The sequence below is a fragment of the Nicotiana sylvestris genome, chromosome 5, assembly GCF_000393655.2.
Source record: "Nicotiana sylvestris chromosome 5, ASM39365v2, whole genome shotgun sequence".
In the NCBI taxonomy this organism is placed as follows: domain Eukaryota; kingdom Viridiplantae; phylum Streptophyta; class Magnoliopsida; order Solanales; family Solanaceae; genus Nicotiana; species Nicotiana sylvestris.
In genome coordinates this window covers 83,828,320-83,900,408 of record NC_091061.1, presented here as the reverse complement: position 1 = coordinate 83,900,408, position 72,089 = coordinate 83,828,320, and the positions used below count along the sequence as shown (strand labels likewise).

The 72,089-nt window shown below is 37.4% G+C and overlaps 4 protein-coding genes and 1 long non-coding RNA gene across 7 annotated transcripts; 2 read left to right on the top strand and 3 right to left on the bottom strand.

Moving 5' to 3' along the window:
• Positions 1 to 6,537: 6,537 nt before the first annotated feature.
• Positions 6,538 to 8,389, bottom strand: LOC138891095 (uncharacterized). Its single transcript, XM_070174065.1, has 2 exons — positions 8,261 to 8,389; positions 6,538 to 7,810 (listed from the first exon to the last, which is right to left on the bottom strand). Exon 2 carries the CDS (start codon positions 7,800 to 7,802, stop codon positions 6,768 to 6,770), a length of 1,035 nt encoding a protein of 344 aa, XP_070030166.1. The 5' UTR covers positions 7,803 to 7,810; positions 8,261 to 8,389; the 3' UTR covers positions 6,538 to 6,767.
• Positions 8,390 to 9,050: 661 nt separating this feature from the next.
• LOC104246516 (O-fucosyltransferase 19-like) lies at positions 9,051 to 12,449 on the top strand. The gene is made up of 8 exons (XM_009802328.2): positions 9,051 to 9,434; positions 9,613 to 9,685; positions 9,784 to 9,854; positions 10,464 to 10,552; positions 10,640 to 10,772; positions 10,858 to 11,090; positions 11,328 to 11,804; positions 11,922 to 12,449. The coding sequence occupies exons 1-8, from the start codon at positions 9,060 to 9,062 to the stop codon at positions 12,127 to 12,129; spliced, it is 1,659 nt and encodes a 552-aa protein (XP_009800630.1). The 5' UTR covers positions 9,051 to 9,059; the 3' UTR covers positions 12,130 to 12,449.
• Positions 12,450 to 20,129: 7,680 nt separating this feature from the next.
• LOC104246518 (uncharacterized) lies at positions 20,130 to 22,503 on the top strand. 3 transcript variants are annotated; one of them, XR_715977.2, is made up of 4 exons: positions 20,130 to 20,225; positions 20,876 to 20,964; positions 21,761 to 21,911; positions 21,991 to 22,503. It is a non-coding gene; the product is annotated as an uncharacterized lncRNA (long non-coding RNA). The 3 variants fall into 3 exon arrangements; XR_715978.2 differs by having other exon boundaries at positions 21,744 to 21,911; XR_011407405.1 differs by lacking the exons at positions 20,130 to 20,225; positions 20,876 to 20,964 and having other exon boundaries at positions 20,974 to 21,911.
• A 1,328-nt stretch (positions 22,504 to 23,831) lies between these two features.
• On the bottom strand, positions 23,832 to 24,961 carry LOC138868905 (uncharacterized). Its single transcript, XM_070146483.1, has 2 exons — positions 24,924 to 24,961; positions 23,832 to 24,498 (listed from the first exon to the last, which is right to left on the bottom strand). Exons 1-2 carry the CDS (start codon positions 24,959 to 24,961, stop codon positions 23,832 to 23,834), a joined length of 705 nt encoding a protein of 234 aa, XP_070002584.1.
• Positions 24,962 to 55,626: 30,665 nt separating this feature from the next.
• On the bottom strand, positions 55,627 to 60,986 carry LOC104246519 (proline transporter 3-like). Its single transcript, XM_009802330.2, has 7 exons — positions 60,633 to 60,986; positions 59,573 to 59,797; positions 59,359 to 59,453; positions 59,021 to 59,210; positions 57,291 to 57,415; positions 56,402 to 56,617; positions 55,627 to 56,290 (listed from the first exon to the last, which is right to left on the bottom strand). The coding sequence occupies exons 1-7, from the start codon at positions 60,745 to 60,747 to the stop codon at positions 55,913 to 55,915; spliced, it is 1,344 nt and encodes a 447-aa protein (XP_009800632.1). The 5' UTR covers positions 60,748 to 60,986; the 3' UTR covers positions 55,627 to 55,912.
• Between the last annotated feature and the right edge of the window lie 11,103 nt (positions 60,987 to 72,089).

The following is a 72,089-nucleotide window of genomic DNA, read 5'->3' as shown; positions in this document are numbered from 1 at the left end:
AAAATCTCACTATCGAACCGGAAACTTCAAAAATTCAACTTTCGGCGTTTCAAGCCTAAATTAGCTACGGACTTCCAAAACACAATCCGAACACGCTCCCAACTCCAAATCACCCAACGGAACTAACAGAACGATCAAATTTCCATTCTGAGGCCATCTTCACACTGTTCCGACTATGGTCAACTTTCCAACACTTAAGCTCTCATTTAGGGACTAAGTTTCCCAAAACTCTCCGAAACTCAAAACCGAATATCCCGGCAAATCGAAATAGCAGAAATAAACTTGGGGAAAGAAGTTAATAAGGGATCGGGGCGTTAATTCTTAAGACGACCGGCCGGGTCGTCACAATTCATCCCTTGTATTACAAAAGTGTTAACGAATTACATTTATATTATTTAGATAGTAAATACAAAACTGATTTTTAATTTTGACCAATGTTGACCTGAAAAGATACCAACTTTGATCGCTAATTATCCAGAATTAAAAAATAGCGACCAACGTTGGTTGTTAATTATCCAGAATTAAAAAATAGCGACCAATGTAAATAAGATTTATTTATATTTTATAAAATATTTTAAATAATAATATAATTATTAAACGTTAGAACTGGCTCCCAAAATAGCGACCAAAGTTGGTCGCTACTTGCTTCCCCTTTCATAACCGACCAACTTTGGTTGCTAACTTTGAATTATATTTATTTATATTTTATAATTTTTTTTAAATAATAATATAATTATTAAAATTTTATAACTGGGTCCCAGATTAGCGACCAAAGTTGGTCTCTATCTGCTTCCCCTTTCGTAAGCGACCAACTTTGGTCGCTAATTTTAAATTATATTTATTTATATTTTATAATTTGTTTTAAATAATAATATAATTATTAAAATGTTATAGGTGGGTCTCACTTTAGCGACCAAAGTTGGTCGCTAATTTCAGTATTTCTTTGACCAAGCAAGTCTGACTAGTCCGGTCAACATTTTGACCACATTATCGACTAAAGCGACCAACCTTGGTCGCTAATGTTTTTAGAATAATTATTTAATTATTTTCTCCAATTTAGCGACCAACTTTGATCGCTTTTCTTGACAGACCAATTTTAGTCGCCAAATTTTGGTCGCTTTTTTTTCCGGATTTCTAGTAGTGGGATGACCTCTAATTATCAGAGGGCTTTGTTCGATTTTCTTGATTCTCACCCAATATTCATACTCAGTTTTGGGCAAACTAATCCGGATTCAATTTTCTTAATTATCACTAGATGATGTACTCGTGCCATGCACAAGCCCAATCGTTGCTCTTTTTCTTGTTTCTTCCTTTCAATATTTTTTGATTTGATCTATAGCTAATTACACACTTTGTTTGACTTAGAGAGAAGAAATACAATAGGCTTTTGCATAATAATGTATAGAACCACAATTACCAGTATTGTCATTTATCTTCTTTTTTTTATGTACATTTTATTTTTTCTAAAATTGTATTATAACTATGCCAATCACTTTATAATACTTGTCGACACTTTATTGTACAAAGATTATACAATACTTCAAATACAATTTAGAGTATTTCTATATAGATTTTATACTTTTTTATTTTAAAAAATATTCTGCACCACCAAAATTTAAATCGATTATTAAAATATGATTAAAAAGTCAGTTGAAACATAAGTCGTGATGTATTTTCTCATTGTTTAAATTGAATATATTCTTTTACTCTTTTAGTATTTTCAATCGTATTAATGTATTAATTTTTTTTTTCATATCAATCAAAATTTGAATAATAAAATAAATTAATTTTATTCCCAAATATTTGATGATAAGGTGTGTTTTTTTGGGGTTTTTTGAAATGATAAACCTGAGTTTTTGTTATTTAGAAATTGTAACAAGAAAATTTGTAGTTCTTTCTAGTTTAATGACATGTCTTAATAATTTAATAAAATAAATTAATTTTTGCATCGCGCTAAATACTAATCAAATTGACGTCAAATTGAAGCATTACAGTTTTTCTTAGTTTCATTTGATATGATTGAGATATTATTTAGGGTGTAATACAACTTTATTCACCATAATTATTTGTTGAGCCTTTTTAAAAATAGTTAATTCTATATATATGTATTTTGAAATCTATAAAATGTTGGATTTTTTTATTTAATACAGAGGAAGTACCCAACTAACTTTGATCATAGAGGAGAAGTATAATCCTGCATAATGATACTTCTCATGTTGCCTAATATGTAATGATTTTTAAAGGAAATTTTTTCCCAAATTAATTTGCTTAATTTTTGGTTTAGGTTATTCTCAAGTCATGTTTTAGAGAGGGAATTCTTTTTATGCAATTTGAATAAATACTAAATTTCTATATTCAAAAGGGGACTTGAAAATATATTTTATTCTTAAATATTTTCCCTAATTTTATAAAGTGTTCCAATTGAAATTTAATTTAATGAGAACTAAATGATATGAATTGATAATAGTATAAGAACATCTTAACTTAAATCTACATAAATTATCTCCACTTCTTTTTCTTTTTTAAAAAATCTTCTTTACTAAAATAGGTGATGAATAAAACAAAGTGTCTCAGTTACTTTTGATTTTTTCCGTTAGTAAGAACCCACAATCTGTTATAAAATAAAAGCAATTTAGTAAAACATGAACAAGAAATAGAGATAGAGAGAATAAAGAGATTTTCTTCTTCAATTGTGTATTTTTCCTATCTATTACAAGGCCTTTATATAGGCATAAAAAGTGAAGAAAATATGTCATGGAATATGTCATTGAACATACAAATTATGTCATTGAATATGTCATTAAGCATTTTAGATGAAGATCATGGAAGAAGAGTAGACATCCACCATAATGTGATATTCATCATAACACTCCCCCTTGGATGTCCATAGATAATGTGCCTTGTTAAAAACTCTCTAAAAAAATATTGGGATGTACATAGTTATTTATGATATGCATTGCTTGCTGCCTCATTAAAAACCTTACCAGGAAAACCCAGTGGGACAAAACCTTGGTTAAGGAAAAGAGTGCAGCGTATAGTTACTCCCCCTGATGAAAAATCACTTAATGTCTCGAAGACGACGCATTCCAATCTTATATATCAGCTTTTCAAATATTGAGGTTGGTAATGCCTTAGTGAACAGATCAGCCAAATTATCACTTGAACGAACTTGTTGTACATCTATTTCACCATTCTTCTGAAGATCATGAGTGAAAAAGAATTTTGGTGAAATGTGTTTTGTTCTATCTCCTTTGATATATCCTCCTTTCAATTGAGCTATGCATGCAGCATTGTCTTCATACAATATTGTTGGAATATTCTCTTTCGAAGAAAAACCACATGTTTGTTGAATGTGTTGAGTTATAGATCTTAACCAAACGCATTCTCGACTTGCTTCGTGAATGGCTATTATCTCTGCATGATTTGAAGAAGTAGCAACCATAGTTTGTTTTGTCGAACGCCATGATATGGCTGTACCTCCACTTGTAAATAAATAGCCTGTCTGAGATCGACCTTTGTGTGGATCAGACAAATATCCTGCATCTGCATAACCAATCAATGATGGCTTGGATTCGTTTGAATAAAATAAACCCATATCAATGGTCCCTTGGAGGTATCTGAATATATGTTTAATACCATTCCAGTGTCTTTGTGTTGGCGAAGTACTAAATCTTGCCAATAAACTTACTGAGAAAGCTATATCTGGTCGGGAATTATTGGCAAGATACATTAATGCCCCAATTGCACTAAGATATGGTACTTCGGCACCAAGAAGCTCTTCATCATTTTCATGAGGTCGGAATGGATCTTTCTTTATATCAAGTGATCTCACAACCATCGGGGTACTCAATGGATGTGCTTTATCCATATAGAATCGCTTTAAAATCTTTTCGGTGTATGTTGATTGATGGACAAATATTCCATCTTTCATATACTCAATTTGTAGACCAAGACAAAATTTTGTCTTTCCAAGATCTTTCATTTCAAATTCTTTCTTCAAACAGTCTACTGTTTTTGGAAGCTCCTCAGGAGTTCCAATGATATTTAAATCATCAACATACACAGCGATTATAACAAATTCAGATCCAGACCTTTTTATAAAGACACAAGGACAAATTGGATCATTCTTGTACCCTTCTTTCAACAGGTATTCACTCAGGCGATTGTACCACATACGACCTGATTGTTTCAATCCGTATAAAGATTTCTGAAGCTTTATTGAACAAGTTTCTCGAAAACTTTTATATGCTTCTGGCACTTTAAATCCCTCAGGTACTTTCATAAAAATTTCGTTGTCTAATGATCCATACAAATAGGCTGTAACAACATCCATTAGATGCATATCAAGTTTTTCTTGCACTGCCATATTTATGAGATACCTGAAGGTGATAGCATCCACTACAGGAGAATATGTCTCCATATAATCAATTCCAGGCCTTTGGGAAAACCCTTGTGCCACAAGTCGTGCTTTATATCTAACGACTTCATTTTTATCATTTCGTTTCCGCACAAAAACCCATTTATACCCTACTGGCTTTATGCCTTCAGGTGTTCGAACTATGGGTCCGAAGACTTCACGTTTTCCAAGTGAAGTTAACTCTGCCTGGATAGCGTCTTTCCATTTTGGCCAATCATTTCTCTGTCTACATTCATTGACAGATTTTGGTTCAAGATCCTCATCTTGTTGCATTATTTCAACAGCAACATTATAAGCAAAAATGTTATCGATAACAACATTATTTCGGTTCCATCTTTTCCCGGTTGAGACGTAACTTATTGATATCTCTTCATTTTCATTATTTTCAGGTACCTGGACCTCCCCTAAGGTCTTATCATTTGTTACGTCTTGGGGCTCTTCTTGAGCCACTACCTCCGTGTTATGTTCACTTTGATCATTTGCTCCTTTTCTTCTTCGAGGATTTTTATCTTTAGAACCGATTGGTCTACCACGTTTCAAGCATGGCTTAGACTCATTTGCTTTAATTAATTGTCATGTCGGGATATCAACTCGAATTGGTGCATTAGCAGCTGGAATATGTGACTTGGTCACCCTTGGTAGGTCAGTGAATGCATCTGGCAATTGATTTGCAATATTTTGCATATGAATAATCTTTTGAACCTCTTGTTCACATTGATTTGTTCGAGGATCTAAATGAGACAGTGATAATGCATTCCAATCTATATTCTTTTTCAGCTGCTTATTTTCTCCCCCTAATGTTGGATATACTGATTCATCAAAATGGCAATCAGAAAATCTTGCCGTAAATAAATCTCCAGTCATCGGCTCTAGATATTTTATAATTGAAGCAGATTCATATCCAACATATATCCCCAACCTTCTTTGAGGACCCATCTTTGTGCGTTGTGGTGGAGCAATTGGAACATATATCGCACAACCAAAGATCCTAAGATGAGAAATATTTGGCTCCTGACCAAAAGCCAATTGCAATGGGGAGACTTTATGATAACTTGTGGGCCTTATCCGCACAAGTGATGCTGCGTGCAAAATAGCATGACCCCATACTGAAATGGGAAGTTTTGTTCTCATAAGCATTGGTCTAGCAATTAATTGGAGGCGTTTGATCAATGATTCTGCTAGACCATTTTGTGTATGAACATGAGCAACCGGATGCTCAATTGTTATCCCAGTTGAAATACAATAATCATTAAAGGCTTGGGATGTAAACTCACCAGCATTATCAAGACGGATTGTCTTAATTGCATAATCTGGAAATTGTGCTCTTAGCTTTATTATTTGAGCCAACAATCTCGCAAATGCCATATTGCGAGTTGATAGTAAGCACACATGTGACCATCTTGTAGATGCATCTATCAAAACCATATAATATTTGAATGGTCCACATGGAGGGTGAATGGGCCCACATATATCACCTTGTATACGTTCCAGAAATGCAGGGGATTCCATCCTAACTTTAATAGTTGGGTCTAATAATTAATTTTCCTTGAGAACATGCAGCACAAGAGAATTCCTTAAATTGAAGAATTTTCTGATTCTTCATTGCATGTCCATGTGAATTCTCAATTATTTTACGCATCATATTAGAACCAGGATGGCCCAACCGGTCATGCCAAATAATAAAATTATCTTGATTAGTAAACTTCTTGTTTACTACGGCATGTGTTTCAATCCTGCTAATACTTGTGTAGTATAAGCCGGAGGAAAAAGCGGGTAACATTTCAAGCACATATTTCTTACCGGACGTTATTGTAGTAATATAAAGATATTCAATCTTTTCATCATTTGTAGTCTCAATATGATAGCCATTTTGGCGAATATCTTTGAAACTTAATAAGTTTCTTTGAGATTTACTACAATATAGTGCTTCATCAATAGCCAAATTTGTTCCTCCTGGTAGTAATAAATTGGCTCTTCCAGAACCTTCAATTAATCTTGTACTACCGGATATTGTATTAACATTCGCTTCTTTCATTACCAAATAAGAGAAATATCTCTTATCTTTTAAAATAGTGTGTGTTGTAGCACTATCCAGAAGACATATATCATCTTTATTAATCTTGAGTCCAACTGAAGACTGTGGAATTTTCATATTCTTCATAAAAAAGACAAATAATACATCATAAGAAATATGAAAGACAAGCAAAAAAAATATTAAGAAATACATTAGAAATATAGAAACTAGCAATACAGATGCATTAGGAAAATACACTCAAGAAAAAATAAACTAGTTGCAAACATAAACATAACAACTTTTATAACTTCATTCCCCAGTAAGATGATTCATTCTTCAGTCAATATCCTCAAAGAAGTCTCCAACTTCTAAATGAGTAATATTTGTTAGGCCTTCAAAATCATCATCTTTATATGCAGGATGTGCCTTAGAATCATATTTATTTGAGGGACCTGCTTCATCATTATTATTTTGAAAGGTCAAGTGTGCCTTCACATTATTTTCTTTTTTCTTGAGGGAGGCTTGATAAAGTTTGACAAAATGTTCTGGCGTACGACAAATGCGCGCCCAATGACCTCTCATACCACATCGGTGACACATACTAGCTTTACCTTTTGAATGATTAATTTGAGAACCCTTATTGTTCTCCAATTTATTTCCACCATAATGACGATAATTATTTCGCCCCCTGCCACGTTCACGTTTATGACCATGTCCACGACCACGGTAATTATTTTGTTTTCTTTCAAACTTATCATATGTTGCTACAGCATTCACTTCCGGAAATGGAGCTGACCCAGTAGGACGGGCTTCATGATTTTTCATTAATAGAGTATTATTCTGCTCAGCCACAAGTAGGCATGTGATTAACTCAGAATATTTCTTAAAACCTTTTTCACGGTATTGTTGTTGTAGCACCACATTTGAAGCGTGAAAAGTAGAAAATGTTTTTTCCAATAAGTCCTCATCTGTGATAGTGTCTCCACATAATTTTAATAGAGAACTTACTTTAAAGATAGCAGAATTATACTCACTTACAGTTTTAAAGTCTTGCAACCTTAAATGTATCCACTCATACCGAGCTTTTGGTAATACCGTAAGTTTTAGGTGGTCATATCGATCCTTCAAATTAATCCATAATTCAAGTGGATCTTTTACTGTTAAATATTCAGTTTTTAACCCTTCATGTAAATGATGGCGAAGGAAAATCATGGCTTTCACTTTATCCTGATTTGATGCTTCATTTCCTTGTATAATCGTATTTCCAAGACCTTTAGCGTCGAGGTGAATTTCAGCATCAAGGACCCATGATAAATAGTTCTTCCCGGTGATGTCAAGTGCCACAAATTCAAGTTTTGATAAATTTGACATAGTGAAAACTATCATAAAAGATGAATAAGTTAGAGAAATAATTATAATAATAAACAATTAATGAAACAAATCGATTAAGGTAAAAGAAATAAAAATAAAGCTATATCATGTTAGCAATCTACTATTTCATTTTATTCATGCCATAAAATAGAAACTATATATTGTTTCATTTCACTTTATATTATTGATATATATATATATATATATATGTTAATAGAATTTAACGTTTTATTAGTTGCAGTGACTAGATAATGTATACACTACATACATATGCATACATTTTTTTTAATGGTATTGTGTCAGGTGTGAAAAACAACATGATAAACAAAAATATGAAAAAGGGAACAACAACATGAATGATGTAAATTATCAAAAATTGCAAAGAAAAATTTAGGTTGTAAGAATTAAGCATATGATATATGTACTGCCATAAATAAAATGATTATAATGATACATACCTCAATAAAATATGGCTCAACTTAGCTGGAGTTAAGAATAAAATTAGAGCTTCGTGCTGATAACGTGTTATAAAATAAAAGCAATTTAGTAAAACATGAACAAGAAATAGAGATAGAGAGAATGAAGAGATTTTCTTCTTCAATTGTGTATTTTTCCTATCTATTACAAGGCCTTTATATAGGCATAAAAAGTGAAGAAAATATGTCATGAAATATGTCATTGAACATACAAATTATGTCATTGAATATGTCATTAAGCATTTTAGATGAAGATCATGGAAGAAGAGTAGACATCCACCATAATGTGATATTCATCATAACACAATCAAATTTTTGAGCCTATTATACAAGCAACCAATGCAGTTATATTTTTGAAATGACAATAATGCCCTTGGTCGACCTCCTCTTCTCTCTTCTATATAATAGAAAATGTATTGGCTCTCGGTGCTATTCATTTTTTTGACTCTTCCTATTTTATACGGGTTTTTTTTTTTTTAAAGTTTCCATCTTCTCCTCCTTATAAGAAATTACGCGCCCTTTCTACTTTCTCGAAAACAAAAAATAAAATAAAACAAAATAATGCAAGAAGAAACTACTTACTCCACCACTCAACATGAATTCTTAATTACCGTTTATTAGATTTTAACATTGGTTGCTTTGCCTCATAAAGCGGAGCCATTACTCACAAAAGAGAAGAAATGAAAAAACCAAACAAAAGTGGGGAAATGGCAGAGTGAACAACGTAACATGGAAATGTCCCCCCCCCCCCCCCCCCAACACCAAATAAATATATATATTAATGATGCCTGGTGGTGAAAATTGTCGTACCAGCCCGTTGACTGCCACCATCAAGACTCGTCGGAGACCAGTGGATTTTGTCGAATACGCAGAGGAAAATGGCAATGGAAAAGTTGATTTTACCGCACAAAACCTCCACCAGCTTGGTCATCATCAGCATAGAACTAGAACGGTTTCCCTAATAAGATATATGAGACCAGGAAGATATCTGGGCCGTTGGATTTTTGGAGCATTATTGTTATTAATGGTTTCAACCATGTTTGTGAAGATTATGCTGATACACTTCTTTCTTAGAGTCAATGCCACGATGAGTTCCCGTGATTTCTTGCAACTTCCACGTACTTCTCTTGAAGTACGAGACCTCATGCATGCTAAGGTTAATTTCCATTTTCTTTGTTGTCAAAATATTCAAATTTATGATTATATTTTCCCCACCGTTATCAAATGCATGCATAAAAGAAAAAAGAGGAAATCTTTTACATTAATATTGTATCTCTATATATGTTTGAATGATATTGTACTCATTATGGATTATGCTCGATGTCTCTCCTCAGAATAGTGAAATCTGGATGAACCCTGGAACTGATAAGTATTATAAATGCATTGCTCGACCAATTAAAGAGATAAGTATGTATACTTAAAAGTACTTAAATATTTTGGCTTTGCTTATTGAATTTTACACCTTTTCATTTATGCGATTTCTGTAAGTTGTGAAACTCCCTCAGGAGACAAAACTATCAGCAATGGTTATATTCTAGTTCATGCAAATGGCGGATTAAACCAAATGAGAACCGGGGTAAGACTTTATTGCCAGCTTTAAGTTTAATTATAGGTTTTGGCTTTTGAGTTATTGGTGCTTCTATATGAGTTATAGGTAATATACTTTACACAATATGTGTGTTTTAAATTAACTATTGCTAACCATCTGCATTGAGCATAATTATGACCAAGAAAAGAGGATAGATAACCTGCAGCTACAACCAGTCATATTAGAGCTCTTAAAATTAAAATTCTTTGTACAGTGAATATAAATCAATTTCATCTTTTATTTATTTATAGTCCGCACCTGGGTGCTTTTTATCCGTAAGTTCTAATATCCGTGAGTCGAGAGTGAAAATCAATTAAATCAACTGTATGAGTAGTACTTTTGAAGTGAAAAAAGCTCAAAAGTGGTAAATTATAGCCTATTGAGTTTTATCATGAATTATTCAGAGGATAAATAGTTTAGAACTTTCTAAGCTAATTAATCCGCATACATACTGATTTTTTCATGCATACACGAATGAAGTGTAGACTTTGATGCAAGCTAATAGGTTAAAAAAATCTATCATTTGACAATATTTATAACTTAAATCCTTTAGTGAAAATTAGTAATAGCTCATGTTTTTGCTAAACTTTGTTGCAGATAAGCGATATGGTAGCGGTAGCAAAACTAATGAATGCCAGCTTGGTTGTTCCCTTGTTAGATCACAAATCCTTTTGGACAGATCCTAGGTGAAAAATTAATGTACTTCCAATATTCTACTGCATCTCAAATGAAGAGAATTGCATGCATCTTACCACTGATCCTTTTTTTTACAGTGAATTCAAAGATATATTTAACAGGAAGCATTTCATAAGAGCTTTGGAAGATGACATTGAAGTACTGGAGTCTCTTCCTCCAAGTCTTGCAAATGTGAAACCTCTTATGAAGGCACCTGTTTCTTGGTCAAAGGCACGCTTCAGATAAATTAAATATGGATGGTGTGTTTCTGCTTGGCTGATATATATCTAAAGTAACAATTGTTGGTTTTGTGCAGGCCAGTTACTACAACAGAGAGATTCTGAAGCTATTGAAGAGACACAAAGTAATAGAATTCACTCATACTGATTCACGACTCGCTAACAATGCCATCCCAGATTTTATCCAAAAACTCCGCTGCCATGCCATGTATGAAGCACTTCGTTTTACTGAGGAAATTGAACAACTTGGAAAAAAGTTAGTAAACAGACTCTGGGAAAATGGTGAACCGTATATAGCTCTCCATTTGAGGTACAAAAACAAGAATCTTGAAAATTCACACCCCTCCATCTTTTCCATTTTATATGATACTCTTTTCTGTCTAGTTAGTCTATTCCAAGAAGAGTGACACATTTCTACTCTTTGGAAACTCTTTAACTGTGCTCTTATAGCCATAGAAATGTCATGACACCTTTAAGAGCACAAGTTGTAAGGGTACATATATACTATCGATCTTCGTTAGTAACTAGAGAGTTACATTCATGACAGATATGAGAAAGATATGCTGGCTTTCACAGGCTGCAATCACAACCTTACCAGAAAGGAATCTGAGGATCTTCGAAAATTAAGGTACAAAACCAAGCACTGGAAAGAGAAAAGGATAAATGGAACAGAAAAGCGGCTACAAGGGGGGTGCCCAATGACACCTCGAGAGGCTGCCTTGTTTCTCGAGGCAATGGGATATCCATCCAACACTAAAATCTGCATAGTTGCAGGAGAGATTTTTGGCCAAAATGGATTGAAGGTTCTTCAAGAAAGGTACCCAAATATATATTCCCATTCCAATTTGGCAACAGAGCAAGAGTTGGAACCTTTTATGCAAAGGCATAATCAGCTTGCTGCACTAGACTATATTATAGCTCTTCACAGTGATGTTTTCCTCTACACCTATGACGGGAATATGGCCAAAGCTGTTCGTGGTCATCGTCTATTTGAAGGCTTTCGGAAAACCATCAATCCTGACAAGTACGTAAAATCAATGGTCAATTCGTACAATTTATTTTCTTGCTTGCCTGTGCTATAGTTAAATAGTTTTGTTCACTTGTTTTCTGTTCTTTCTTTGACATGTTAGACTTCTTTCAGGAAAAATATTGTTAGACTTATTGATGAAATGGACAACAAGAAGCTAACTTGGGAAGAATTTGCGACTCAAGTTAGGGGCTTACATGTAAACAGGACAGGAGCACCAAATGCTAGAGTTGTTGGTGATTCACCAAAATTGGAGGAAAATTTCTATGCAAATCCTTTCCCTGGTTGTGTTTGTCCAAGACCAGAAGAGAAGAGCAAATGACTGCTGAGGTATTAGAAACAATAGAAGGCAATATAAGCCTAATTGCTTATAGGCTTCCAATGGCTAAATTTTGCAATCTCAGTCGCAGATGGAGAAGTCTGATGAGTAAGTTTCTCCTCCGCCGCACAGAGCCAAAGACCAGTTAACTCGGAGCCATATCGGATTTATTGTATATATCATACTCAGCTTGCTGATTCTTCACTAATTGAACATTTAGAACGGGGAAAATCCATAAAAAAATCAAGTACAATTACTCAATAGATAGATGCTTATACAAATCAAGTTTACATATAAGCCATCAGATTATTTAAGCATGTATAAATTTTGCCAAGGTGGAGATTTGTTGAAGTTTGGCAAAATGCCAAAGTCCCACATTGGTTGGGAGTTAAGTTTGGAGGGGATTTTTCCCCTATAAAAGAAGGCCTAATGTTTAGGATTGAGACACACCTCTCATTTGCCTTCTCATCTGTTTAAGGCATTTGTATCTTCTCTCTTTAGTATTATTTCACTTGTATTTTTGGAGTGGAATAAAATATTGGTTGTGTCCGAGGAGTAGGCAAAATTAGCCGAACCTCGTAAATTCTGGTGTTCCCTTTATTGTTGCTTTATTGTCTTATTTATTATTTGGTGGCTGTCATAATTTTTGGTATAGTAGTTGTGACTTATTCACACTATATACATTTGGCTTCCGCAACAATTGGTATCAGAGCCAAGGTACTGTCTAAGTATGCTCTGTGGTTGCAGCATAGTCTGATCTTCCACATCAGAAAAGATTTATCTTGGTAACTGAGTCAAGGTTCTGTCTGAGTATGCTCTGTGGTTGCAGCTTAGTCTGATCTTCCACACCAGAAAGGAAATAATCTTGATTTGTGTCGTCAGCTATTAAATAATATTTGTGTCAAAGATGGGAGACAATAAACAAGAAGAATCTACATCAAGTGTCAACAATACGTCATCATTGGCATCTTCGCTTATGACAAGAATTGTGTCAAATGCGAAATTTGCGGTAGAAATTTTTGACGGGTCCGGACATTTTGGGATGTGGCAAGGCGAGGTTCTAGATGTCCTTTTTCAACAAGGGCTAGATCTGGCCATTGAAGAAAAGAAACCAGATGTTATTGGAGAAGAAGATTGGAGAATTATCAACCGTGTTGCTTGCGGTACCATTCGATCCTACCTTGCTAGAGAGCAGAAATATCCATACACAAAGGAAACTTCTGCAAGTAAATTATGGAAAGCACTGGAGGATAAATTTTTGAAGAAAAACAGTCAAAATAAATTGTACATGAAGAAGAGACTGTTTCACTTCACCTATGTTCCTGGTACCACGATGAATGAACATATCACCAGTTTCAATAAGTTGGTCACAGATTTGCAAAATATGGATACAACTTATGATGATGGTGACTTGGCCTTGATGTTGTTGGCGTCACTTCCTGATGAGTACGAGCACCTTGAAACTACTCTACTCCATGGAAATGACGAAATTTCTCTCAGAGAAGTTTGTTCGGCTTTGTACAGCTATGAACAAAGAAAGGGAGATAAACAAAAGGGCGGAGAAGGAAAAGCACTGGTTGTGAGGGGTCGTCCTCAAAATCAAATGAGGACAAAGAAAGGAAGATCCAAGTCAAGATCTAGACCCAGCAAAGATGAATGTGCCTTTTGTCGAGAAAAGGGACACCAGAAGAAAGACTGTCCGAAGTTGAAGAATAAGGCCAAACATAACAATGGAAAGGCCATTATGGATTCAAATGTAGCTGATTGTGATGATTCAGACTTCTCATTAGTTACAACAGAGTCATTAACATCATCAGACATATGGTTGATGGACTCGGCTTGTAGCCATCATATGTGTCCCAACAGGGACTGGTTTGTGGAATTTCAAGAAGGAGAATATGGAGTCATCCACACAGCGGATAACAGCCCTCTTACCTCATATGGCATTGGTTCAATACGATTAAGGAACCATGATGGAATGATCAGAACATTAACAGATGTTCGATATGTACCGGATTTGAAGAAGAATCTCATCTCTGTGGGAGCCCTAGAATCAAAAGGGTTCAAAATCATTGCAGAAAATGGAGTGATGAGAGTATGCTCCGGTGCACTAGTGGTAATGAAGGCCAATCGGAAGAAAAATAATATGTACCGTTATCGCGGTAGTACAGTTATTGGGACAGCGACAGTAACATCCAGTAACGAAAAAGAGGCAGGAGCAACCAGGCTATGGTACATGCACTTGGGACATGCTGGACGTAAATCCTTGAAAACTTTATCAGATCAAGGATTGTTAAAAGAAGTAAAGGCTTGCAACTTGGAGTTTTGCGAGCATTGTGTCAAAGGGAAGCAGACAAGGGTTAAATTTGGTACAACAATCCATAATACTAAAAGGTATTTTGGATTATGTACACTCTGACGTTTGGGGTCCTTCCAAAACACCTTCATTGGGTGGGAAGCACTATTTTGTAACCTTTGTTGATGATTTTTCCCGAAGAGTGTGGGTGTATACAATAAAGAGCAAAGATAAAGTGTTGGGAATTTTTCTCAAATGGAAAATGATGGTGGAGAATCAAACAGGCAGGAGGATCAAGTGTATTCGCACAGACAATGGAGGTGAATACAAAAATGATCATTTCAATAAGGTTTGTGAAAATGATGGCATCGTCCGACACTTCACTGTCAAACATACACCACAACAGAATGAAGTGGCAGAACGTATGAACCGGACCTTGCTGGAGAAGGTACGGTGTATGTTGTCCAATCCTGGCTTGGGCAAAGAATTTTGGGCTGAGGCAGTTACATATGCATGCCACCTCATTAATCGTCTACCATCTGCTGCTATTGATGGCAAGACACCATTTGAAAAATGGTATAGAAAGCCTGCTGTAGATTATGACTCTTTGCACATATTTGGCTCAACTGCATATTATCATGTGATAGAATCAAAATTGGATCCAAGGGCAAAGAAGGCTATTTTTATGGGGATTACTTCTGGAGTCAAAGGATATCGCTTATGGTGTCCTATGACAAAGAAAGTAATATTCAGCAGGGATGTTACCTTTGATGAATCTGCTATGGTAAATAAGGTAAAAGAAGATACCAAACAAAATGAGGGTGCTTCTAAGCAGGTGGAGTTTGAGGGAAAATTTATTTTTCCTACACAAGAAGCAGAGGAGGAAACAAATGAAGATTATCCCCTGGAAGAAAAGCCAGTATAGAGGGAGATTCCAACTCACGAACCTCAACAACAACTTGAATCAATAGCAACCAGCAGGCCAAAAAGAACAATAACGAAACCTGTTCGTCTCATAGAGACGGTTGCTTGTGCAACCTCAATTGTAGCTGATGATGTTCCTACTACTTATAAAGACGCTGTCCAAAGTTCAGAAGAAGATAAGTGGAGGATTGCCATGAATGATGAAATACAGTCCCTTCATCAGAATCATACATGGAGATTGGCCAATCTCCCGAAGGGAAAGAAAGCAATTGGGTGCAAATGGGTATTTGCAAAGAAGGAAGGATTTCCTAACCAAGTAGATGTTCGCTACAAAGCAAGATTGGTGGCCAAAGGATATGCTCAAAAGGAGGGAATTGATTACAATGAAGTGTTTTCTCCAGTTGTAAAACATTCCTCCATTAGAATTATGTTGGCTTTGGTAGCACAATTGGATTTGGAACTAGTTCAGATGGATGTAAAAACTGCGTTTTTACATGGAAACTTGGAGGAGGAAATCTACATGACTCAGCCAGAAGGATTCAAAGTTGCTGGAAAAGAAAATATGGTGTGCAAACTTGAAAAATCGTTGTACGGATTGAAACAATCTTCTAGACAATGGTACAAGCGATTTGACGAGTTTATGTTGCGGCAAGGGTACAAGAGAAGCAAATACGATCATTGTGTGTATTTGCACAAGCTTAAAGATGGTTCCTTTGTATATCTTCTCCTATATGTTGATGATATGTTGATAGCTTCCAAGAATTCGGAAGAAATTGATAAGTTGAAGATTCAACTGAAGAAGGAGTTCGAGATGAAGGATTTGGGTGAGGCAAAGAAAATTCTTGGCATGGAGATAATTAGAGATAGACGTTCAAAGAAACTCTGTTTATCTCAAAAGGAATATTTGAAGAGAGTACTTCAACGTTTTGGCATAGATGACAAGACTAAGCCAGTTAGTACTCCACTTGCTTCCCATTTTAAGCTAAGTACTACTATGTCGCCAATGGATGAAGCTGAACGAGAGTATATGTCAAAGGTACCATACGCAAATGTTGTTGGTAGCTTGATGTATGCAATGGTTTGCACAAGGCCTGACATTTCACAAGCTGTTGGAGTTATTAGCAGATATATGCACAATCCAGGGAAGGAGCATTGGCAAGCTGTGAAGTGGATTCTACGGTATATTCATAATACTGTAGATGTCGGGTTAGTTTTTGAGCAGGAAGACAATCAGTCTGTAGTTGGATATTGTGACTCAGATTTTGCGGGTGATCTGGACAAACGAAGATCAACTACTGGTTATGTGTTTACTTTTGCAAAGGCACCAGTTAGTTGGAAGTCTACTTGCAGTCAACAGTTGCTTTGTCTACAACAGAGGCAGAGTACATGGCTATTACAGAGGCTGTGAAGGAGGCAATTTGGCTTCAGGGGTTGCTAAAAGAGCTTGGTGTTGGACAAAAAAGTATCACTATTTTTTGTGATAGTCAAAGTGCTATTCAATTAGCAAAGAACCAAGTTTATCATGCAAGGACGAAACACATTGATGTTCGATATCATTTCATACGAGAAATCATAGAAGAATGTGGAGTCATGGTGAAGAAAATTTATACTACAGAGAATCCTACTAATATGCTGACAAAAGTGGTGATTGCGGTCAAGTTTCAACGTTGTTTGGATTTGATCAACATTGTTGAACACTGAAGATTGAAGATGAAGACACAACCAAAATTTGTTATTGAGAGAAAATTGAAGATGTGAAATTTTGCCAAGGTGGAGATTTGTTGAATTTGGCAAATCTCACATCGGTGGTTTAACCATTTGGTAGGGAATTTTTCCCTATAAAAGGAGGCTTAATGTTTAGGATTTTGATACACCTCTCATTTGTCTTCTTATCTTTTTAAGGCATTTGTATCTTCTCTCTTTAGTATTATTTCACTTGTATTTTTGGAGTGAAATAAAATATTGGTTGTGTCCGAGAAAGTAGACAAAATTGGCCGAACCTCGTAAATTCTGGTGTTCCTTTTATTGTTGCTTTATTATCTTATTTATTATTTGGTGGCTGTCATAATTTTTGGTATAATAGTTGTGACTCATTCACACCATATACATTTGGCTTCCGCAACATGCAGGAGTTCAGGTAATCATTTGGTATTTCATCGTCACCTTGGATGAAGCTATGTACAAAACCATTTTGTTCTTTACTATATGCAATTCAATCTGCCTTGAATTCCTGGTTGAATTATGGGGCGAAGGATGACACTCTCAGTCCTCAGATAGTTCAGTACCCTCTAAATTTCAGGACACAATAGCAGTGCAGCACAGGTGCAAAACGAAAGACAAAGAAAATACTCTATTGATGACTCATCTTTCTGGTGAACTAATGTGCCCTGCTCTGTATAGAAATCATTTCTAATAAATTATCCAGTTGGTCATACCAATCAAGGAAAAGACTTGAGAAAGGGAGAACAAATAGAAACAGCTAAAGGAAAGTTCTGCTATTTCTGCGCAAAAGAGAATCACATCTTATACCATACAGGCATAACTGTAGAAGAGTTTCATAATCATAACCTGTGCAATTTATTCCAAAAAAGCTGGATTGAAGAGTCAGCTATTCAACATTTTCCTAGCCTTCGGATAACTGGAATGTTGTGCAATCCGTCCTTTCAAATTTCCCTGCAGGAAATTTTTTCATGGCAAATCTACAAGGATTTTTAAGTTGTAACATAAACATTTTACTTCCCTTTGAACTTTTCTTTCGTAGTCAAACAAACAATTACAAGAACATTACTTTTCTTGTCTTTGCTTTACTCCATATTTCTTAAGAACACATTTTCTCTTTCCTCTTTAGACATTCAAAATGAAACCTAACAAAACAAAGTAGTAAAAGGTTTCTGAGCAATTGCTTCTTTCTGCGGCAGAAGTCAAAATTAAAACATCCTTATAACAGAAAAGAAAGTCATAATTAAAACATACTGAATGAATTTCATTTTTGCTATTTTTTGTACAGTTTGTTTTTATTTCTCATATACTAATCAAGCAATCAACTACTCCTCAATCCCAAACTGATTAGGTTCAGTTATATGATTATTTCATTCTAGTAGTAACTGAAATAGTACTAACTGAAACGACTTTAAAGACGAGTGGGGCTTTTTAACCCTCGTCCTTATTCCTACATTGATATACAAGTCCTAACTAGATTATAAGGACTCCCGACAAAAATAACAAAAATAAACTAAAGAGTTAATCACCACTATTTGGTATCACTTATATGCGGAAGTAAACCCCAGTAGTAACCATACAAGACCGATATACACGATCCACCACAATAAAATCACCATCAGCACCAGGTGTACATACAGGAACAACATGAATATCAAGAGAAGTAGAGAACAACGAGGCATATCCAAATAAGGGGTAAAATATGATGACACATATGAATAGATAGTCCCTGGATCAAACAATACAGAAGCATCTCTACGACAAACCGAAACAATACATATGATCACAGTTTCTGAGGCCACCGCCTTGGGTCTACTCGAAAAAGCATAGCAACGAGCCTGACCACCACCGATCTAGGAATCCATAACGGGATTCAATTGTTTCTAGGAATCCTAGGTAAAAACAATTTGTTTTTACCCTAATTGCACAATGTAATTGCGGAGGAAGGGAATTCAATTGAACTCCTTCCTTACTTTAGCTCCGCCATTTTATATGGACCCTTTATTTTTATTATTATGTCTTAGTCTTATTCTTAGTTAAGTTCACATTAAATCCGCGAGGTTATTACATTGTCAACTTGTAGCACATTCATCAGAATAGTGATTTGGAGGTCTACATATGTATGGCAAAACCATCTCAGTCAACCTATCTTCGTTTTATCGTCTACGTTTTATATGTAACTGCAATATAGAAGAGTAAAGTTGAATTTTTCGTACGTTAGATAGACATCGACGAAATTCATAAACGAATTACCTGAGACGGGCGAGGCAAAAAAGCGGTGATGAAAGATGTAGCGCCGGTGGCCGATGTCGACAAAAAAACAACGGAAAAGGGTTCAAAATACCCTAAACTATTAAAAAAGATTTAAAAATAACCTTCGTTCACCTATTGGGCTAAACATACCCCTCGATTCACCTTTTTGGTTCAGTTATGTTATTTGACCATTAGGTCAATACTGAATTAAAAATAATTACTTAAAAAAAATTGCAAAATATTTTTGTTATTTTAAACTAATGCACCAGTAGTCAACTAATTTAGTAAAGTTTCTTTTCTTCTTTTTTCCAGTTTTTAAAAAAAATATTTTTTTCAATTTTTTTAGAGCATTTTTTTTGTAAAAACTGAAAAAAATTGTAAAAACAGAAAAAAATAATTATTTTTAACAGAAATATTTTCGTTTTTTAAAAATTGAAAAATATTTTCAATAAAATAATTATTTTTAATTCAGCATTGACCTAAAGGTTAAAGGACATACGTGAACCAAAAAGGTGGATCTGGAGGGATATTTTTAGCCCAATAAATGGATGAAGGGTATTTTTTAAAACTTTTTTAATAGTTTAGGGGCATTTTGAACCCTTTTCCGAAAAAACAAAAAGGGAAAAAGGTAGAACCAATTAAACAAAATTATACTCCTCCATTTACCTTAACACCCTTTAAGAGGAAAAGCTAACCCCATTAACTTAAAGGGTAAATTAGGAATAATAGAAAAAGTTCTTTTTCCTCCCACGAAGATTGTCTTAAAAAGTTTAGTGTAAACACCGGTTGGGTAAGTATTTACCGTATTTACCCTTAAAAACCAAATTACCAAGAAGCCAAACTACGTACATTTACATCTCCATCACTTCTGAGCAAATCCTCTCCAAATTTTCCCCTCAAATTAAAGGTTAGTTATCCATCCTTTCTCATATTTTCTCCTGCTATTTAATCCGTTTAGCCTGAGGCATATATGATTACTTATTGATAAAAGTTTGTTTTTTAACCCAAAAAACAAAATTGTAAGGAAAAAAAAATTACATTGGCTTCGTTGTGGGCAGATTTGGGCTTTTGTGGCAGTTATTAATGTGCAGAAGAATAGTTTGTTTTATAAGAAAACTTGGATCAGTTTGAGTTTGCTTCATTACTTGTGGATCTTTTAGGTATTACACTGAAGAATAGTTTGTTATATAGAACAGATTGTAGGCAGGTACAAATGATAACTTTTAGGGATTTATTTTGGTAAAAAATAAAGAGAATACTAACACTAAGTAAATGTGTCATATTTAGGATTTTGATTTGTTTTAGAATTGGTTAAGCAAAACAAACCAAAGATGTGATATGGGCTGAGTGTGACTGTGTTCATATATGTAATATGGGCATTTAACCACATTGTTAAAGGATGGTGAACTGTGTTAGGAAAGGTCGATCAATCAATCAGTCAATTAATTAGGCCTAAGTCTCAAAATAGTTGGGGTCTATCATATATGAATTCTTTTTTCAAAAACTTGTGGTTTTCCTGTTTTATGAGTTTTATGTGTGTCTGTGTGTTGAAAGCAGGTTTTTGTTGTCAACTTCAATTATTGCTGGTAATTTTAGAATTCGCTGTGTGTCACCAACTTCCTTCTACTCAAATTCAATTTTTGCAGGTAATTTCTTTTATTACGGAGTATAAATTGGAGTGTTTAATTTGTTCATTATGGTGTTGTTTTTGTAATTTTTTCTGCCAAGACCTGTTTTCAATGGTTGATGGTGGCTAATACCATACAATTATTTTTTAATTTTTTAAAATCAGGGGATAAATTCAACTTTATAAATGTCAATAATGTTGTTCATCTCCATTATCTTATTACCAATTTATCATACCTGTTTTGGGCCGTAGTGGAGAACAAAATACGCTCAAGATGATAAATAATCGAACAAAAGAGAAAAGACATCCTTCTCTAAATACACAATGCTGAGAGCTTAATTGCTTAAGGAACACGGAGGTAAACGAGGAATAGTAAAATGTCATTGTAAAGAAGGCAAGTAGTTTGGGAAAACGGAAAAGGGTCATTCCTGCCCCTATACTATTAAATATTAGTTATTTGTACCCCGTTATACTATTCAACCCTTTTTATCCCTACCGTTAGTGATATTGATATATCTACTCTCTAATTAATGGTCCCAACTGGAACACATGGCGTAATCCTAAGATACCATACCTTTTTCTTTTATTTTTAATTTGCATTTGCGGGGAATTAAGACACCCGATTTGAACCCACTGATTGACCCGATCCAGAACCCTTTAACGGGTTAAATTAAATGCCCCCTCCAACCCGTTTATTTCATTAAACCCCCAAAAGCTATACTTCTACCGTTTCTTCTTCTTCATCCATCCCCAAATCTTAGGGTTCTTCAATCTCCATATTCTTCAATTTTCTCACAGTTGTTCCCGTAAATCAGTCATTTAGTTTCAACAATGTCACAAGATAGTTGTTCGTCTCAAGAAGTTGGTTCGAAGAGGAGGTATTTATGCGATCTGACTGCCCACTACTTTACGACTTACACTACATGCAACGCTGGTCGGAGATTCTACAAATGTCCTAAACCTGATGTGAGTTAATTAATATAATTATTGTGTTGTGATTGTTCGATTCTTTTCTAGATTGAAATCATTTCAATTATTTTTCCAGAAAACTTTGTGTGGTTATTTCGAATGGGTTGATGAAGTATTATCGGACAGAGCTGTGACTGTTATTTGCAAGTTGAAGTCGCAATTGGATGTAGCCAAGGTTGAAAGCCTGAAATTAAAGAAAAAGTTGAAGCAATGGAGGCTATAATTGAAGTTGGAGAGACCGAAACAAGCATGTTGAAGTCGATGTTGGATGCGGCTTATCTCAAAAGGGACTTATTGAAGAATAAAGTTGAAGAAATGGAGGCTACAAATCAACTGGAAAGGACCAATTCCAAGAAAATGAACTTAGTTATTTTGATATCATGGGACCTATTTGGTACCTTAATTGCAGCTTGTTTGATGAATTAAATGATATCTAATGTTGTGGTATTTTGTATTATTAAGTTAATTTAGGTTGGGATATTTAGAGCAATGTATTGTATATTATTGTATGTTATTAAATGCCTATTGTATTATGAAGCAATCTAGTGTGTGTTGGGTGAAAGATGAAATTAGCCATGTATTATGATAACCCATGTGTTTACTGCTGTTCATTTTGGATTTTTTCTCGTGTTAGTTATAAGTAGTACTTTTGGCAAGATGAATAATGTAGTATCTATTGTATTAAATGTTCTTGCACCACCTATCTTCATTGCTTATCTGCTGAAGATATTACAGTTTGAGTATGAAATTAAATATCCTTGAACAAACTAAGTAGCTTGTATCTTCACTGTATGAGTATCCAACTACATCGAAAACATCCAAATCTGGGTTCTCATAATGTTCAACAATAACGTGACATAAACTGAGTTTGTTCAACAATAGCTAAACTGGTTGATACATATAACATGACATTAAAACTATTAATTTACAATGTTAACTGTTAAGGTACAGTTAAATTGACCTACGGATGCCATATTATCACCCTAAAAGAAGTTACCACCTAATTCATACTATGACATCCAATTGTCATCACCAACCTAGCAAAAAAAGAGTAGCAGTAAATGTACTGGCCGAAGCCATAAATTACATCACCAACCAAATTATTTTGACAAAAAATAAGTCCTAAACCATTACTCCAAAAACCTACTTCCCATTACCCCAACATAATACCCTTCTTTCCCTTTCTTGGTTGCAATTTTCTAATTTTTTTTCTGAGCTTGCATCTCCAGTTGGTTGCTACTTACAACATTTTTTTCCTTCCATGTGAGTCCTCTTGGTGAGTAGGGCAGGTTTGAAGGATCACTCACACCAGCTGAACCACCTCTTACGGGGATAACTCTTGACACAGATGGAAGACTTAGTTCTTGTCTCACTTGAAGCCTTGTCCTTGCCTCTGAAATAATTTTTGGCCTTATAGCAGGGTCTTCTTCATCTGCAAATTGTGGGGGTAAAGGTCTACTAGAAATATCTCTTAGATCCGAAATGACATAAAAAATAGTTGGGGTAGGATTGAACACAAGTGGACTGTTGGAGGCTTGACTATTTTGAGATTGTTGGGGACCTGATAATGGTATCTCTTAATCAATGTCTTCATAATCTACAGTTCTTTTCCTTTTCATTGTTTGCTTTCCTTTAGATTGTGCACTAGATGGCTGTCATAAACAGAATACAAAGTGTTAAATAATATAAAGTTTACTGTTAAAGACTTATAGTAGTAATAATTACCTTTGTACACCCTCTTGTATTATGATTTGGTTCTTCACAGTTGTTGCAGTTCATGGTTCTCCCTTTCCTTGAGGAAGACCATTCACCTTGTCTCTTGCTTGCCTCATCTTTTTGCTTATTTCTCTTCACTTTATGTCTGCCAGCTAACTTCACCAAATTTGGTGGTTCCATGGCTTGTGATGTGTCTATTTTTCAGAATTTCTCACCCTTGACAGGCTGCAATTTATGTGAATAAGCCTTTAGAGCAGCATCTTTGCTGTACCACCAATGCATTTGCTCTAGAGGGTCATTCCTCTTGTAAATCAATGCTTTGATTGTGTGAGGACATGGTATTCCTGAGAGTTGCCATTGCCTGCAACTGCATTGCTTCACTTCCATTCTGACAGTATGTTTATCTTCTCCTTCTCTAATCTCATAACCAGCATCTCCATTAAAGTGAAGCAAACATGTGTGAGCGATCTTCAAATAATTAGCATACAATTTCATGCTTTGTGGACTGAAGTCCCGAGTCCATGACTTCACTTGAACTTCATGTTCTCTCAATAAGGTTATACCCTTAACTCTAATATCTTCCAACATCTTGACTATTGGTTTATACCTTGCATCCAAGATCCATACATTAAATGACTCTGTGAAGTTATTGTTCGCTGCCATGTTCTTGCACACAGTGTCAAAATAAGCTCTACACCATGACTGGGGAGGATAATGTAGCAAATCCCTCATAGCATCTTCATCCATATCCCCCATATTCTTCAATTGGTCTTGAAAATCCTCCTCATAAATGCTCCAGGCACACCACCATAGAAGCTTCTTCATCTCCCCAGATTTCCATCTCTTACACCAGTTAGCCTCAATGTGTCTAACACAATATCGATGGTTAGCTTAAGGAAGTATTGTTCTCATTGCCTCAATCAGACCCTACAAACCATGATCCAAACAGAAAAACAAAAAAGATATACAAAACAGTAACTTATAGCAGAAATGAAGTATGAAAAAAATAGAAAAAATGCTGAAAACTATGAAAAAAAACAGAAACAGTTATAGGAAAAACAGAAAACAGTGAACAGTTATGAAAAAAACAGAAAACAATAGCTGAAAACTATGAAAAAAACAGAAATCAGTTATAGGAAAAACAGAAAACAATTTGTTTACTATGAAAAAAATAGTGAACAGTTATGAAAAAAAAAAATAACAGCTGGAAACTATGAAAAAAATAGAAACCAGTTATAGAAAAAATAGAAAATAGTTATGAACAAAAACATAAAGCAGTAGTATGAAAAGTACCTTTTGCTTGTCTGAGATGAAAGTGTATCCTTCTCCATTCTGTAGGCCCAATGACCCTATTAACAATCCTAAAAACTAGTTCCAAGTCCTCTTTGTTTCTTTGTCCACTACAGCCCATGCTATTGGATAAAAATGGTTCATTGAGTCTTGACCAACAGCAACTAGAAGATGTCCTTTAGTTTTTCCCTTAAGAAATGACCCATCCAATCCAATAAAAGGCCTCAAACCAGCCTTAAAACCCATCTTCAGTGCATTAAAACAGATATACATTCTTAAAAACAGAAGATGTCCTTTAGCTAGTGCATCTTTTGACAAGTTAATAACAATATCACTTCCAGAATTACTTTTCTTCAACTCATTGGCATATGCCTCTAGCTTATTATACTCATCTTTAAAGCTTCCTTGTAGCTTATTAAGAATCAATGCTTTTGCCCTCTTGCATTTTCCATGGCTAAGATTTAGCTCAAATGCATCTTTTATGTCAGCCCTCTTCTCTTTCACTTTATATTTTGGATTATTTGATAACTTCTTCTTAAAATAATTTGCAATAGTAGAGTAGTCAATAGTGCTATTATCATAAGCAATATAGGTCATGATGTGGGTTTAAGGTCTTGATTCTTACCCCTGGATAATTTCCATCTTTAGAGATTAAACAAACAAATGGGCAGCCAATTTGACACTCATACCTAAGTCTTGTTGTATCACTTTTTTTAAGAACTATCTCTTTCTTATTTTCCATAGCATAGAGTTTTAGACACTTCCTAGTTTCAGAGATGTCCTTGAAGGTCATACTCTTGTCTAGTTCCTTATAATCATTCAATTGATCAATAATGCTCATGTTTCTTTGAGTTGCAATACTATCTAGTTCATCATTGTCATATTCTGAAGACTCAGAATCATACTCATCACTATCCTCACCTTCAATTGAGCTACAGTCAGTAGAAGCCTCGTAATCATGTACTACAACCTCATCATATTGAGTAATATTAGGTACTTGGACTGACATCTCACATTCCTCAACAACAAACCAATTAATAACATTATAATTGTAGCTATCAGTACCAACCATTTCTAACAGACACCTAATACCACTATCCCCTTCAACTTCATAGTAGCTACCAGAAGGGGCAGAAAAAATAAGTTGTTGAATACCAATAAACCCTAATTCATTACAAAACTCATCTACAATGTCTTTATATGAAAGGAGGTCAGAGTCATAATCTGTCCAAGTGTGCAATAGGTTCTTAGCATACTTCACTTGTGGCTCTCTAATTCACTCCCCACCATAGTTGAATATTATGTCCAGATTAACCATATTAGAAATCTGAAATTAAATAACATAAAGAAAGATTAGATAAAAAAACATAGGCATAAAAGAACATTAAAAAACAAAAAATTTCACATAACCTAAACCACCATAGCCATAAAACCATCTCCAAACCCTAAACCACCCAAAGAAAACAGAAAAATGGGACCAGCACATCAACCAAAACAAAGAATTTCACAAAAAAAAAACTAAAATAATCGGATTACCCCACATTCATGACCACTAGTGAGTAATATTACCCCACATGCAGTAAAGTCAAATTTGGCCCATAAAGAAAAAGCCAAAAGTTGCATTAGAATAATCAGAAATTGCAGTAAAAACCATTAAAAAAATCAACCAACACACGAATCCCTAAATAAAGATGATAAAATCAAAAAAAAAACTTAAACCCTAAAATCGACCAGATTAAACGTATAAAATAAACGCTATCTTAAGACACATTACTACAATAATATAGGCTAACAAGAATGAATGTATCATTTTGGTTGAAGAATAGTATCTTTACACCATAGGAAATTGAAGAACCCTAAGATTTGGGGATGGATGAAGAAGAAGAAACGACTGAAGTAAAGTTTTGGGTGTTTCAAAAAATAAACGGGCTTGATGGGGTATTTAATTTAACTCGTTAAAGGGTTCCGGATTGGGTCAATCAGTGGGTTCTAATCGGGTGTCTTAATTCCCCCCACATGCGAATTAAAAAAAAAAGTCTGGTGTCTTAGGATTGTGCCACATGTCCGTTCCAGTTGGGACCGTTAATTAGAGGGTAGATATATCAATATCACTAACGGTAGGGATAAAAAGGGTTGAATAGTATAACCGGGGGAGGGGGTACAAATAACTAATATTTAATAGTATAGGGACAGGAATGACCCTTTTCCGGAAAATACATTTCATAGTGGAAATAGAAAGGAGAGTTCATTCCATTTCGAAATTGTTATATTTAGCTTTTCGTCCATCCTTGCCTAAGTAGCGGAATTGGATTCTGTTTGATTGGATTCACCTGACATAATCTTAATAGGTTTAGAAAGAGAATTTTTTGTTATTGGAACGTACCGACTAGTTATGAGCAGCGGCGAAGCTAGAAATTTCTTCAAAGGTGTTCAAATTTTTAAAAAGTGAAAAAAAATTAATTACGACAAAGGGGTTCAATATGTGTTATATACTTTTAAAACGTAATATTTTACCTATATACACAGTGTAATTTTTCGACGAAGGGTGGTCAAAGTGTAATTTTTCGACGAATGGTGGTCTGTTGACCACCCTTATAACCATGTGGCTTGGCCACTAGTTATGAGCTCGGATTTGATTTGGTCCATAACCTACTGTTGGATAGAAGAGGTATAAATATTATGTGATGTGAGTATTTTGAACTTAAGAGTCGTAAAATTGTCTTGCCTCTTTTACACTCTATCTCAGATTGATCTTTCATTGATTTGACATGATAAGTTAATAAGTACTCAAACCCAGGCTAGCAAGTATCAGGAGCAGCGTTTGATTTATAGGGGAAATAGATCATTTTATTGCTCAGTCATCTTTAGATACAAAAAAGAAAAAGAAACAAAGCAAGAGAAGATTTCAAGAATGAGTAATTCCCGAATAACCATGTAAATACATTTTCTGTATTAGGGACAACGACAGCTGAAACAGTATCACTATTAAGACTCAAAGAGCGTAGAGAAATACATTTTCTGTATTAAAATATTTTCTGTTTTAGTAATAAAAGTTTGAATATATATGTAGAAAGTGAAGTAGTTAATTTGTTGAGGAAACTAATGTGCATTGATCTTTAAGAGATGAGAACTGACCATTTTTGCCAATGATGGATCACCTCTTTCATTCACCAACTTCCACGTACCTTCATTCTTTTGCTCATTTCTTGGGGTGCTGTATTATTACCGGTCAATATGGCTAGATATTCTTGCGACTGTGAGAGTGGTGAACCGGGTCACTCTTCAGACCATGTATTCAGCTGTTTTCTTCTTTGTCTTTGATTCCTCCGGTTGTGGTGGGTTGAAGGGCAAATAAATGTCTAGTCTTGGCAGTTTTGGTTGCATTGTCCTCCTTGTATAACAGATACCTGTAATTAAGGGGGGGGGGGTATTACTGTTGATGTTATGGTATGATAGCTGCTGCTTTGGTTATGTAAACTAGTGGATATTTCAAATGGGTTTAAAAGTTACATTATGTAGTGATATTAGATTAATACTCCATCTATTCTCATGTTTTATTTTCTGAATTTATTTTATATTGATATACATCCAGTAAAGGAACTTCAAAAGGTTCTAAATGCGAAATTAAAATCAAGTTTCAGTTCTTGGTTTCCTTACTGATATTGAATGGTTGACATTGCACCATTGACATTTTGGAGTTCAATGTTGAGTTGGCTGCCAAGTGATACTGAAGTTCAATAGCTGCTTATAATTCTTCTTTTTTTTCCTTTTTTTATTTGATAAGTGTTGAACTTTGTTAGTTCTTATGAATCTGGATATAATAACTTCTGTTTGAAAATTTTGATATGAAATTTACCTACATATTTATTTGGTGTCACTTTGATCTGATCAAAGGGATAGAGAAGCTGTTTCTGGGAGACCCTCAGCTTAGAGACAATAGTTCCGTAACAACAACAGAAACCAGAAAAATAGTATCAGCATCATAAAATATAGCAAATAAATGGAAATGCCAAAATGTGAAAGACAACACAAATGTAAAACACAACAAAAATCGCTAGTCGTCCTAGACAAAACACTATCAGACTAGCTGGCGCAGCGAGGAGAAACGCTCGACTACCCCCTAACCTAAAACTCTAATGTTTGGCCTCCACACTTTCCTATTTAGGGCCATGTCCTCGGAAATCTGAAGTCGCGTCATGTCCTGCCTGATCACCTCACCCCAATACTTCTTAGGTCGTCCTTTACCTCTTCTCGTAACTGCCATAGCCAACCGCTCATACCTCCTAAGCGGAGCATCTAGGATCCTCCTCCGCACATGTCTGAACCATCTAAGACTCGCTTCCTGCAACTTGTCATCCACGGAAGCCATGACCACCCTCTCCCGAATATCCTCATTCCCAATCTTATCCATCCTAGTGTGCCCGCACATCCATCTCAACATCCTCATTTCTGCTACTTTCATCTTCTGGATATATAAAATCTTGACTAGCCAACACTCAGTCACATACAACATGGCTGGTCTAACCACTTCTTTGTAGAACTTACCTTTAAGTTTCGGTGGCACATTCTTGTCATACAAGACTCCAGACGCTAACCTTCATTTCATCCACCCCACCCCTGATACGATGCGTGACATCCCGTCGATCTCCCTATCTCTCTGGATAATAGATCCTAGGTACTTGAAACTCTCTCTCTTAGGGATGACTTGTGAGTCAAGCCTCACTTCCACGTCTGCTTCCCCTGACACGTCGTTGAACTTACACTCCGAATATTCTGTCTTGGTCCTACTCAACTTGAAACCTTTAGACTCAAGGGCCTGCCTCCATACCTCCAGTCTCTTGTTAACGCCGTCTCGCGTCTCATCAATCAGAACTATATCATCAGTGGACAACATACACCAAGGCACCTCCCCTTGAATATGGTTTTGGCAAATAAGAACGAACTGAGCGCAGATCATTGATGTAACCCCATAACCATTGGAAACAGCTCTGAGCTACCTCCTACAGTCCTAATCGGAGTCTTAGTTCTATCATACATATCTTTTATTGCCCTAATATAAGCTACCAGTACACCTTTCACCTCCAGGCATCTCCAAAGAACGTCCCTAGGGATCTTGTCATACGCCTTCTCTAGGTCAATAAACAAGATGTGCAAATCCCTCTTCCTATCTTTGTACTATTCCACCAACCTCCTAATAAGGTGGATTGCTTCCGTAGTAGAATGACCCGGCATGAACTCGAACTGGTTCTTTGATATAGACACCGCCCTCCTTACCCTCCCTTCCACCACCAAACTTTCATTGTATGACTCAGTAACTTGATACCCCTACAGTTGTTACAATTCTGGATATCACCTTTGTTCTTGTATATCGGAATAATCGTACTCCACATCCACTCAACTGGTATCCTCTTCGTCTTGAAAATAACATTAAACAGTCCAGTTAGCCACTCCAAGCTTGCTCTACCTACATACCTCCAAAATTCTACTAGGATCTCATCTGGTCCGGTCACTTTGCCCCGACTCATCTTACGCATCGCTCCCGCGACCTCCTCAACCTTAATATGCCTACAGTACCTAAAGTCTTGGCGACTCTCGGAGTTCCCCAATCCTCTGAGACGATGTTTCTATCCCCCTCTTCGTTCAGCAGTTTATGAAAGTATGACTGCCATCTTTTCTTAATCTGGGCCTCTTCCATCAATACACGACCTTCCTCGTCTTTGATGCACCTAACTTGATCCAGGTCATGAGCCTTCCTCTTTCTCGCTCTGGCCAACCGAAATAACTTCTTGTCCCCACCTTTGGCCCCCAGTTCATCATACAACCGACCAAACGCAGCAGTCTTAGCCTCTGTGACTGCTAATTTCGCCTCCCTCCTAGCTTTCTTATATCTTTCTCTGTTCGCTCTTCTCTGCTCCTCGTGAACTAATTAATGAGGGGGTGCACTGTGAACTAATTAAATTCTAGTTGACTAAGTTTGATCACTTTCACCTGCATAGAAGGTGCACTAAGCTCCCTTTATGTGCGAGGTACAGGGAAGGGCCGGACCACAAGGGTCTATCGTACGCAACCTTACTCTGCATTTCTGCAAGAGGCTGATTCCACGGCTCGAACCTGTGACCTCCTGGTTATATGGCGGCAACTTTACCCGTTACTCCAAGGCTCCCCTTCACCTGCACAAAAAATATTTCTTAAAAAAATGTTAGATGAATCGGGAGATATAATAAGAAAAGTAAAATGGCTAAGGGCATGGTCGATTTTTATGCTGGTTCACGTAGCGATGTGGTACCTACATTTAGTCACCTTGGAGTTGGACCACCAGGCTATCTTATTAATTTCTAGAACGAACCACACACGTAAATCGAGGTGAGATAAAAGGAGGTTTTTAAGGCCTCGGAACACAGAATTTACTTGTAACTCAAGTAAAGACCCTTTTGGCTCATCACATCCTCCACCTCTAAAATAATCGTTCGTCCTCGAACGGACATAGAAAAGAAGTACCTGAGTCGGGGAAAAGATGGGGATATCGGCTCCGCATATCGGACTCGGACTCCCAGGTAGCTGCCTCGGCATGCTGACCTCTCCTCTGAACACGAACAGAAGGGTAACTTTTCGATCTCAACTGACGAACCTGCCGGTCCAGAATTGCCACCTACTCCTCCTCATAGGTCAGATCCTTGTCCAACTGGATAGTGCTGAAGTCTAACACGTAGGATGAATCGCCGTGATACTTTCGAAGCATGGACACATGAAACACCGAGTGCATAGCCGATAAATTCGGCGGTAACGCAAGTCTGTAAGCCACCTCTCCCACTCGATCAAGAATCTCAAAAGGACCAATGAACCTAGGGCTTAGCTTGCTCTTCTTCCCAAATCTCATCACGCCCTTCATGGGCGACACCCGGAGCAACACCCGCTCTCCGACCATAAATGCCACATCACAAACTTTGCGGTCGGCATAACTCTTCTACCTAGACTGAGCAGTACGAAGCTTGTCCTGAATAATTTTCACCTTATTCAAGGCATCCTAATATGGTAGGCGGTGTCGGTCGCCAGTTGGATGGTTTGAGCCGGGAGAGGCTTAGTTGTTGGGTACAGATTTAGTAATGCCTTATAGGGAGCCATCTGAATGCTCGACTGGTAGCTGTTGTTGTAGGAAAACTTTGCTAAAGGCAAGAACTGATCCCACGAACCTCCAAAGTCCATAACACAAGCTCGGAGCATATCCACCAAAATCTGAATAGTACGCTCGGACTGTCCGTTAGTCTGGGGATGAAATATTGTGCTCAACTCGACCCGTATGCCCAACTCATGCTGAACTGACCTACAGAAATGTGAGGTAAACTGCGTACCTTGGTCAGAAATGATAGACATGGACACACCATAAAGACGAACAACCTCCCGAATATAGATCTCAGCCAACCGCTCCGAGGAATAGGAAACTGCCACAAGAATGAAATGCGCTGACTTGGTCAGCCTATCAACAATAACCCATACTGCATCGAACTTCCTCTGAGTCCGTGGGAGTCCAACGACGAAGTCCATTGTGATCTTCTCCCTCTTCCACTCAGGAATCTCAATCTTCTGGAACAAACCATCAGGTCTCTGATGCTCGTACTTTACCTGCTGACAATTCAAACACCGAGCTACATAGGCAACAATGTCCTTCTTCATCCTTCTCCATCAATAATGCTGCCGCAAATCCTAATACATCTTAGCGGCGCCCGGATGGATAGAATACCGAGAACTATGGGCCTCCTCTAGAATCAACTCACGAAGCCCATCCACATTAGGCACACAAGTACGACCCTGCATCCTCAAGACTCCATCATCTCCAAATGTAACCTTCTTGGAACCTCCGTGCCGCACCGTGTCTCTAAGGACAAGCAAATGAGGATCATCATACTGCCGATCTCAGATACACTCAAATAATAAAGAATGAGCGACTGTGCAAGCTATCACACGGCTTGGCTCAGAAACATCCAAACTCATGAACTGATTGGCCAAAGCCTGAACATCCAAAGCAAGTGGTCTCTCACCGACTGGAATATACGCAAGGCTGCCCATACTGGCTGACTTCCTACTCAATTCATCGGCCACCACATTGGCCTTTCTCGGATGATACAAGATGGTGATATCATAGTCTTTCAACAGCTCCAACCACCTCATCTGCCTCAAATTTAGCTCCTTCTGCTTGAACAAGTATTGCAAACTCTTGTGATCCGTGAACACCTCACACGACACGCCCTATAAATAATGCCTCCAAATCTTCAGCGTGTGAACAACGGCTGCCAACTCCAAATCATGAACTGAATAATTCTTCTCGTGGATCTTCAACTATCGCAAAACATATGCAATAACCTTGCCATTCTGCATCAAAACCGCACCAAGTCTAATACGCGATGCATCACAATATACTGTATATGGCCCTGAACCTGTAGGAAAAACCAACACTGGCACCGTAGTCAAAGCTGTCTTGAGCTTCTAAAAGCTTGCCTCACACTCATTCGACCACCTGAACTGGGTACCCTTCTGGGTTAACCTGGTCATCAGGGCTACAATAGATGAAAACCCCTCCACAAACCAACGGTAATAGCCCGCCAAACCCAAGAAACTCCGGATATTTGTAGCTGACGTGGGTCTAGGCCAGTCCTTGACTACCGCAATCTTCTTAGGATCCACCTGAATATGCTCTGATGATACAACATCACCCAGAATGCAACCGAACCCAACCAAAACTCATACTTCGAAAACTTATCATATAACTGACTATCTCTCAAAGTCTGAAGAACAACTCTCAGATGCTGCTCATGCTTTTCTCGGCGGCGAGAATAGATCAAAATATCATCAATTAAGACTATCATGAAGGAATTCAAGTAAGGCTTGAACACTCGGTTAATCAAATCCATGAAAGTTGTTGGGGCATTTGTCAACACGAAGGATATCACCAAGAACTCATAATGCCCGTACCGAGTGCGAAAAGCTATTGTAGGGAGATCAGATGCCTTAATCCTCAATTGATAGTAGCCAGATCTCAAATCAATCTTTGAAAACACCTTGGCACTTTGAAGCTGATCAAACAAATCATCAATCATCGGCGGATACTTATTCATGATTGTGACTTTGTTCAACTGTCGATAATCTATACACATCCTCGTCGATCCGTCTTTCTTCTTAATAAACAACACCGGCGCACCCCAAGGCGAGACACTAGGTCTAATGAAGCTCTTATCAAGCAAGTCTTGCAACTGTTCTTTCAATTCTTTCAACTCTAGCGAGGCCATACGATATGGCAGAATAGAAATGGGCTGAGTGTCCGGAGCCAAATCAATGCAAAAGTCAATATCCCTGTAGGGCAGCATACCCGACAGGTATGTAGGAAATACCTCTGGAAACTCACGAACAACAGGCACAGAATCCATAGAAGGAACCTCGGCACTAGAATCAGGAACATACGCCAAATAGGCCAAACATCCCTTCTCGACCATATTTATGAGATAACCCTATGGGTGGAATAACCAGGAGTCCCTCTCCACTCTAAATGAGGCAAACCCGGCAAAGCTAAGGTCACAGTCTTGGCATGACAGTCCTAGATAGTGTGGTAATGTGATAACCAGCCCATCCCCAATATGACATCAAAATCAACCATATCCAAAAGCAACATATCTACTCGAGTCTCAAAACCCCCAATCATAACTATACATGAACGATGGACACGATCCACCACAATAGAATTACCCACCGGTATAGACATATACAGGAGCACTCAAAGAATCACTAGGCATGACCAGATACGGGGCAAAATAAGATGATACATAGGAGTATGTAGACCCTGGATCAAATAGAACTGAAGCATCTCTACTACAGACCAGAACGGTACGTGTAATAACTGCATCGGAGGCCTCAGCCTCGGGCCTGGCTAGAAGAGCATAACATAGGGGTTGGGCCCCACCACTATGAGCTACGTCTCTGGGAAGGCCTCCTGTTGGCTGGCCTCCACCTCTAGCGGCCTGACCTCTACCTCTAATACCTCTACCTCCACCTCTAGCACCTCTATCCCCACCTCTAGCTGGCTGAGCGGGTGGTGGACCACCTGGTGCCTGAACCATGGCACGGGAACCCTGTTGCTGCGACTGAACACCCACTAATCTTGGATAAGCCCTCCGAATATGACCATACTCACCGCACTCAAAGCATCCACTTGAGTGTTGCGGCTGAGGAAACTGAGACTGACCCTGGCGGGCCGGATGACCATGAGAATAGCTCTAAAGAGGAGGTGCTCTGATAGGACCTGATGGTGCACGGTAGAACTGCTTATCATAATACTGCACATGAGAACCACAACCACCTGGAGCACCATGAGAAGTTTGAAGTGCTGAATGAAACAACCTAGGAGGATGGCCCCTACCAAAAGAATCCATGCCTCTAGATGAAGCACCACTGAACCTGATTGAATGACGGAGCCTCTTGTCAGACCCCTGACCACTGCCCTGCAATAGAACCATCTCAACTCTCCTGGCCACACTGGTCGCATCCTGAAAAGAAATCTCGCTCCCAGTCTCCTTAGCCATCTGCAATTGAATCAGCTGAGCGAGTCCCTTAATGAACATCCCCACTCACTCTCTCTCGGTGGGAAGTATAATAAGAGCATGACGAGCCAAAGCAATGACTTTGGTCTCATACTGAGTGACGGTCATAGAACCCTGTTGGAGACGCTCAAACTGCCTCTGATAGTCCTCCCTCTGAGTGATAGGAAGAAACTTCTCTAGAAATAGCTGAGAGAACTAATCCCAAGTCAAGGCAGGCGACCCAGCTGGCCTAGCCAAACAATAATCCCTCCACCAAGTCTTAGCGAAACCTGACAGGCGAAAAGCAACAAAGTCGACCATATTGGTCTCCACTATCCCCATGTTCCAAAGAACCTCATGACAACTGTCTAAAAAATACTGGGGATCCTCTGAAGATGTACTACCATAAGTAGTAGTGAACAGCTTAGTGAGCATGTCCAATATCCACAAAGCATCGGCAGACATAGCTGCTCCATCACCGGTCTGAGCTACTACACCCGGCTGAGCTGCTCCAACTGGCTGAGTTGCTGGAGTCTGAAACTGGGGAGCAATCTGCTCCGGAGTGTGGGTAGCAAGAGTCTGTGCTCCTCCCCCAGCCTGAGAGACGGCTGGTGCTACAGGAAGTAAGCCTGTACAAGTAACACTCTCCATAAGGCCCACTAGATGGACCAAAGCATCTTGGAGTACTGGGGTAGCAATGAACCCCTCTGGGACCTGAGTTGGGCCCACCAGAACTATCTGGGCCAGAACCTTATCATCAAACTCTACATGAGGCTCCACCGCTGGTGCTGCTGCTCTAGGCTGAGCTCTGCCCCTACCTCGGCCCCTAGCACGGCCTCGGCCTCGTCCCCTGCCCCTCGTGGGAACTGCTACTGGGGGCTCGGGCTGCTGGTCAGTGGATGAAAAAGCACGTGTTCTCGCCATCTACGAAAGTACAGAGTAGAAATTCAATTAGCATTGAGAAACCAAACCGCACGATAGAGATGAATAGAGGTGAAACTGTTCCTAACTCTGCAGCCTCTAGGGATAAGCACAAACGTCTCCGTACCGATCCCTCAGACTCTACCAAGCTTGCCCATGTATTGTGAAAGCTAAGCAACCTAGAGCTCTGATACCAACTTGTCACGATCCTGACTTCCCACCCTCGGGAGTCGTGATGGCACCTACTCGTGAAAGCTAGGCAAGCCGAGCGTTATAGATCTTATTACTCTTTTTCCTTAACCTTTTAACAATTTCAAATTAATATGCGATCCACAGCGGAATAATAGTAATAATAAAAGAAATACGGAAGACGAAAGCTGATAATTAACCAAATACTAGTACGAAAACTCCAAAATACAACTCTTCCCAGAACTAGTGTCACAATATCACGGATCATCTACGAATACTACAACCAGTTGTCTGAAAAGAAAGATACAATCTATCTTTGAAGTAAATGAAAACAGAATATAAAAGTTAGAAGGGGACGCCAAGGCCTGCGGATGTCTGCAGGACTACCTCGGGTCTCTGCTGGACTGAAGGCAGCAACCACTCTAAGGTCCAAAAGCTCCGATACCGAGATCTGCACACAGTGCAGCGTATAGTATCTGTAGACATGTGATTTTTGACACTCCCCAAGATTTTTATATTTTAGCACATAAATATTTAATTTAGGTCTAATATAGCTATTTCAACTATTTTTGACTTCTTTACTTTATTTTCGTCATAAAAATGAAAAATTACAAAAAATACTTTAATATGTATATTTCATAATTCTAAAAAAAATAATACAAAAATAGTACCTTATTTTTATCTTTATATAATTTTGAAAATACAAAAAATATATAATTATTTCATGTTAGCTTTTGCATTGTATAGTATTTTTATCTTATTTTAAAATGAGTCAATTAAGGTGTTGGATCACAATTTTAAGAGTTTTTGGAGCCCAATTTTTAGCCCAATTCGGATTAGTCCATTAAGTCTAGGGACCCTTCTAGACTCTTCTTTGGAACAAAAACAAATAAAAAGGACCATAAGGACTTAACACAAAAAGAACTAGGGACTAATTGGTAAAATACACAAAAATATACCTAAACCTAGACTCTAGGTATAAAGGAATGGCAAAGATCAGAAACAACGACCTCCGATTCTATAACAAAGAAATGACCACTCTTAATTAGGAATTTTCCTAAAAAAAGTAGCAGCAACTCCTTACGAAAATTCCATCCCGGTCACGCCGTTTCACCACCAAAACACCTCCCTTTTCAGCCACAAAGCAAACAACCCCAAACCAGCCCCTTCCCCCCAAATTAGGCAAAAAACAGCTGAAAAATGACCGAGCAACAACCAAAAAATGCAGCAGTGTTCATTTCCAAAATCGAGCTGCGTCGCGTTACATGAACCATCCAAAATTGTTCGTTGCCACGACCGTCAAAACCCAGTTGATGTTCGGTCTAGAGAGGTTCGGTCAAGCTGAGTTTTTCCGGTCCTAAGTCAAGGTTTCTATTCGATGTTTACCGGTTTCAAGTGCGGATCTCGATTTTTGTTTCTCAAACAGAAAGTTTCTTTTACTTTGCTGTGTTGAAGGAACCTCTAGCTATGAAGGTCTGTTCCTACTTTGATTACTATTACTTGCCATACTTTAGCCGATTAAATGAATGCATAATTTTGTTTATCTAATTTTTTGTTTAACTTTTGTTAGGATTGGTTATATATTTTTATATATATATATTTATATATATATATAAATGCTTTGGGGTGATGATGGAAAACCGTTTGTATATGAATACATAATTTTGTTTATCTAATTTTTTGTTTAACTTTTGCTGGGATTCTCGGTATATATATATATATATATATATATATATATATATATATATATATATATATATATATATATATATATATATGTATGTATGTATATAAATGCTTTGGGGTAAAAGACTTGGGCCAATTAATGTTAATTTGCTCACATGTTTTAGGAAATGGGCCGGGTAAGCAAATTGTTTCACTGTTTTTCAAATAAATATTATGCATAGTTTAAAAGATCCCACGAATTACGGGATGGTGCAGGTTGTGTTTAATCTAATCAAGAAGCTTAATATATGCATTCAACATGGAACCAACTTGCTGCTAGCTCTCTTTGGAATTGATAATATCTCCATTCCTATTTCCTTGTATCGAAATTCCATATCCCCCTAGTTGTTTGCTGCTACTTATATGTTAACAATAATTTGCAATCTGTCATGGGACGAGAGAAGTACAGATGCAGAATTGCTTAGAATTGATGCCAATATTGAGTTACAGACTACCTATTTCAATGTCCTGCACTCTTGCAACTTATTTGTTTGTAGTTTAGTAGTCTTATATCTTTATATTGCTTCTACTGCAACCTATGAACACCGTAGTTTGCTTTATAATAAAATGATGACAACTACGGGTACGACTCCCATGGCATGGTCATAATACATAATTCCTAAACTCGGGTGCGCATTTATGTGACCCAAATTCAAATCCCAACAATATCAAAATATGTCGAAGACCGCGGGTGCATTTATGTGACGTGGTTCAAGACGTGTTTTAACAATGTTACAATATTCGTAATAATTAAATAGAGAGGTTAAGTTAAAATTTGCACATAGGTTTAACATGTACTAAAATCAAGTAACTAAGCCGAATATAGCAATTGAGCGACCGTGCTAGAACCATGGAACTCGGGAATTCCTAACACCTTCTCTTAGGTTAACAGAATTCCTTACCTGGATTTTTTGTTCGCGGACTGTAATACAGAGTCAATCCTTTCCTCGATTCGGGATTTGAACCGGTGACTTGGGACGCCATAAAATTATCCCAAGTGGCGACTCTGAATTTTTAATAAAATAATCCTGTTTCGATTGTCACTTTAAGTTGGAAAAAACTCCCTTGTATACTCCCTTCAGGGGTGTAGGTAAAAAGGAGGTGTGACATCTCTGGCGACTCTGCTGGGGACAAAAACCCAGAATCTCTGGTTCAGGGTTCAAGAATTCGAGCTTAGACGAATGGTTATATTTGGTTTTATCTGTTATCTGATTTTATTTCATGTTTGAGTCTAATGTGCTAAATGTTGCTTTTGCCCGCTTTGATATTATCTGAACTGTATATATAAACTGCTACGAAACCCCTCTCTTCTCTCTCCCAAGGAGTGTACGTTGGTCGTGACTTCTTTCTGTTAGTGTCATATCCCAAATAGAATGAGGTTCGGACAAGTTGCAAAGCCGAATGATTTTTTGGTTACCGGTATGCAGCTCCCCCTCGGCTCGAGTTGTCCGCTCAGGTAAGCTAGGTCTAGAACAATAAACCCCGGGATTTAAGCCTAGAAAAATACAGCTTCATGTCGGATCCCTAGTAGGAACGCTTGCTTGCATCATGTGCATTTGACTTAGGGGACTCAACACAGGGGTTGGGTCCGTCTAGGACAGGTGTACCCAAAATAATAGACCATCTTGATGCATCCTATGTACTACATGTTGCATTTCTTCAAGGGTAAAAGGGTCATTTGGCAGACCAATGATAATTGAGGGCGAATGAAAAAAAAAGAAAAAAAGAGAAAAAAAAAGAGAAAAAGAGAGGCTGAAGTGTGAGGATGAAGCGAGTAGGGCCCAATTATATTTTTGTTACATTTATTAAGAAAAAAGAGCATGGAAACTTCAAAAAGATTTTGCACTTCTTATCATTTTTCAAAAAATCAAAAAATCGAAAAAAAGAAAAGAAAATCTAAAAAGATTTTATACGTTTCATCATTTTTCGAAAAAAAAGAAAAAATGTGTTTTCTATATGTCTGTTGCTTTTTTATTATTCACGCCCGTACCCAATCTGTCCGAACTACGCATACCAGATTCTCGTCTTTCGGGGCGTGATACGTGGAAACCCACATAGGGTCCGTTCTTCTTAGTAAATCTTAGGTTCTTGGCTTTGCGGGGTCATAGCCAAATTTTGCAATTCTATCCACCTTTTGGCCAAATAAGCCAGTTTGCAAAAATAGCCTAAATCATGTCTTCCATGTGTCCAGTAGGGAATGTTATTGTCTCACATAGTGTTGATTTAAAGTTTTCTCATACAGGTGCGGATTTACTTACCGAAGTTTGAGCATGACATGCCCCAGGACCCCCCGCATTCAGGAGTTACTTAAGGAGATTTTTATATTTGTTATTTTTATTTTATTTTTATGTTTTGAGTATATTTATTATGTCGTCTTTTACTTTCTAGTTTTGTACAGCAATGTCGAGTTTTTTTTTGTTATTGTACTTTTTATTTTGTATTTGAAAAGGTGTGGTATAACTCAAAATTAAAAAAAAACAAAAAGATATTTTGCGTTTTTATATTTCCATTAGAATTTTCTTTAGAAATACTACTCCTAGAAATCAAGAAGAAAAAAAATTGAGGTGTTTATGTACAACAATGTCGAGTTTTTTTTGTTATTGTACTTTAGTATATTAGGACCGAAAAAAAAGAAAAAAAAAAGAATTTTCTTTTAGTATCTCTTTAAAAGTTTTCTTTAAGGCAATAATTCCAAAATCCAAAAAGATTTTTCTTGTGAGGTGTTTCTTTGGGAAATTATTGAAAGATGAAAAAAAATTCTTTTTATTTTCATTAGAACTTTAGGATATTGTACATAGAAAAAAAGCATACTTTATCTTTTGTTTATCATTAGAAATTTTCCTTTAGGCAATCAAAATTGAAATATAAAAATATTATGTTTTATCTTTTTCATTGCTTGCTTCGAAATCTTGCGTCAGGATATCAAATGAAGATTCAAAATGTTTTTCTGTGATTTATTCCTTAGATTTCCTTCATAAAAAAAAAGAATCAAAAAATATTTTTCTCTTTTAGGGTTTTCCTTGATAATTTCTCATAGAGTATCCGTTTTAAAAAAAAAAAAGAAAAGAAAATGAAAATGTTAGTTTGTTTACTTTATTCCCAATCTTCCAGAACTACGCAAAGATCTGATTCATGCGGCGTCATGATACGTAGGCAACCTACATAGGTTCAATCGAATCATTTTTTTACTGTTAAAAGAAAAGAAAAAAAAAGGAAAAAAGGAAAAAAAGAGAGAAAAAAAAAAGATGCAATTGTGGGATGTGAGAAATGAGAGGAAAGAAAAGAGTGAAATTAGAAAAGGAGGAAGGAAAATGATCAAGCAAGTGCTAGAAAAGCAAAGAAAAGAGAGGATTAAAATGAACAAATTGGGATGATGCCAACTGACCTTTGTACCCTCGGAGTCATTTTAGAACCGATAACTGTGGCTAGGTGCATTGCACATAAAGTGAGATTATCTTATGTTAAATGCTCTAACGCTAACGTGATGACTTCATTTTGTTATATTCATAGCAGAAGGGTGGTTGGTTTGTGGTTTTAAAGTGGTAACTCTTCTCTATAACATAAAGTCAAAGGTAATGGCAGACAACAACAGAACTGAGTTGGTTGATACCAGCGCTCGAAAGCAGTTGGTTGAACAGGACAATGGGTTGGTTGAAGAGGTAAAGATGTTAAAACAACCCATGGCTGACATGTATCAGGCTTGGATGGCTGGGAAGGCGCCACCACCCAGCTTCTTAGATGCTGCCCTTACCCAAACTTCGGACACAATGACAGATGATCCTTCATACTCTCCAGATCCACCCGCTTATCTCCAAGCTCATGATGCCCAATATTACCCTTCAGAGGTTGCCCACAAGGTTCCCTACTCATACAAACAAGGCCCAAGGGATGAGCCTCGTGTTGAAAATGAAAGGTTCATAGGAAGAAAAGGGAAAGACGGGCACCCAAGAGGCTGAAAGGCATAGAACAGTCCTTAAAAAACAAGCAAGGAACGGGAGACCAGGGAAGCATGGCTTATAAGGAACTGTCTGTGTCCCTTGACGTTCGCCTGCCCGCGGGGTCTAAAATGCCAAAATTTAACTTGTATGATGGGTGTGGGGATCTGGTAACCCACCTGAAGGTTTATTGTAGTGAAATGAGAGGTGTTGAAGAGAAAGATGACTTGATGATGGCGTATTTCAGTGAGAGCCTGACTGGGGCAGCTTTGGACTGGCATGCTCGTCAAGATGTTGGTAAGTGGCCTACATTGGGTGACATGACTCAAGATTTTGTTCAATACTTTCAATACAAATCAGACGTTACCCCAGACCGCTCCTCCATATCTTGGATGGGAAAGAAGCCGGAGGAAAGCTTTAAAGAGTTTGGGCTCAGATGGAGGGAGCAGGTTGCTCGAGTCAATACCCTGATTGGTGAAGAAGAAATGGTTGAGCTTTTCCTACAAGCCCAGGGGCCCACCTACTTCAGTCATTTGATCCCGGCCCTGGGGAAGCCTTTCAATGATGTGTTAAGAATGAGGGAGCTAATAGAAGAGGGAATCAAGTCAGGCAAAATCATGAGTTGTTCGAAAAACATTCAGAACATCCTAGTAAGCTTGGGTGGAAGAAAGAGAAACAGAGAAGATGATCCAATGGGCTTTCCCGATCAATACTTCCAGCCTCGACATCGTCTCCGTGGATATCCTTATGCACTAGATGATCCTCCCCAATGTCACTTCTCTCCACAGAACTCCCAAAGTCGTACATCACTCTCCCAGTACCCAGCTCCATAAAATGCCTATCTACCCCTACGAGTCTACCAAAACCCCCTAGGATCAGGTTTCCGGCCCAATCAAACCTTTAAGAACAAGAGGTTATAGAAGAAGAAGACCTTCACTCCCTTGGGAGAGTCATATGCTAGTCTGTTCCAGAGACTAAGGATATTGGACATGTTGAAGCCGACCCAGATAAAAATGCCAGACCCTCTTCCAAAGAAGTTTGATTTTTCTCAAAGGTGCGCATATTGCTCGGATGCCCCGGGGCATGACATAGAGAAGTGTTGGAATCTGAAGAACACAATTCAGAAGCTTATTAATGCAAGCGACATTGTCGTGCAAAATCCATATGCAGCAGACACTAGCCAAAGTCTGTCACCTGTGCATAATGAGACGCATATGGTGGGTATGATTTATTTTGAAAAGGAATGTGAGAATTCTTCTAGGATCCTTGGAGGTCCACGTGCTACGAAGACTTCAGCGCTATCAGAGGTTGATCCTAAGAATGAGCAGGCAAAGGGAACCAAAGACAATCGGTTCAGAACGATGTGATGGAGGATTGTGAAGGTCCTAGCATTGTTGATGCAGAAGTCAATGGCTAATATGTTGAGTTAGATGATTGGAAAGATGCTCTTTTCTTGGTTTGCCAGGGAGGAGTTTTGGTGGTTTATTTTGTTGTCATTTCTGTTGTCCGAGTTATTTCAGGGTTGTAATCCGGATATTGTCTTGTGACTCAAACCCTTCTATCCTTTTATTTTGCTTAGTTTGTTTAGCCATAATAGCCCGTTTAGTGTTGTCTAGGTTTGTTCTAGGTTTGTAACCCCAGTTTTGTTTGTTTGTTTTGTTGTCCAAACCCTTTCACCATCTGTCTAATGCAATTTTTTGTTTTCTGTGATTTCTAGTCATTTTCGTTTAGTTCTCTTTTCTTTTTATAGTTCTTTTCCTGTTGACTCTAGTAACATGACATGCACGCGTAACTCTCAGCCTGGTTTTAAAAGTCAGTTTAATCACGAAGCAATAAAACAATGTTGAAGATGTAAGGACATTTGAGGGAAATAAGTAAAGGCATTTTGAGATCACTTCAAGCCCGAATTGTGTGAAACTGGGGCAGATAGAACATAAAGAAACCCTATTGAAATGCATCTTGCTGCATCGGGTCGAAGCTAAAGGCAAGTTCGCCCTACATTTACAGGGGGGCGTTCGTGGTAATGAGAGTGAGAGTGTTGTCCAATGGTGCTTTGTATTTAATAGATGTAGAAGGCAAATGTGTAGAAGTGGCTATCAATTCTGATGTGGTCAAAAGATACTATGTATGATTTCTTTGGTTAAGTTGTGTTTGTTTGTACTTGGCATGTTTTGAAGATTGGAATGACGAAGGCATTTTGTTCTGCTATCTAAACACTTTATCCTTTGTTACCCTTTTTGAGCCTTATTTATTTCTTTTTCATACCCCTCTTTTGGAGTCAGTCAGAAACGCAAGTGCAAAATGTAAGTAAAGGACAAAGAGAAAAGATAAAGAAAAGAATGAAGAGAAAAAGAAAAGAGTGACAAGAAAAAGGAAAAAAAAAAGAAGAAAAAGAGAGGAAAAAACAACAAAAAGAAAAACAAAAAGAAGAAAAGAAGAGAAAGAAAAAGAAAAGAAAAATCACAACAAACAAAGTAATTCCTATGACATGAACTACGTTCAACCTGATTCCTTTTAAGGATATGTAGGCAGCCTCACGGTTTGGTTCCATCGAAATAAAATCCAAAAGTCCCCAAGCAAGAAACTGGGGCAAAAGTTGTGGTTGTTGCAGGAAATCTGATTCCAAAAGTTGTAATTTTGAACCCAGTTAAATTGTATTGAGCCTTTTATACCCTTTCTTTCTAACCCTGACCAAAAGCCCACATTACGGTCCAAAGAAAGACCTTCCGATCAGTCTTCGAGAGATGTCAAGTCAAGCGAGTAGAGGTGAATCATATCAGGGGCAGCACTCTGGTCCAAGCAAGGAAAAATGAAAAATGAGAGAGTCTTATTGGTGAAAACCCTCACGGGCATCGTAAGGCGATGAAAGCTGAAAGAAATAAAAAATGAGAGAGTCTTATTGGTGAAAACCTTCACGGGCACCTTGATGCGATGGTAAGTTGAGAAAAAGAACAAAATGAGAGAGACTTGATGGTGAAAACCCTTCGGGCACTACAAGTCGAAGAAGGATTGTGAATCAGATTGGATAATCAGAGCATTGAAGCCCAGTTTCACGGTTTAAAAGACAACAAGGGTTGAACATCAGGCTTGCTTGACAGAATAGGCCACAGGTGCATGTCATGGTCATTAGAGTTGGTATCCACATCCGATAGGTTTCTACTTTATAGTTTTCTTGTTAGGAATCATCTCTTTCCATTGTCCTTTACTCTGTTCCTTTTGCCTTGTTTACTTCCTCTTTCTGAGTCTGTTTGGTCAGAACAAGTGAGAAATGACTTCAAAAAATTGCCACCAGCTTTCCAATTGCACAAAATGGGATCTGACTAGCACATCAAAGTGTCATAAGTCAGGAAAGAACAACAAGCGCACCGAGTTGGTAACAATCGACATGCTTTGGGATCCATGTGAAATATAAAGGTTTGGTATATATCAATTCATGAACAATGCAACAGATGGAGGATTAGTGTGAACGGATCAAAGGTATTTTCTGTGATAAGATTGACAATTTGGGTTGGTGAACTAGTGACAAGCAAGATCTTCCAAGCAGAAATCAAAGTTATCATGGCAAGTGATGGGGCAATAGACCTTAAGGTCAAGGCCGGTGATTTAAATCAGGAATGAACAACGTGTGCACTGAGTTGGTAACAATCAATATGCTTTGGGGATTCATGTGAGACACAAAGGTTGGTAAATGTCAGTTCATGAGTAATGCAACAGATAGAGGGTATTGGATCTGAACGGAGAAGAGTTATTTTATGTGGTAAGGATGACAGAGAAAGTGGTTAGTTAATAAACAAACAAGGTCTTCGAGTGGAAACCAAAGTGATCATGGGAAGTGAAGGAGCAATCGCCATCAAAATCAAGCCACAAACCAACCACCACATTTTTAAACTGACAAGATTTTTTTTTGATTTGAAACAGGGGCAGAAAAGTTCGGTTGTTCCGGAGAAATCCTCCGCAGGGGAAAGGCAAGCACCAGACAGGTTTGATGTTTAATTTTCAGGTCCCGCCTGGATAATGGGATTTAATTTGTAGTTCTCAGGACCCTCCTGAAAAATGGGACCTAGTTCAAAGTTCGAAACAATCATGAGTAGAATAATCTAGCATAAGTGTATCCCAAAGGAATATAAGTTGGCTCAGAAGTTTGCATGTTCGAGATAGGATTTAATTAGGAGTTTTCAGGACCCTCCTAAATAATGGGACTTAGCTTTAAGATTCGATTAGATAACAACATTTAGCGTAAATTCTGCTGTAGGGTAATATCATTCAGCCATAAAAGTTGGCACTCTTAAGATAAGACTTGATGTTTGATTTTCAGGACCCTCCTGGATAATGAGATTTAGTTTTTAAGTTTTCAGGACCCTTCTGGATAATGGGATTTAGTTTTTAAGTTTTCAGGACCCTCCTGAATAATGAGATTTAGTTTTTAAGTTCTCAGGACCCTCCTGGATAATGTGATTTAATTTAAAATTCTTAGGACCCTCCTGGATAATGGGATTTAATTTTTAAATTTTCAGGACCCTCCTGGATAATTGGATTTAGTTTTTAAATTTTCAGGACCCTCATGGATAATAGGATTTAATTTAAAATTTTTAGGACCCTCCTGGATAATGGGAATCAGTTTTTAAAATTCTCAGGACCCTCCTGGATAATGGAATTTAATTTAAAATTTTCAGGACCCTACTGGATAATGAGATTTAATTTTAAAAGTTCTCAGGACCCTCCTGGATAATGGGATTTAGTTTTTATGTTTTCAGGACCCTCCTAGATAATGTGATTTAGTTTTTAAATTTTCAGGACCCTCCTGGATAATGAGATTTAATTTTAAAATTTTAGGGCCCTCCTGGATAATGGGATTTAACTTTAAAAATTCTCAGAGCCCTCCTGGACAATGGGACTTAGTGAAAATTCAAAACGTTCATGAGTAACAAGATCTAGCTAGGCTCTACCTTGAGGAAATATAAGTTTGGCTTTGAAGTTTTCATGCTTAGGATAAGATTCAATTTGAAATTTTAAGGACCCTCCTGAATAATGGGACTTAGTTTAATACCTCCCTTAGATGCTAAGATTTAGCATAAGTTTCACCGTTAGGAAGTTGAATTTAGCTTTGAAATTTTCACCCTTAGGATGAGATTTGATTTTAAATTTCAGGACCCTCCTGGATAATGAAATTTAGTTAAGGTCTTCATAGATAACAAGATTTAGCGGAAGTCTTACCTTTAGGAAATATAACTTAGCTTTAAAACTGTCATATAACTAGGAGTTTTCAGGATCCTCCTGGATAATGGGATCTAGCTTTTAAAATTCTTTAAGATTCTCTGGTAACATGATTCGATTAACACTCACGGATGCGCCCAGCCCCAAACTGGGGCAAAAAATTTTCTTTGTTTTTGTCTATTTTTGAAGTTCAATAATCAGGCGTCCACCTGGAGAACAAGGAAATACATTTCAAGTTCAGCAATCAGGCGCCCACCTGGAGAACAAGGGAATACATTTCAAATTCAACAATCAGGCGTCCACCTAGAGAACAAGAAAAGACAGTTCAAGTTTCAAGGGAAAGTAGTTCTGAAGGAAGACAGTTCAAGATTTGGCAATTAGGCACCCACCTGGAAAACAAGGGAATTCACTTCAGAATACAATTCAAGTCAGCAACAAAAGAAGCTCGCGGCAGGAATGCGAGTCAAAAGTCCGAGATGATCAACAGAAGTTAGTCACAATCTAGAATAATAAAAAAAGAAGAAGATAGAAGTGAATCCAAATGCATAAGTTGATGAAGGATGTGAGCCGCTCAAGACATGACCGAGGTCACAAGCACTGCATGCCTGGTCTTAGTCCGAAAAGCTGAAGAAAGATGAACTAGCACCTGCAACTAGCAAGCATCAAGGTTCAAATCTAAAGTCTGCATGAAGAACCACTCAAGACTCAAGATCAAGCTTCAGAAGACTTATAGATAGGAATCTTGTAACTCGTAGTTGATAGGCTTAGCTAGTCTTTTTCATGTTTGATTTTTGGTGTAACATCAGGACCGCGGACCGGAACCTCGGCGGAACGGCACCTCAACTGGCTCTCTACTTCAGCATACTCCATCATCTCACTCACCTCTGAACTACGCGTGTCATGATTCCTTTATAGTCAAGGATATGTAGGCAGCTCAGATACCAAGGCTCGGCCACTTTCCCCTTTTCTCTTAGTTTTAGTCCCTCCAAATAAGGGTCGGGTCAAAAAACCTGTCTAGTCGTTCTTTGTCTGAAAACACTTCGTATTTCCTGTCAAAGAGGGGCGTAGACATGTGATTTTTGACCCTCCCCAAGATTTTTCATATTTTAGCACGTAAATATTTAATTTAGGCCTAATATAGCTATTTCAACTATTTTTGACTTCTTTACTTTATTTTCGTCATAAAAATGGAAAATTACAAAAATACTTTAATATGTATCTTTTATAATTCTAAAAAAATAAAAAATAAATACAAAAATAGTACCTTATTTTTATCTTTATATAATTTTGAAAATACAAAAAAAATATAATAGTTTCATGTTAGCTTTTGCATTGTGTAGTATTTTTATCTTATTTTAAAATGAGTCAATTAAGGTGTTGGATCACAATTTTAAGAGTTTTTGGAGCTCAATTCTTGGCCCAATTCGGATTAGTCCATTAAGCCTAGGGACTGGATCACAATTTTAAGAGTTTTTGGAGCCCAATTCTTGGCCCAATTCGGATTAGTCCATTAAGCCTAGGGACCCTTCTAGATTCTTCTTTGGAACAAAAACAAATAAAAAGGACCCTAAGGACTTAACACAAAAAGACCTAGGGACTAATTGGCAAAATACATAAAAATATACCTAAACCTAGACTCTATATATAAAGGAATGGCAAAGATCAGAAACAACGACCTCCGATTCTATAACAAAGAAATGACCACTCTTAATTAGGAATTTTCCTAAAAAAACTAGCAGCAACTTCTTACCAAAATTCCATCCTGGTCACGCCGTTTCACCACCAAAACACCTCCCTTTTCAGCCACAAAGCAAACAACCCCAAACCAGCGCCCCCCCCCCCCCCCCCAAAAAAAAAATTAGGCAAAAAACAGCTGAAAAATGACCGAGCAACAACCAAAAAATGCAGCAGTGTTCATTTCCAAAATCGAGCTACGTCGCGTTACATGAACCATCCAAAATTGTTCGTTGCCACGGCCGTCAAAACCCAGTTGATGTTCGGTTTAGAGAGGTTCGGTCAAGCTGAGTTTTTCCAGTCCTAAGTCAAGGTTTCCGTTTGATGTTTACCGGTTTCAAGTGCGGATCTCGATTTTTGTTTCTCAAACATAAAGTTTCTTTTACTTTGTTGTGTTGAAGGAACCTCTAGCTATGAAGGTCTGTTCCTACTTTGATTACTATTACTTGCCATGCTTTAGCCGATTAAATGAATGCATAATTTTGTTTATCTAATTTTTGTTTAACTTTTGTTGGGATTGGTTACATATATATATATAAATGCTTTGGGGTGATGATGGAAAACCGTTTGTATATGAATGCATAATTTTGTTTATCTAGTTTTTTGTTTAACTTTTGCTGGGATTGGTTATATATTTTTGTGTGTGTGTGATATATATATATATATATATATATATATATATATATATATATATTGGGGTAAAAGACTTGGGCCAATTAATGTTAATTTGCTCACATGTTTTAGTAAATGGGCCGGGTAAGCAAATTGATTCACTGTTATTCAAGTAAATATTGTGCATAGTTTGGAAGATCCCACGAATTACAGGATGGTGCAGGTTGTGTTTAATCTAATCAAGAAGCTTAATATATGCATTCAACATGGAACCAACTTGCTGCTAGCTCTCTTTGGAATTGATAACATCTCCATTCCTATTTCCTTGTATCGAAATTCCATATCCTCCCAGCTGTCTGCTGCTACTTATATGTTAACAATAATTTGCAATCTGTCATGGGACGAGAGAAGTACAAATGCAGAATTGCTTAGATTTGATACCAATATTGATTTACAGACTACCTATTTCAATGTCCTGCACTCTTGCAACTTATTTGTTTATAGTTTAGTAGTCTTATATCTTTATATTGCTTCTACTGCAACCTATGAACACCGTAGTTTGCTTTAGACGTGCTATAATAAAATGATTACAACTACGGGTACGACTCCCATGGCATGGTCATAATACATAATTCCTAAACTCGGGTGCGCATTTATGTGACCCAAATCTAAATCCCAACAATGTCAAAATATGTCGAAGATCGCGGCTGCATTTATGTGACGCGGTTCAAGACGTGTTTTAACAGTGTTGTAATATTCTTAAAAATTAAATAGAGCGGTTAAGTTAAAATTCGCACATAGGTTTAACATGTACTAAAATCAAGTAATTAAGCCGAATATAGCAATTGAGCGACCGTGCTAGAACCACGGAACTCGGGAATGCCTAACACCTTCTCCCGGGTTAACAGAATTCCTTACGCGAATTTCTGGTTCACGGACTGTAATACAGAGTCAATCATTTCCTTGATTCGGGATTTGAACCGGTGACTTGGGACGCCATAAAATTATCCCAAGTGGCGACTCTGAATTTTTAATAAAATAATCTCGTTTCGATTGTCACTTTAAGTTGGAAAAAACTCCCTTGTATACTCTCTTCAGGGGTGTATGTAAAAAGAAGGTGTGACAGTATCAGCACAACCGACCTTATGTGCTGGTAAGTGTCGAGCCTAACCTCGGTGAAGTAGTGACAAGCTAGGACAAGACTACCAACTAAGTCTGTGCAGTTAAAGTATATATGGCAAGTAATAATAACGGGAACTAGCAGTTAAAGCTGGGAAGGGGAACATGCTGCGGAGGAATATCAAGTACCAACAGTAACTCAGGAGAAAAACTTAAAGAACATTTTAAAGTTCGCATCAGTAAGAATAAGGAAACAGTAACAAATCAATATCCAATTTTATTCTTTACTGTTGCGGTGCGCAACCCGATCCAAATCATATAATACTGTTGCGGCGTGCAACCTGATCCAAATCATATATCACTATTGCGGCGTGCAATCCGATCCAATCATATATCACTATTGCAGCGTGCAACCCGACCCCTCCTGTCCTCCCTTATTATTCCTTGTTGGGCGTGCAACCTGATCCCATATAATATTATTGCGGCGTGAAACCCGGTCCCAATATACAATTCAACACCAATCACAAAAGAATCCCCGCAAGGGAACAATAAGGAAACAACAATATCCCCGCAAGGGAATCAATAATGAGAATAAACACATCCCGGAAAGGGAACTAACAGTACGAATTAAATATGTCCCGACAAGGGAATCAACTATAACCAAACTTGTACCAACATTTAACTTCACGAATGAAACCTCAACTGGAACCAATATTCAACAATAAACAAATATCACGAGAATAATCATAATTCTTTCTCAACACGGAGAATCAATCAGCTTAGGCATTAGTAGTACTTATTAAGAACACAACGATTACAATTTAAGACTCACGAGCATGCTTGACAATGACGTATAGGTACTCGTCACCACACTTATCTCAAGCTAAGGTTAGACCAAACACTTACCTCAAACTTCCACGGCCAACTCAAGCCTCAAACACCGCTTTTCCTTTAGAATTCACCTCCAAGTTACTTGTATCTAGCCCAAATTAATTTAACAACATCAATAAATGCTAAAGAATTCATACCCAATGCTTAATTATAGGTTTTCTATCATTTTCCCTAAAAATTCAAAAATCGACCCCGGGTACGCTAGGTCAAAACTTGAGGTTCGGACCAAAACCCGATCACCCATTCACCCACGAGCCCGAATATGTAATTAATTTCGAAATCCGACCCCAAAACGAGGTCTAAATTCCAATTATTCAAAAAGCCCTAACTCTACCAAATTCCCAATTTCTACCATGAAAATTCTTGATTTTTGATTAAAAAGTGATGAAAAATATTGGGTAATTTAAAGAGTAAAGTTTAGAATTGATTACCAACATTTTGGGGATGAATTTGTGTGAAGAAAATCGCCTCTAGGCCTTGGTAGTTTGAAAATATGATAAAAATGAGTTCTGCCCGTTTTTGGTTCTGTTTTAAAAGACCGGGCAGGCCTTCATCGCGTTCGCGATGGGCCTGCCACGTTTGCGAAGGGCTTCCGGTTGAGGACTTACGCGATCGCGAGTTCTCCTACGCGTTCGCGAAGGGTTGGCCCCCCTGACCTTCGCGTTCGCGGACCAGCGTACGCGTTCGCGTAGAAGAACGACAACTTCCTAGCCCACCTCCAATTTACCATACGCGTTCGTGTGCCATAGGTCGCGTTCGCGTAGAGCAGCCCTCCCAGTGCTCCGCGTTCGCGATCTAGGTTACACGTTCGCGTAGAACAAATCCACCCCAGTCCCAATTTCCCTTTCGCGATCGCAATGCACAAAAGGTCTGTGCACCACAAAAGGTCTGTGCACCAAAAGCAGCAAATTTGCAACTTTCTTAAGTGTAAAAACATCCCAAAACCTATCCGAAGCTCACCTGAGCCCTCGGAGCTCCAAACTAAATATGCCTACTAACTCAATAACATCATATGGACTTACTCGTGCGATCAAATCTCCAAATTAACATCTTTAACAACGAATTGAGCATCAAAATCAAAGAAATCTCAAGAACTCTTAAGTTCAAATTTTAACAACCGAAGGTCCGATTCACGTCATATCAAGTCCGTTTCTTACCAAATTTTACAGGCTCGACTTAAATACCATATAAGACCTGTATCGGTCTCCGGAACCAAGATACGGGCCAGATACCATCAAATTCCAACACATTTAAATTTCCAAACACTCTTATAATTATAATTAAACATTTTCTTCAAAAATTCATTTCTCGGGCTTGGGACCTCTGAATTCAATTCCGGGCATACGCCAAAGTCCCATATTTTTCTACGGACCCTCCTGGACCATCAAATCACAGGTCCGGATCCGTTTACCCAAAATGTTGGCCAAAGTTAACTTAAATTAATTTTTTAAAGGGCAAATTAGCATTTTCATAAGATTTTCACATAAAAGCGTTCCGGATATACGCCCGGACCGTGCACGCAAATCGACGTGAGATAAAAGGAAGCTTTTAAGACCTCGAAACACTGAATTTACTTGTAAATCAAGTGATGACCTTTTTGGGTCATCACATTTTTCTTATTTATAGATACCCCTTTTGACTACAGATTCCATCAGCTACAATCATTCCTTGTTATGCACAAATAGGCTTTTCTATGGAATCCAACTTGCATATGAATTCGTACTTGATCAGCATTCTGCATTAGTCTGTTATAACCTTGGTTCTTTCGTCATCTCCGTTTCAATTCTGTACACTAGTACGGTAGCATAGTAACTAGTTCATGAAATTTGGTTCTTTCAATATAATTGCTCCAAGTTTGTTAATCATCAAAACATATCAGTACTAGATGAATAATAATTATTCAGCTCAACAATAAGCAATATAACTAGATGAATAATAATTATTGTGACATTTGGTGCTCTGCCCTATACATTGCTTTGTCTTTTTGAAGGTGTGGTCAGATAAAAGTTTTGATCAATGAAAGATGTCAATGTCAAAATAATTCTTGCAAATCAAACAAAATATGCCATAAATTTTGTGAACTAAAATTGTGACACTAAAAAACCAAACATTGAACTTTAATACATGCACGTTGTTTTATATAAGTCAGATTCTCATTTTAAGGTGAAGTGTCTTAATTTGAGGGCATTTTACGGTTGATTGTATTAAGATTGCAAATATACGTATTTTAATTCCAAATTCTATTGAACATAAAAACATACAAATCTTGCATAAACTACGTACAGAGTACTACAAAAGCAAACAAAATGGTTAGCAATATCTGTGTGTGTAACAATAGATGAATTTCACATTGGCAAAATCCAAAAGGAAGGTGATGTTGGGTACTTAAGAAGCCAAATTTCATACATAAGTGAAGTTTTTTAAAATTGTGTGAGCCTAAAGCCAAAGATGACAATATCACTATTAACTGCGTTATTACATGTGATATCAGTGCATGAGTTAAATTAAGTTAAAGTAAAAGGAACAATTTTATTAGGTAATTGTTTGCTCTAAAATCGAAAATGAATACGATACAATTCAACAAAATCTAAGAAATGATCAAATTCAAAAAATTATTTTTATTTTAATTCTATAAAAATTCAAGTTTCATTTTTAAATGAAATTAAACGATACAACTCTTATTAGTTTAATAGTTTATCTAAGAGTTACTGAATGAATCGATTGATTGGAATAACGAGGTGGATAGATGTTATAGATGATGAATTAATTTTATATAACCATCTCAATGTTCAATTGGGCTTAGGCGAATCTCACATCATTGAAATGATGATGGCAAACTCTAGACACATCACACGTCGACAAAACACCAAAGAGATGGTGGTACTTAATGAAGCAATCCCCAAAGCCCAGTGACACATTATAAAAGTAAAAATTGAACTGGCGCCGTATTTGGTCGTCCCCATTTAACATATACCTACTTTTAAAAATATTTTTAACTTGTACTCACTTTTTAAACAATTTCTATATGGTATTTGTGAACATATTTTAAGGTACTTTATGATATTTTACAATGATGAGCTGTTGTGGCGCTTTACTTGTGTAACTATTGCTTAGGGTTTCTTTTTTCTTTTTTAATTGCAAAATGAGTTCGTTAGATTTATTGTTGTTTTTACAAATTGAAGATTGGGGTTTGTTCTTGATGATATTTGGAGATTATGTTTCGAATTTGAACTCATTTGGAGTAGATTTAGGTATTAAATCGTATATTGAATTGTTAAAATTCAAAGAATAAATTTCTGTTTCTAGGCAATTTACACTTCAGGCTTATTTGGTCTTAAGTGCGTGAAAACATTGGTTGTACTTCAGATCTTTTGGCCTTAAGTGCATCTGAAGTGCAATTTTTCACTTCAGACTTATTGCCCTTAAGTGTAGGAAAACGTTTATTGCATTTCAGACCTTTTGGCCTTAAGTGCATCTGAAGTGCAATTTTTGACTTCAGACTTATTGGCCTTAAGCGTAGGAAGACGTTTGTTGCACTTCAGACCTATTTGGCCTTAAGTACATCTAAAGTGCAATTTTTACTTCAGACTTATTGGCCGTAAGTGTAGGAAAACGTTTATGCACTTCAGATCTTTTGGCTTTAAGTGCATGTGAAGTATAATTTTTCACTTCAGACTTATTGGCCTTAAGTGCATGAAACCATTTGTTATACTTCAAGGCCTATTTGGCCTTAAGTGCATTTGAAGTGCAACTTTTTCACTAAGTGGGTATAAGTTCAATTGTGACGCCAAAAACGGATAATAGACACAAAAGCTCCATTATAAAATGTATTGGCTACGCCATAATCGAACAATATCACTAGTGAGCTATGCTCTTACAACATAAGAACAAATAGATATAAGTATAATTGCTTGAGCCGCATCAATTCGCAAAACCTGTCGCTAATATCTTCGAATTTTGAGCTAGCTTGACAGATCATCGTCAATGCAACCAAAATTGCATTTTCTATTAATGCCAAATAGAAGTCGCTAACAAAGAAATTTAGACCTTTGGAACACCTTCCAATTCACCCAAACGGAAAGAAAAACTATAAATCAGCAAAGACATGGTAAGTTTGAGTCTGTAGTATGGTAAGCTTCAATGCAGCTACAAATGCAGCAACTGACATGCAACCAAAGACCAGAATATTTAGCCAATGCCAACTCTTCTGTAAGCTTGATAACTTGTTTTTCTTCGCGACAAGGTACATGTGGTTTGGGAGTATAAACGTGAGCGGAATTGTGCTGATAGCACCAGTAAGGCTCATGAAGTTTCCCAGGAAAGGTAGCAAAGCTGATAGGAAAGTGGTCATTATAAGGTAACCACCCCTGACGAACAGTCTGAATGCAAGATTGCGCGGAGCCAAGGCGCTTCCTTTGATTCCATATTTAGTGTCTAGAAACTCATATGTCGGACTTGCAAATATCTACAACCAGAAGCAAAGTAACTACTATTAGAGAAGAATAATCAACTGTTGGTTCTTTTTTAAAGGTAAAAACAATAAAATTCCAAATAAAATCAAGGTGATTAATATTACATGCAAGGTAATGATAGCTTGGAAGAAGGCAGACAAGTGAGCAACTCCCAATAACCAATCTGGACCATGGACATTGTTGAGCAAGTAGGATGAAACGCCAGATCCATAAGCCCAATACCCAATGTAAGTAACAGCATGCATGGGAACAACTCCCACTGTAAACTGAAAGTTAAGAGCTTTCACCATGTTTCGAACGACAGGTTGTCTGATTGTAGCCTGTCGCAACATAAATTCAAGAAAATTGTATCAAACGACAGTTATAAAGAAAACTAAGAGCTAACAGAAAAGCTGGAGAGAAATCAACAGAAGTACTCTGCAGAAAATATCTTTTCTCATAATGCCCGGTGGGGACACATTCAACAGTTAAATTAATAAAGATAGAATATTTCCCAATCCGCAAGCAACACCAATGAAGATTGAGAGAAAACCATTTTAGCTCATTAGAGATGATAGTTAATTAAGCGAACATTTTAGCTCCAACTGACACTATCATTCTATCAGCAAGTGAGACCCGTAAAATGAAGCTAAAAAGCGCAAACTATGACGTTCGGATTGACTTATGTATCAGGTGCCAGTGGGCGCTATCTAACTGTCAATGTATTTAGAAAAGAAAAGTTGAATTACAAACGATGGTGCCAAACATTTCACTTCGACTACTTTAGAATCTATCCCATACAATAATGAGGAAGCCGTTTCAATCTGCTGACATCAAATAGATAATACTCCTGCAACCACTGGTTAAAATTTTAGATATCTAACTGAGCATAGGCAACAGATATACTGATCATATAACAAGATTCGAAGGATCTAATCAAGTCATTGTACGTAACTTAAAATTCATAACAAAGTATGGCACTCATCACAAAAGTTGGTGGATGTATTTCCTAACCTGTATCTCTGGGATCATTCCAGTGTTAAATGCAAAGAAAAGGTTTCCAGTCGCACCAATAATTGCCCAAATTGTGTTGGCTCCTGATCCTGGAATGCTGTAGTCCCTAGGAGAAGCCTTTACACCTGTGATACGGATCTCGGATACTTCAGTGAGACAAGCAAGATGATGCTAAAGTATATATCAGTGTAGCTGCTTCAACTAATTCTCAAGGACCAAACAATGGCAGGCTAATGAAAAAAGCTAAGGGATCCTTGTCACTCCATAAAACAAAAGGACCTGCTTAAAATTTAAAAGCTGCCTCCATATCCCAGAGATATGCATGTCAAAAATATTTAGACATTCATAACCAAGTACAAGTCCACACCAAAATTGAAGGGTTAACACAGTCATAATAATGCTATAAACGAAGAAAAGCAAATAGTTCAAATTTATTAAGTGCATATGACGAAATGTTGGAAAAGATAAAGAGTTCAGAAGGTAAAAGTGAGAAACATAGAGGAAGGAAAAGTCTAATTTCTTCCCTTTGACTGGTTAGGAGAGAAGGTGAGAGACTACAAAAAAATGTTCCATTTGAAAGATCTCGTCTGAGACTAGAAGGGAATCATTCGTATTACAGAATTTTGCTTCTCCTTCATTCTGATTAGATTTATTCAATTTTTTCTAACCCCGTCTAAGAGGTAGTTTTTGGGCCAAAAGAAAGATTTCCCACAACTGCTGCGACCACATTTTCATCCTCTTTTAGTCTTAAGTCGAAGGTGGGATCATATAAGATTTGAAAATTTAAGATTTCCTTTCACTAGTTCTGAACACCGTCAAGTTTATATAGAGCATGGTTCTAGCACATCAAGGAAAACTCCAATGCGGCATCAACTGCATATCAGGTAGACAAACAAGACAAGCCCCTCCATATGTAGATGCTTATGTGTGAAATATTCTGCTGATATGATGATAATATGGGTAAGGGATTGTAGTTCACATCGCCTTCATAATAGCTCTACTAACTGTAACATGAGATTCTGGAACACTTTCTAGAAACTACTGACAGAAAAAGCAAAACTGGCATTGTATGATGATAAAATCTAGTAGCCTCCCCATGTATAATTTGAGAAACTGATGATATGTGACATAACAACACCTCTTGGCATTTAACTCTAATATTTACACAATTAAGTATCAGAAATTCTTCTTTAGAAAATGTCTTTCAATGAATAATATTTATCTGATTATGCTATCAGCTTAACACAATTGATTTCCTCAAGCATGCATTAATTTTTGTAACGCGGAGGAAATCAAAACTACATCATAAGCACCGAAAGCCTGCAGGTCTATTATGTAACCAACTTGAAAATAGGGCTCCTTATTACTTAGACAAATGGCAATACTCATACCAGAACTGAGAATTGGCACAGAGACATTTTGAACTTATCGACATTTTTGACAATTATAGCCACAAGTTTTTTGGTCAAATTACATAATCAAATTTTACCCTCAATGAAATTATAGTCAATTGCGACTTGGAATGTAATATTAAATTAGTCACATTGTATTTGATTTTGTAATAACCTCAATAATTTTATGGTTTACAACTACCTCTGTTTGTATGTTATTTTACATGTTCCACAGTTCGGTGAACTAATAAAATTAATTAATGTAATATATTACTTTTGTCACATGCTTGCATTGTGTTCATATGGCTAGTCAAATATTAAAGTGAGGAAGTAGCATACCATCTTTAACAGACAACGCAAATGCTATGCTGAGATACAGTACCATAAACAGTGTTGAAAACCCGAGCCAAACCCTCAGTGCTGATAAATGTGGTGTTGCAATGGCAAAGAGGATGCATGCTAATCCAGCTATTGCTATAAAGTGTGGCAGCTTTAGCTGATGGTCATCCCTAAAGATAACATAGAAAGCCTGGCAAGCAACTCAAGGAACGCATGAATCAGAAAAAATGTTTGAAGACTTTCTATTCACTTAAAACATATAGAGATACTTTGTCCAGCCTATCTAATTATTATCCAAAGAAAAAAAAAGGCTGCACGAGGGAAAATTTATTTCTAACCTTTAAGGCTGAACCGCTCATGATGACATATCCAATATTTATCAAGAAGAGATTCGCATATTGTAATGCCCATATAAGCATATAAGCAGTCCGACCTGCAGCAACAAAATAAGTTCAGTTCAAATTAAAGCTGCAGAAACAATTAAGCAATAAAACAAGCTATTGATGTCGGGAGCATGAAATCAGTTAGTTGTATTTTTTTCATTGCTCATACCATACAAAAATCCGGCGAGGTCTCTATATCTGATATGCCTCTTCCCTCCAACTTCGTGGAGCTTAGCCATAAGAGCACTTGCATACAAAGAGACAATTGTGGACAAAACTAAACCAACTACACCGCCAATCCAACCTAGAGGAACCATGATTGTTCCAGAATATCCTAGTGCATATGCGCTGTTGACACCCATGCTCAAAACAACTCCTACCTGAAACCATGAGTCTACATATTTGCAAAACAAATGAATCAACAAAAGAGTCAATAGGCATTCAAGCCAAAGATACAATTATTGAAAAAACCAAAAAAAGAAGAAAAAAAAGAAAGTTCTTTTAATAGTAATGATGCATCACAGAATTCTTTTTAAACCTTTCAAAGAAACAAAACAGAAAAATTACTTGTTTCTCATGTGTATCAGGCGCTTGAAAACTTTCCTTTTTTCAATTACCACAAAAGAAGTTTTCATGCACCTGATACACATGAAAAGCTTTAGCCATTTGGAAGAGGGCGAAAAGTTCATTAGAAAGGACCAAGAATTATCATTCTCTTTTTCTTTTTCCAAATAAATAGTATAACACAAAGAAGCGAAAACAAAGATTACAATAAATTTTTATAGAAAACGTGACCCCATGAAGCAAGCCCAAAATGCTCTTAACAAAAAATGAATTTAAGGTTGCTAATATGCAGGCTGAGCAAAAATTCACTAATAGCTTCAATCTTCTAAAATTCCCTCCCTAAAGACCCTTAAACAAAATTAATATAAACTTAATAAAACCCCACAAAAAAAAAAAAAAAACGAAGACAAGAAGGAGCCAAAAAAAAACGAATGGAAGGAGGATATAGTTATGTTTCTTTTTGTTTTCTTCTTGTTGTTTTTTCCAACAAAATACCATAACACAACAAAGCAGGCTGAGCAAAAATGGAGAAGATAAAAATAAAACCTCCATAAAAGACCCTTAACAAATGTAATCTAACCTTAAACCAAACCCACAAAGAAACATACATAAATTCAAAAATCAAAGAGCAAAATAAGCCAAAAAAAGGGGGATAGAGAAACAACCGTTGCTGACTTGATGGGCAGTATCAGGAATCACAACAGAGTGTTCATCCTCTGTTTTCTCCTTACGATAAGAAGGGCTTTGCCCATAAACACCGTTATTATGTTCATCTTCCATTACAAACTCCTCTTCTTTTTCTCTTTGAATGAGCAAAACGGTTTCCAAAGCCAGAGCCCCCCCACTTAATTCAATTCAATGGCAGAATTCAGACTTCACACCAATTATAAGCAAATAAAGGGTTGCGTATATCGGTGTGAAGCAGAATGGGGTTAAGTGGTGGAGATATTACTTTATACAAAGAACCCAACACACAAAAAGAATTAGTGTTCTTCCATGAAATTCGCAGGGCTATTGATGATTCTTGAAACCCAAGTGGGCTTCTTATATAAAGACGTTTGATTGAGTTTTTATTTATTTTTATTTTTTTATTTTAACAAACAGATGCGTATGGAATATTGGAATTCGGAATTGGATTACAAAAAAATTTCTACCGCTTCTGTCACGATAGGTGCAGGTAACCAAGTGTATACCTTTGGTTTCACACTTCTCGCGGCATTTATACGGGAGAAGTAAGTATTCTCTCACAAATATCTTTTGTTGAAATGTTTTTCCTTTTTTCTTTTAGTATGATTTTTTAGATTACTTTTCAACTTTTTAATTAAGTATATATGTTATGTACGTATAATATATTAATGACAGGAAACATTGATGACCCCTAAATTTGCTACAATTTGTATTTACACACCTTATTTTAAGAGTCCGACCAATATATGAAACCTCATACATCAAGATATAGAATACATAAACGATCGTAACGACGACGTGCCGTAATAACATTGTATACGGTCCGCCCGATTTTGTTATTTGATCGAGACAAGGGAGTTGCATCGGGTAGCCTCGTAATGAATCAGGCTCGAGCTCAAAGACGAGGCATCGAGTCTAAAGATCGAAATGCTCGTTGAGACCGAGACCAGCAGCAATCGAGGTTAAGAGCCTGTTTGGCCAAGTTTCTGGGATGCCAAAAGTACTTTTTCGCCCCAAAAAAATACTTTTAAAAAAAATTAAGTTGTTTGGCCAAGACAGAGAAGTACTTTTGGCCAGTAGCAGGAGCATTTTTTTTGCTTTTGGGAAGAAGCAGAAAATTTTAGCTTCTCCCAAAAAGCAGAAGTAAAAGCAGAAAATTAATTTATTCAAGACAAAACTATCCTCACTATAAATTTATATTTTCCAATTATCCCTTATTGATTTAAGGATTTTTTTCATTTTCATTTTTAGTTTTACCATTCTTTTAAATTTAAATATATCATATACATGAATCACAATGTAACTTTCAAAATTCTTTATTGACTTTTCTTGTTTTTTTATTTTTTCTTTCTTGTAACTTTCCAAATCTTTTTCTTCTTCTTCTTCCACACTAAAGTAAATTTTATCTACATCTTTCTTTGGATTATCAATTATCTTTTTACAGGTAATCATTTATAATTTCTTCTCTTATAGGCAATTAATTCCCGGATTTTTTAAATAGTTATCAAATCTAATTTGTGAAAATTACTTACAAATAGGTAATAAATTTATAATTGTACTGCATAATCTATATATTATTAAAAGAAGAAGAAAAAGCATCCACATTAAGTCAAGTGGCAACCTCACAATAAGCCACTTGGCAATTTAGGAAAAAGTTAGTTAGGTTAGGTAATAATTAATTTTTTTTTGAATTTAAATTATGCATTATTTGTTGTTAATAATTAGTTACTCTTTTTCAATCACAATAAGCCACTTGGCAATTTAGGAAAAAGTTAGTTAGGTTAGGTAATAATTATTTTTTTTTGAATTTAAATTATGCATTATTTGTTGTTAATAATTAGTTACTCTTTTTCAATTTGAATTTAAACATACTTAATTAATTTTTTTACGAAAACAATAATTTTTTATATATTTAAAATTATTTCTATTTTATTCTCGATGCCATCTTTTAGGTTTGACACTTAGAATCATCTTGTTACAGCTACCATAGCTATATAAAATTTCACCCGACGATATTCTTCTACCGATAAGGAATTCAACTATTTATGCTAATAAGGACACTACTGCAGAGATTGAGGAAGGAGATAGGTCTTCTGGTATTCCTTTAGAAATGCAAGGCAAGTCTTCTGCTAATATGGAGGCGTTGTGTGATAGAATTAGGGATGAAACTATTGAGAAATGTTATCATGTGTGAGTGACTTTGCTTATTATTTCATGGTGGATTACCAATATATAGTAATTGGTGGAATATACTCCTAATTCATACTGAATGATGTATTTTCATTATTCAAATCTTCATGTAAACAATAAGTAATTATACTAGATAATATTATATGATTTAGTATAACTATGTATGTTATATTGATTTAAATTTTTAATATGTATGTTTACTTTATATTTTATTTTTTAATTAAATAAAACAAAAATAATAAAAGTCTCTTACGATAAATATTAAAGTTCATTTTTCTCTTTAAAATAATTATAAGACTTTGATACTATCCTTTTTGGTAATTTGGCACTTAAAGTACTTTTAGAAAGATATGCCAAACACAATTTGTTTACCAAATATTGTAAAAAGTACTTCTTAAATGAATTGACCAAACACAAAATATTTTTTTCCAAAAGTACTTTTGGATAAAGCACTTCTGAAAAAAGTACTTTTCAAAATAAATAGTTTTAGGCAGCTTGGCCAAACGGGCTCTAAGTATGACCGACTTCGAGTGAAGCGCACGAGATATCCGTAACCGGTCGAAGATCACGGCAAAAATCTCAGAACGGATCAAATCAGGGGCGGTTATTTGTACCAATCATGAGATTTACTTCCGTAATTAGAATTGTATCATAATTAGGATTCCTCCAGTATAGAAAGGGGAGTCCCCATAATTTGTACACACCTTACATTCATACATATCAAAGCAATATAATATTTCTCTTTTTCTCTAGTTTATCAATTTGTTGTTTTTTAATTGTTCTTACTTTACTAAGCTCGAGGGTTCATCAGCTCGAGGGCACCGTCCAGGCATTGATTTGTTTTATATTCTTGTCAATTCCCATCACTTATCTTTAAGTTAATCAATTGGTATTAGGTGAAATCATGTATCCTTAAAACCACATTACAAGTTTAATTGTTATCCAGTTTTTAGGGTAAATAGTTTGGCGCCCACCGTGTGGCTAAGGATAATAGTGATTGCTTAGTATTAATCCTCATAACACACACTGCTGTTACACTTGTTCTTGTAAGTGTCTTTGATTTCAGGAATCAACATGTCAAACTCTTAAGCAGTGCCCACTCACACAGACACCGGCCTTGGTCTTCATGGCGAGAACGAACACATAGTTGCCCCGAAAAACGGAGTACCTCCAATCAATCCCGATGGTCCACATGCCGTAAATCCAATCGATGTCAATTTTCTTATTGCGATTCATGGAAATTTAGGTGTCGACCCTAAAAATAGTGTCCACAGAGATGCTCTGGCAGCCGATCAGAATGCATAGAGCGGTGAAGAAGTCGGGATTAGCCTTCGAATGATATTTAAATGTTACAAACTCAGCAGGCTGCAATAGCTCAACTCTAGAATCGGGCACCAAGTAGAATCGATCTCGATGCATCACAAGAAGTTGTTCATAGGGTCGAACCTGTATAAGAGAAATTGAATGATAATGGATCGGGGACTGACCCCGCCGTCATAAAGATACTTGAGGAGCTCACTAAACGGATAGAATCAGGTGAAAAAAAAATCAAGGCTAATGACAAAAAGGTAGAAACATACACTCACGAGTTGATCAAATATTTGGGGCACCCCCAATCCTAAAGAGTTTGGATTCGAAGAAGTTCGTGCAGAAGCCTTTTCCTCAAAGTGCGGCTCCGAAGCATATTCCTAAGAAGTTCCGTATAGCGGACATCCCCAAGTACAACAGGACCAGCGATCCTAATGAACACATCACTTTGTACACATGCGGAATAAAGGGAAATGACTTAGAAGATGATGAGATTTAATCCGTTTTGCTAAAAAAAATTGGAAACTTTATTGAAGGAGGAAATAATATGGTACCACAATTTGCCGCCGAATTCCATTGATTCTTTCGCCATGCTCGCCGATTCGTTCGTAAAGGCACACGCCAGAGCAATAAAGGTCGCGACCAGGAAGTCGGACCTCTTCAAAGTGAGACAAAAGTACAACGAAATGCTAAGGGAATTCATATCTCAATTTCAGATGGAACACATGGACCTACCCCCGATTACCGATGATTGGGCTGTCCAAGCCTTTTTCCAGGTTTTGAACAAGCGAAGTTCGGTAGCATCACGTCAACTAAAGCAGAATTTGATTGAATATCCAGCGGTGACCTATGCCGATGTGTATGATCAGTACCAATCAAAGATCAGAGTCGAGGACGGTCGGTTGGGAGCCCCGTCCGGTTCTGTTTACCCAAATAGATCTGAAGGAAAAATTCAAAGAGACATCGATAGAGAGCCCCGATCGAACAGAGATCGGTACCAACCATATAGCGCAGATCGTAGGAACAATGGACCAGGACATAATCCCGTTCGAAATGATCGAGGTCAAAATTCTTGAGGGCTCATGAGTAAGAGTGGCTTAGATAAACATGTTGAGCCTAAAGAAACGCCATGATTATCAGAATACAACTTCAGCGTCGATGCTTCAGGTGTTGTGTCAGCCATTGGACAAATCAAGGATACTAGGTGGCCTAGACCCCTACAGACTGATCCAGCTCAAAGGAATCCAAAGCAAATGTGCAAGTACCATGGAACGCATGGTCACAGAACCGAAGACTATAGAAAGTTAAGAGAGGAGGTAGCTCGCTTATTCAACGAGGGTCACCTTTGAGAGTTCTTAAGTGACTGAGCTAAAAATCACTTCAATGATAGGGACACAACAAGGAAAAACGAACAGGAAGAACTGCAGCGTATGATTCATATGATCATCGGTGGGATCGATATTCCTCAAGGCCCGATATTCAAATGCACCAAAGTGACAATCACAAGGGAGAAACGTACTCGGAACTACTTACCAGAGGATACCTTATCTTTCAACAATAAGGATACGGAAGGAATCGAATAGCCTCACAATGGCGCAATGGTAATATCTATCCTTTTAAATAAAATTCAAGTTAAACGTGTTTTGGTTGATCCAGGTAGCTCGGCAAACATTATTCGATCGAGGGTCGTAGAGCAAATTGGCCTTTAGGATTGAATCGTGCCTGTAGCTCGAGTGCTTAATGGTTTCAACATGGCAAGTAAAACCACCAAATGGGTAATCATGTTGCCAGTAAACGTGGCCGGAACTATCTAGGAAATAAAGTTTCATGTAACCGAAGGTGATATGAGATACAACGTGCTACTAGGGAGACCTTGGATCCATAATATGAGATAGGTACCTTCGACGCTTCATCAAGTATTGAAGTTCCCAATGCCGGAAGGAATCAAAACAGTGTACGACGAACAACTAGCAGCCAAAGAGATGTTTGCAATTGATGAGGTGATACCAGTATCGACTCTAACGTTGACAAAAGGAACATGATCGAAGGAAAAGTAGGAAGTCAAATAGAAACCACAGTCGCCAGCCTCGACCAAATCGAAACAGCAGGAAACCATCGAGGATGATGATTATATGATACCTCAGACCTTCGTAATAACCGATGATTCCGATGCCACGAAGCCAACGGTTGAAGAGCCAGAACAAGTCATACTGATCGAGCACTTGCCCGATCGAAAGGTATACCTGGGCACGAGGTTAACTCCCGAGCTCAGGGAAAAACTCATTAAATTCCTTATTAAAAATATGGATTGTTTTGCTTGGTCCCACCTTGACCTGACAGGGATCCCACCGGAGATCACCACTCATCGATTGAGTTTGGACCCAAAGTTCAAACAAGTAAAGGAAAAGAGAAGGCCACAGTCCGAGGTAAAGCATGCATTCATCAAGGACGGGGTAACCAAACTTTTCAAAATGGGATCCATCCGGGAAGTAAAATATCTCGAGTGGTTAGCAAACGTAGTTGTAGTTCCCAAGAAGGGGAATAAACTTAGAATATGTGTAGACTACAAAGACTTAAACAAAGCATGCCCTAAGGTCTCTTTTCCCTATGCCACGGCCGAACACAAGATCTTCAGCTTTCTCGATGCCTACTCCGGGTACAACCAAATACAAATGAACCTGGAGGATCAGGAAAAGACGTCATTTATCAATAAGTACGACACTTATTGCTATAATGTAATGCCGTTTGGGCTAAAAAATGCTGGTACTACGTATCAACGCCTAGTAAACCGAATGTTCGAAGAACAAATAGGTAAATCAATAGAGGTTTATATTGATGACATGTTAGTTAAGACCCTGAATGCAGAGGACCCTTTGACACATATGCAGGAAACCTTTGACATACTGTAAAAATATAACATAAAGCTCAACCCCGAGAAATGCGCATTCGGGGTCGGTTCAGGCAAGTTCCTCGGCTTTATGGTGTCAAATCGGGGAATTGAGATTAACCCCGATAAAATCAAGGCAATCGAAGACATCACAATCGTGGACATCTTTAAGGATGTACAGATATTAACAGGGCGGATAGCCGCTTTAGGCCGGTTCATCTCGAAGTCTTCGGATCGAAGTCACATGTTCTTCTTACTTCTCAAAAAGAAGAGCAACTTTACCTGGACCCCGGAGTGCCAACATGCATTAGAAGAATTAAAACGGTATCTTTCGAGCCCATCATTTCTTCATACTCCGTAAGCGGACGAGCAACTCTACTTATATTTGGCAGTCTCGAAGGTCGTGGTAAGTAGTGTCCTAGTTCGAGAACAACAAGGTATGCAATTTCCTATTTACTATGTTAGTCGAACTTTAGGTGAGGCCGAAACCCGGTATCTACACTTAGAAAAATTACCACTTGCCCTAATAAGCGCCTCTAGGAAATTAAAACCTTATTTTCAATTTCATCCTATCTGTGTTGTAACCACCTACCCCCTTCGCAACATTCTGCACAAGCCCGAACTCTCGGGCCGACTGGCCAAATGGGCTATTGAAATTTGTGAGTACGATATCGAGTATGATTCCCGAATGGCCATTAAGTCTCAAATCTTAGCAGACTTCGTGGCCGACTTCACACCAACCCTCGTACCTGAGGACAAAAAGGAACTATTTCTAAAATCGGGTACATCCTCAGGGGTGTGGACCCTTTTCACAGATGGTGCTTCAAATGTGAAGGGTCCGAGCTAGGCATCATTTTGTAGCGACCCACAGGGAATACAATGAGAGAATCTATTAAAACTCTGAAATGGAGTATGAGGCCATGATTGCATGTCTCGAACTAGCTAAGAGGTTGGGAGCAGAGGCCATCAAGGCCAAGTGTGACTCCCAACTTGTGGTAAATCAGGTCAACAGGACTTTCGAGGTTCGGGAAGATCGGATGCATATATATTTGGATAAATTACAAGTGTCCCTATATCGGTTTAGAGAATGGATGTTGCAGCACATGCCTAGAGAACAAAATAGCGAGGCTGATGCCCTTACAAATTTGGAGTCATCGATTGAAGATGATGAACTTAGCTCGGGCACTATCGTACAACTTTTAAGATCACTGATTGAGGAAGGGAAATCCAAAATAAACTCCACAAGTTTAACCTGGGATTGTAGGAATAAGTACATCAAATACTTAAAGAATGGGAAGCTCCCATCAGATCCTAAAGAGTCAAGGACTCTACATACTAAAGATGCATGATTCATTTTGGCTGAAGATAGAATATTATATAGGAGAACGTTCGATGGGCCATTAGAGAGATGTTTGGGGCCAAGAGACACCGATTACGTTCTACGAGAAATCCATGAGGGCACCTGCGGGAACCATTCCGGTGCCGAGTTGTTGGTTTACAAAGCCATCAGAGTAGGAAACTATTGGATCGACATGTAGAAAGATACTAAAGAATTTGTTCGAAAATATGACAAATGCCAAAGGCATGCACCTATGATCCATCAACTTGGAGAGCAACTTCATTCAGTCCTATCCCCGTAGCCATTCATGAAATGGGGGTGGATATTGTTGGTCCTCTGCCATCGGCCCCAAGTAAAGCTAAATTCATTTTATTTATGACTGACTATTTTTCTAAAAGGGTTGAAGCACATTCTTTCGAGAAAGTCAGAGAGAAAGAAGTTATAGACTTCATCTGGGATCACATTATATGCTGATTTGGAATACCTGCCGAGATAGTATGTGGCAATGGAAAATAGTTTATCGGCAACAAAGTAATGCAGTTCCTCGAGGATCACAAAATAAAATGGATATTGTCAACACCGTATCATCCTAGTGGGAACGGACATGACGAATCAACAAATAAGACCATCATTCAGAATCTAAAGAAAAGATTGAATAACACTAAGGGAAAATGGAGAGAAGTTTTACCCGAAGTTCTTTGGGCGTATCGAACAACGTCAAAATCTAGCACATGGGCAACACCATTTTCCTTAGTGTATGGCGTCGAAGCTCTAATCTTGGTCGAGGTTGGGGAACCTAGCATCAGGTTTCGATATACAACGGAAGAGTCGAATCACGAGTCTATGAACACAAGCCTCGAATTGTTAGATGAAAAACTGGAAGCCACCCTCGTTAAAATGGCAGCACAAAAGTAGCGCATCGAAAGATACTACAACCGAAGAGCCAATCTTCGCCACTTTCGAATCGGGAACTTAGTTCTGAGGAAAGTCACCCTCAATACTCGAGACCCAAATGAAGGGAAATTTGGCCCAAATTGGGAAGGGCCATATCAGGTCCTCGGTGTCATCGGAAAGGGATCTTACAAACTTGGCACAATGGAGGGCGAACAATTGCCAAATAATTGGAACATATCACTCCTCAAACGATATTATTGCTAAGGTATGACTTTCTCCCTTTTCATTTGTGTTTGATACTAACTTGTTGCAGATGTTCGATTGAAGACGTCAATAAATCCTTCAACATGAAGACCTTAGGTTTTAAAGCATGCGTTGCACTCTTTTTTCCTTAGATTGGTTTTTATCCTAAATGGGTTTTTCCGGCGAGGTTTTTAACGAGGCAATAATTATTTGTGATATATGGGGACAATTCAATAGTATCCAAGGCTTCTTTACAATCAACCTCGAATACTGGGGGGCATCATCCTCGGATGTTATGTTTTTCAAGGAAGATGTTTCGTATCAACAGGGTCTCGATAGGAAATTTTTGTAAAGGACCAAACAGTCAAGTGAACCGTGCCAATGTAGATTGCCCGAGCCTTAATTACCAAACATGTACGCATGAATGATCTATTGAAAGAAGTACTTTTTCCTTATCGAATGTTCCATGTAGTGAATACTTTACAATTTCGTACTTACGATATATTACGAAAATCGGCTCAAGAGCCAATCGCAACTAAAGCTCGAGAAATTAACCCCGTACTCGGGGACTGTCATCCGAAAATCAACATGCTCGAATTATTAAAGATCAAAATCTTAAGACCTTAAAAAGGTGTCACGACCCCAAACTGGCCCCGTCATGATGGCGCCTCTCGTGAAGACAAGGCCACCCGACACAACACCCATATTAACCCTTTAATCATTAAGAGTCATTTTTTTAAACCTTTAACTAAATAATATCTCATAGCATAAGTCTGAATGAACAGTGCGGAAATAACATACAAGCCCAACATCGGGGTGTCACTAGCCATGAGCATCTAACAAGGTTTGAATACAACAAAAACAGTCAAGATGTACTAAGTACAAAAATGAAAATGAGAGGAAGGAAGCAGTGCTGCGAACGTCGTGCAGCCACCTTGCTAACTTTGATGACACCGCATCTAAGCAACCAACACCCACTACACGGCTCCAAAATACCTGAATCTGCACACGAGGTGCAGGGAGTAATGTGAATACTCCAACCCAGTAAGTAATAAGAGTAAATAAAGAATGAGCAGTAGGAAACGATGAATCCACATTTATGTTAAACTCAATAAGCACTACAGGATTTTAAATCAGAATACGAGTCAATCGCCTCATTAAAAATCCAGCCTTTGGTAAAATCATTTAAAAATGCCTTCCAACAGTCTTAGTAGAGGTTCAATACCATTTTTAATAAAAGGAACCGAAAATCATAATCGGCCCCTCGGGCAAAACATAAGTCGTAAACATCCCATAACAAGAAAATCTCAGTGGAAATAACAAAAAGCCAAATCAGTGATTAAGTTCTGAACATCTCATAAAAACCAGCTTAAATGATAATTGTTTAAAAACATTTATTTAATGCTTTCGACAGAGGCTCGGTATAAAGATGAGTGAAAGCAGTCAATAAATCAACATATTCGATAGAAACTCACTTAAAGAGGAGTAAAAAACAATAAGTTCATAAACAGGCCTCTCAGTCCAAGCATCCCTCAGGTGCATGTATGCATACCCATCGCCCCTTGGGATAGCCTTTCAGTCACTCGTGACTCAAATCTTACCAATCAGTACTTACACTCAGCACTCATGCTCAATAGGTACCATAAAGTAACCGCTACGGCACACAGCCCGATCCATATATCGTTGTGGCGTGCAGCCCGATCCATATATCTCGTCGACGGCGCTCACTGGGGGTGTGCAGACTCTGGAGGGGCTCCTACAGCCCAAGCGCTATATCGCTGTGGCATGCAGCCCGATCCAACATATCGCTGCGACGTGCAGCCCGATCTATATAAGTATCGCTGCGGCGTGCAGCCCGATCCATATACATATATATATATATATATATATATATATATATATATATACAGCCCGATCCATATACATATATATTGTTGCGGCGTGCAGCCCGATCCATAAACTCACAGCCAGACCCTCGGCCTCTCTCAGTCATTAACCTCACAATCATACTCTCGGTCTATCTCAGTCATCAACCTCACGATCACTCAGACCATCAGTAAAACCGGGAACTCAGCCCAAATTTTTTTCATATTTTTAAGAAATATAGTGATAAACCAGATTTAAACAATAAACAAGTAAAACATGTTTGAGGATATGCTTTCAAAACAAATAGAGTGAGGAAAAATAATGAAAATGCCCCTTAGGGTCACAGCAGGTCGGCACAAGGCCCCAAGCATGGCATACGGCCCAAACATATGATATCAATCTTTAGAACATGGAACATCATAGGAGTTCAAATCAAATACGCGACTTAACAGTCGTACGGGACGGACCAAGTCACAAATCCCCAACGGTGCACAACTCCACACTCGTCATCTAACGTGTGCGTCACCTCAAAGTAACACAACATTGTGTAATCTGGGGTTTCAAACCTTCAGGGCAGTATTTACAGTCATTACTTACCTCGAACCGGCTAAATCTCTAGCTTACGACACCTTTGCCTCTTAATCGGCCTCCACACGCATCGAATCTACCCAAAATCAGAACGAATACGTCACAATATTCCAAGGGAAC

Bases quoted from the DNA above. Each gene is read 5' to 3' on its own strand.
- LOC138891095 (XM_070174065.1), bottom strand. From the start codon at position 7,802: ATGTCAAATTTATCAAAACTTGAATTTGTGGCACTTGACATCACCGGG.
- LOC104246516 (XM_009802328.2), top strand. From the start codon at position 9,060: ATGATGCCTGGTGGTGAAAATTGTCGTACCAGCCCGTTGACTGCCACC. The intron at 9,686-9,783 runs GTATGTATACTT...AAACTCCCTCAG, and splicing joins TCGACCAATTAAAGAGATAA to GAGACAAAACTATCAGCAAT. The intron at 11,805-11,921 runs GTACGTAAAATC...GACTTCTTTCAG, and splicing joins AAAACCATCAATCCTGACAA to GAAAAATATTGTTAGACTTA.
- LOC138868905 (XM_070146483.1), bottom strand. From the start codon at position 24,961: ATGGAGAAGGATACACTTTCATCTCAGACAAGCAAAAG. The intron at 24,499-24,923 runs GTACTTTTCATA...ATATTGTGTTAG, and splicing joins TCATCTCAGACAAGCAAAAG to ACACATTGAGGCTAACTGGT.
- LOC104246519 (XM_009802330.2), bottom strand. From the start codon at position 60,747: ATGGAAGATGAACATAATAACGGTGTTTATGGGCAAAGCCCTTCTTAT. The intron at 59,211-59,358 runs GTTAGAAATAAA...GTTGCTTGCCAG, and splicing joins TGAGCGGTTCAGCCTTAAAG to GCTTTCTATGTTATCTTTAG. The intron at 56,291-56,401 runs GTAATATTAATC...TTCTGGTTGTAG, and splicing joins AAGCTATCATTACCTTGCAT to ATATTTGCAAGTCCGACATA.